Consider the following 72089-nt stretch of genomic DNA (forward strand, 5'->3'; position numbering starts at 1 on the left):
GATCTCTAGGCCAATCTTGGGGCTGGAAGCAACCTCTGGCTGATTTGATACCACCTATCTGCCATAACTAGGCCTGGCTGCTTACTACTGTTCAGCAACAGCCACTTTACAATAGCCAGTGTGGTATAATGGTTAGAGCTTCAGAGCAGGGTCTGGGTTTGGAGACTCAGGTTAGAATTGTCATCTTGCTGTGGATAATTTAGAATCCTAGAATCAGAGTTGGAAGGGGCAATATAAGCCATCTAGTCTCCCTGCTCAATGCAGAATCAGTCTAAAGCATCCATGATAATTATCTGTCCAAGCTCTGCTTAAAGACTGCCAGTGAGGCAGAGCTAACCACCTCCTTAGGCAGCCGATTCCACTGCTGAACTACTCTCAGTGAATTTTTCCCCTTGATATCTAGCTGGTAGTGTTCCACATGTAGTTTGAACCCATTACTGTGTGTCCTAGCCTTTCCTGCCCACAGGAACTGTTCCCTGCTCTCCTCTAAGTGACAACCTTTCACATACTTAAAGACAGCAATCAGGTCTCCTCTCAACTTCCTCTTCTCCAGGCTGAACATTCCCAAGACCCTTAGCCTTTCCTCATAGGGCTTGGTCCCTAGGTCCGCAGCCCCTGGATCATACTTGTCACTTTCCTCTGCACCCTCTCAGTTTTATCCACATCCTTTCTGAAGTGAGGCCTCTAGAACTGCACAGAGTACTCCAAACAGAATGGTCTGACCAATGTGGTATACAGTGGAATTATGACATCTTGTGATTTTTTTGTTATGCCTCTGTTGATACAGCCGAAGACTGTATTTGCCTTCTTTACCACTGCATCACACTGAATATTCATAATTAGCTTACAGTCCATAACTATCCCAAGATCTCATTCACACACAATGCTACCCAGAAGTACATCTCTCATCCAGTATGCATGCTTCTCATTTTTGTGACTCAGGTGTAGAACTTTGTACTTATCCTTATTGAATTGCATCTTGTTCTAATTTCCCCATTTCCCCAGCATATTCAGATCTTGTTGAACACTATTCTACCTCCTAGGGTGTTCACTTCTCCCTCCAATTTGGTCTCATATGCAAATTTAATGACTAGTCTTTCCACCACCTAATCTAGGTCACTGATAAAAGTACCAGACCCAGGGCCATTCCGCACAAAGTTTAAAGTGGCTATTTGGTTGCCGTTTGTGAAATCGCTACTTTAAGTAGCGAAAATTGCCCGTAACGCACAGCTGTGGTTTTTGCTGAATTTGGCACTTTCACTTCTCGTCAGTTTCATTACCCACAGGGTTCCGGTCTCCGTCTTATCGCCACAAAGGAGGTCCCTTTTTAGCGCTTCTGGCCTCCCGTGGCCGGCAATCAAACTGCAGGGACACCTTTGACCTCCACCCAGAAGCCGAAATCAGTGGGGTTCCCCTTTTTTAAAAAAAACCCCGAAAACCCCGTAGCAACGAATCATCATTAAATCATTGGCGCCATTGGAACTGGTTTTCCATTGTTTTCTATGAAATAGAGGTTGATGCATTGATATGTTTGATTGGTGAATCCCCGCCCACAGTACACGCCCACAGATTACCTGCTTATATGCACCTAGGCAGACACGTGGTCGGCCTCACTCTTGTGTTTGCCTAGCCTCCTGACCGCCGCACAGGTTAACGTTGCAATGGAGAGGATTATTTTTAAGTTGCTGGGTCAGATGCTTGTGATAGTCCAGCGTATCCATACCACCATGTTGAAGAGGAGGTCTGCTTACGAGGACTACGAACTACGTGTGGCCAGAAGGATGGCCATCAGTAAAAAAACGATCTCTATGGGCACGCGTGGCGGCTAAGAAACGCTGGCAAGCTCTGGCAGAGGTCCGGTTCCCCAGACAGTTCTGGGTGGATGAAAGATCCACTGACTGGTGGGAAAATTTTGTGTGGTCTCGCTGGGATGATGACCACTGGATTGCCAACTGCAGAATGTTGAGGGGAACATTTTTTGAAATCGTGGAAGCTCTCCGTGGGCACATGGAAAGGCAAGTAACTGGCATGCGGCGCCCTATTCCAGTGGAAAAAAGGGTGGCAGCCGCCTTGTGGTACTTGGCCACCCCGCAGTACTTCCGGACAGTTGCCCAGCAATTCGGATTAGGAGTCTCAATGGTTGGCAAGATCCTGCTGGAGTTCTGTTTCGCCATGGAGGCTGAATTGTACAGCAAAGTCGTGTGCCTCGGAGACCGGCTTGGAGCGTTGAGTGTCCTTCTATCCCCTTTGCCCTTTAAATTTTTTTTTCTTGTTTGACAGGTGAGCAACGAATACGCGATGCACCCCACGCTAACATGCCATGATTTCTATTCTTTTCTTTCCCTTATTTCAGAGTATGGACGGGTTTTCCAGGCTTGGATTTCCGCATTGTTTTGCAGCTGTCAATGGAAGCCACATCCCTATCCGTGGACCCAAGGGAAGCATAAAGGAGTACGGGAACAGGAATGACTTTTGTTCTGTTCTCCTGCAAGGAACTGTGGACTTCTCCGGACGGTTTATAGATGCCGAGGTGGGGTGGAGTGGGAGGAGGCATGATGCCCTTGTTTTCAGGGAATCGAACCTCAGGAAAACCATGGACGAAGGGGTCTTTGTTCCTGGCAACCACACCGCCACCATTGAGGGAGTGCGTGTACCGGCATTGGTGCTCGGGGATGGAGCCTACCCCTTACGCCGCTGGCTCATGACTCCCTATAAGCGGCCAAGGACAAACATGCAGAGCTACTACAACCTCAGGCACTCCCGGGCAAGGAATGTCGTGGAGCGTGCCTTTGGCCATTTGAAGTCTCGGTTCCATTACTTGATGTCCAGACTACATGTGCATATAGACAACGTGACTTTGTTGGTCATCGCATGTGTCATTTTGCACAACATCTGCGAGGACAAGGGACATAACATCCCCTTCCCTGTGGCTGAACCAGAACCTGTAGTCCTTGAGGATACATCCCTGAAGCCAGGAGAAAAAGGATCTATGCGGAGGGGTGCAAGGTTCGGGACGCTATAGCCAGTCACCTTTACAGAAATAGGAGACGTGTTTGATCATTTTTTCTACTCCTGTGTGCTGTGTTAAATAAAGTTTCATGTTCTTTGTTCAATCTTGTCTTGTGTGGTTTGTCTATTTAGCCGGCAAACATCCGGCAATTCTCTGGTCCAAAAGCACTTTGACAGACCTAAATGCTAACTCCCCGCTGAAATTGACAAACACAATACGGAAGCGCTGTACAGGGTAAGGTTGGGGAGGCGGGTAGCCAAGAAGTATTGGCGACCCCTGTCAAACTGGAGGATCAAGCCACTTATGTTCCAAAGAATAATTTCATTGGTGGGCAGCTTTGATGCATTTAAAATTTGGGGGGCTGATGGGAGCAACGCATATTCGTTGCCTAACCGTCATTCCAAAGATGCCGAAGCCATGGAAGGGCTCCTTCTGGCAGCGCGCCGAGGCTGAGGCACTTTTGGAGCTGGTGCTTAGTTCTAAAAGCATTGGCCGCCTTATGGCCAGCACCCACTGCCACACCAAGGGTGCTTACTAGGTGTTGGCATCTAGGATGGGGGAGAGGGGCTACGTCCAGACCTGGGAGCAGGTCAGCACATAATTCAAGAGAATCAAACTTGATTTTCTGAATAGTATAGAGCAGTGGGGGGGGGGGGTCCACAGCCCAGTGGAAGAATCGTCTTCCACGATCTAATGATGCAGATCTGGGAGAAGGCTGGGAAGCCCCCCCTGGAGATGAGGCGACATGTGGGTGAGTGCTGCCTTCGTTATGTTTAATCTTTTACCCTAAAGCATGCATTGAATGTTTAGATGCCTCTTTCCCCAACTGTTTCCATCTGATTTGAGAAAGCATTAAGATGCTGTCAACTCCAGCTGACATCTCCAGCCAGTACTGTCAAACCACTTTGTCAATGCACTCCTAGTACACTTTATTATAGGTCTGAGGCTGTGATACGTAATGCTCTGATTGTGGTGTGGCCATCAGCTGTGTATTATCTTTGGTTTGCATGCTTCAATTTATGAATTCTTGTTTACTTTGCACAGCCACACAATCTCCTGCCAAAATGAGGCCTTCCACCTCATCACAAGCTGCAGGTGAGAGCTATAATTCTTTAAGGGAGACCCATGTCTGTGTACCCCATGGAAGCCATAAGGGAGCCTGCTGTGATGCTTTTATTAGAAGTGTAATTGAATCCCTTTTATTTGATTTCTATAGCAGACACAATGAAGGCCAGGATGCGGAGCATGGAGGTCAGGCTGGCATCCTTGGAGGGGCTCTTAGAGCAACAGTGGAGGGACTGTGAGTACTGCACCTGTGCTTTGGTGTGGGTTGTGTTACTAATGCCTATATATATGGCTTACCATTTGTTTTAAACCCATTTGCAGGGCAGGCAGAAGTGGCTGACCTGAGAGGGGAGTTGGAGAGGCAGAGGCAGCAGAAGGAGGAGGAAGAACGTAGGTTCTGTTCCCCACCACCCAACCCTCCACATACTGTGACTAAGGTCACTAAAAACTGAATCCATGTAAACTCCAGATTAAAAAATATCTGTGGCACTAATGTGTACCTGTTTTTCCTCCCCACACAGTGAAGAAGGAGGAGGAGGAAGACCTCTTCAGAAGAAAAGTCAGGGGCACAATGACCCGATTTGGGAAAAAGCTGGGGGAGATGGCAGAGGGCGGAGGGAAAAGTCACTCAGTGGCTGCAGCCCGCAAAAATGAGGGCAAGAAATGCATCAAATGCAGCTGACAAATCTAAAAGCATGAGAATGGCGGAACAACCTCAATCCAGCTTGCGCCGGATACCATCCGCCAAGGCAACCAGCACAATCTCTACTCCATGGCCAGGACGAAAGCCCAACTGGTATTGGTCAATGGCAAAATTATCATTTAATTTATATACTGCCACTCCCATGACTGGCTCATGTGCAGACCTCCAGTTTACCCATCAAAACATAATGGGGAAACTTGTCAAAAACCCTTACTGAAATTCAAGTAAACAATATCAACTGAGTTTTCATGATCTACTAAGCTTGGTCAAAGATGGAAATCAGATTGGTCTGGCAGGACCTATTGGACATAAATCCATCCTGACTAGGGGTGAGCGCTTTGACATGATTTGGCCACCTCGTTGATCACTGAAGCCTGAGGCGGCCAGTGCGGTGGCGTGGAGGGGCAGCACTGGCGGTAGCATGCCAGATATGCCTGCACACAGGCACAGAGTGTGCCTGCGTACAGCTGCCAGCTGGCATGCTGACATTGATGCCTCCCCTCCACGCCATGGCACTGGCTACCTCAGGCTTCAGTGATCATCGAGGCGGCAGAACCGCACCAAAGTGCTCACCCCTAATCCTAACTTCCTTGAATCACCAAACTGTCATTTAGATGTTTGCTGATCACCCCCTTTAAAATCTGCTGTATTCTCTTCCCCGCTACTCACAGATCTTCTCGCCTCTGTTTTTTGAAGATTGGGATAAAATTCACTGTCCTCCAATCTTCTGCAATATTTCCTGTCTGCCAAGACATCCTAAAGATGGTGGACTGATATTCTGCAAGCTCTCCAGAAAGTTCTTTGAGTGCTCTTGGATGCACTCCTTCCAGCCCAGAGGATTCATCCAGTGCAGCCAGGCACCTCTTGTCAACCTCTCTGTCCATGTCAACCCACCACCCAGACACTATATCTTGCCTACTAACATCCCTAGATGTGTCCATATCCTACTGAGGAAAAACAGGTACTGAGCCTTTCTGCTTTCACTCTGTCCTATGTCTGAGTCTCTCCATCATCACCCAACAGCAAGCCTATTGCCTCTTTGACCTTATATTTGCTCCTCACAAATCTGAAGAAGCTTTTCTTGTCATAGTAGGCTTCCTTGGCCAGTCTTAGCTCATTGCTTTCCTGGCCAGCCTCAGTTCACTATTTTCAGTCTACTAAAGTAGTGAGGCTGTGAATCTTTTGCTGTCTAGAGCTTTTCCACACTGCTCAGATTCTACTCTGATATTCTGACTCCTATACCACATTGATTGTCTCTTCTTTTTCTACATCACATATGATTTTTCTACATCACATCTCAGTCATACCTCTTTTAGTTGTATTCTTTCTAGTTTAAGTTTGTCTCTTAGTGAAAGTGCCCTAATCCCTTGATCATTTGGATTGAATGGGATCTTCTGATATATACAGGGTACACACTCTACCACTGAGTAGTGACCTACCTCTCTCCAGTCATCTGTGCATATACTGTATCATCCTGAATCAAACCCACAGTTCATCATGGTAGAATCATACACTTTCCTTCCTGGGTCATTCTAGATGCAAGCCTTTGTGTCTGGTATTTAATATTCTCTTTATTTTCCACTCTACAAATGAGATTTTTAATTGCCTTCCAGACTCTTTTAATGAAATCTAACGTGGAGTTATCCCTTTACTTTAAAGAACAATTCCCAAAAGGGTAACTGAATCAGATAATGTAACTGTATGTTGTTTGTTTTTAATTTAAACATATTTCCATATGAAACCAATAGAAAAATGAAACTGAATGACTATAACCAATAACAGAAAAACCCAAACATTTTTAGATTAAAAATGATTCTTGACTGGGTTATTGATAACAAACTAGAACTGTTGGGAAATTTACTTTTACACCAAAAATGTATGCTTCCTCATACTGGAAGAAGTTTAGGCAATGAACACAGAAGCATTCTGGAGTAAAATTCATATCACAAGAATTTGGACTATTGATTTAATGGATGGTCAATTAATCAAACTTAACTAGCTTTTACAAAAGAAATCTATATAATTGAAACATAAACATCTTTTGCCCTGTACTATAATGACAAATTACAAGGTATTGCTTCTCATGTATTTTCCCCAGTGTTCTAATACTTCATGCTTTGTTTTAAAAATTATTTTGTTTCAAAAAAATGGCATGGCTTATGTAGTTTTCAATGATAATTGAAGTTTTCAATGATAATTCTTGATATTCTCACACTTCATACTATTACATTTTATGGCATTTGAGAAGCACAGGAAAAACTGAACAGATTAGTATGTATTTTTAAAAAAAGTATGAAAAGTCTGGGAAAGGAACAAAAAACCCTGTATATATTCTGGAATATAGCTTTTATACTGAAAAGAGAATAGAACTCTGAGAGACAGTAAAGAATGATATTTTTTCCATAAAGATAAGCAACTGCAAAGGGCAAAAAGCCCACAGCAAAGGTCAAGTGTCTTTAAAAATATGGGATGCATTTTAACTAGATCACTCAGAAAAGGGAATTGAATTCCTTTTTCTTTTAAAGCACTGTTGGAGAATACAAACAAAATGTTTCCAAAGTGGCTCTGTTTATTTGCTTTCTACCCCAGACAAATGATAATGACTGTTTTAAAGGCCTCCAAGACAATTTTGTTGTAAGACAAATGTTCTCAGCCCTTTAACCAGAGCAGCCTTGTGAACATATTTATAAGCAAGATCCCATGGATTTTGTAGTTGGGGAAATGTTTGTAAAATAGGACATTTGTCACAGAATGCTAAGGAAATGCCCTGTGGCTGTAGAAGGCTATCATTAGAACTCAACCACCACTGAAAATAAGGGTGATACAAACACCTGCAGGGCGTACCTCCCCTAGCGGCACTGCAAGCAACACCAACTCCCTGCCTCTGAACTGCTGTGGTAATTTTATTGATACTTAATCATAATAGTTGGGCCTTTTTATTCATATGGGCCCTCTGAACATTAGTCTGCTAAGAAAATATTAAGGTTTCCTTGAGGCCAGGTTTCGCCCTCCCTCATGCTCACTAACTAACCTGCCCCCAGAGGATTTGTTGGGCTTTATCAGCAATATGCTAGTTATATTTCAGCTAAATTCCCTGTAGATACTTTCTCTCTGTCTCCTAATTCCTCATGTTCAGGCAGGCAGTGGAGATGGGCACCCCTACAGTAAGCTGGGGAAGAGTGTCATTCGAGAGCAAGTGAAGATTCTTATCCAGAGGTCATTAAATACTGAAGAAGAGCTTCAACTCAAAAAAGCATTTGAATTGTTTTATGAGGACATTGGAGAGGAGAGAAAACATTGAAGAGAAGAGAGGGTAGTAAGGTTACCAAATTAAATCATTTTTGTATGAGCAGATTTGCCCTTAACCATTCATTTTTCCTGCTTCTGTCTGCATATCCCCTGTACCCAGGGATGATAAATTAAGCAGCATGGTATGGACTGAACTAGTGTTTTATTAATGTTTAATATGCAGCAGCTAACCCTGCACCCTCTGCTGGCTATATACATTGGGGCATTCCCAATAAGGGCAGGTTAGAAAGTCTAGAACTTCTTAGGATAGAGGGGGAAAGTCAACTAAAGTGGAGCATGAGGTCAATGGTAGAAAGTGCCATCAAGTTGCAGGCAATTTATGGCAGTCCTAATGGTTTTAATGCAAGAGACATTCAGAGGTGGTTTGCCATTACCTGCTTCTGCATAGCAGCTCTTCTTGGTGGTCTTCCACCCAAGTACAAACCAGGGCTGACCCTGCTTAACTTCTGAGATCAGACAAGACAGAGATAGTCTGTACACGATAAGGTAAAGGTAAAGGTGTCCCCTGTGCAAGCACCAAGTCATGTCTGACCCTTGGGGTGACGCCCTCTAGCGTTTTCATGGCAGACTCAATACAGGGTGGTTTGCCAGTGCCTTCCCCAGTCATTACCGTTTACCCCCCAGCAAGCTGGGTACTCATTTTACTGACCTCGGAAGGATGGAAGGCTGAGTCAACCTTGAGCCGGCTGCTGGGATTGAACTCCCAGCCTCATGGGCAAAGCTTTCAGACGGCTGCCTTACCACTCTGCGCCACAAGAGGCTCTCTGTACATGATAGAAGTTTGTAAATATATGTGTGGGATGGAGGAAGTATAGAGAACTTTTTCTCACTCTCTCACAATACTAAAACGTGTGGCCATCCAGTGAAGTGGATGTATAAAAGAGGATGGCAGACTGGGCATAAGGAAATATGTTCTTAATCATTAATAGAGAAGGGGATTAACTGCATTTTTATGGTTTGGTTTATGGCTGAATCATAAACCAAACCATGAAATTATATAACCCAGGAGATTAGTTCACAAACTGAGCCAGTTTGTATGGGTTCATGATACCTGCTTTCTGCTCACTACTGTTTTTCACATGGAGCAGAAAGAAGGGATTTAAATGTCTGGGAGCCATTTAAGCCACTGCTTTCTGATCACTGCAGAAAGCTGCAAAGAGCAGAAAGCAGTGGTTTAAATGGCTCAGAGCTGAACCTAAGAAAGCCCCATTAAACAGGTGAACTATGCAGAGCAAAACTGTTCCATGCGGCACAGCTTTTTGAAGAGGCTTTCTTGATCAGTGACTGGGACTGGCTATCCAGTTTCAGTTTATTTTTCTTATGATCTGGAAGAATCCAGAAGGAAGGATGAGAGGGAAGGGCAAACAAACTAAAGTTTTTACCCTCTGGCAAGAGATAGCAACAGGATAGCCCTGGGGAGAGAGTTTAAGAGATTTGGTTCCACAATCATGAAGGCCCTATTCTGGGTTCTCAGAAGGCAGGGGCATTTGAATCAGGGCTTTGGAAGATGAATTTAGTGGTTATGAGCACCTTAGCCACTTTGAGACTCCTTTGGGTAGAGAAAAGTAGCATATAAGAACCAACTCTTCTTATTCTTCTAATACTGGGCCTGGGAGCCCGGGGGGGGGGGACCCGATGACAATCCCTGGGTTCTCAGCATGGTTTGCTGGGCCTCTAGACCAATTGTTTGGTAACTATATGAAACGGGTTGTTGTATTAGATGGGCAATGAGTAGAATTCAGCTGTAATCTTTTTATGGTCAATCTGACTCAAAATTAATGAGCCTTGTTAACAAGGAAGACAAAAAAAGGAATAGAAAGCATTGAAAGTTGTGACAAAATGAGAGATATAGGACAAACTGAGGAAGAATTGAATTCAGGGCAGGTAATAAATCTGTAACAGTAAAAGCATTAAATACACTCATCCCGAAATAGGATATAAAAATATAAATTACTTAATATATTTTGATTTCTCTTCCATACCTCTGGTATTTAAATAATAATGTCAAGGTTATCATCCAGGATCCAATGTCTCACCTTCAGCACCCACCCAACCTTAAAGTGGGTATGTTGCCACTGTATCTTCCATCCTAACACAACTTCATGATAAGACAACAGAATTGGTCTTCACACATGGCTAATTCCTACATTAAAAACTCAGGTGAAAGGGGGACTAGATTTGTGGCTCTAACCTTGGCAATGTTGAATGTTGTGCCTTAAAGCATATGTAATATTCAAATATTAAATATTGATATGATTTAAAGAAAAAATAATATATTTCAGGTAAATTGTTCTGTGGCAAAATAACTGGGGTGTGGCTCTTGATTTATCTGAAAATGTTCTAGATGTAAAAGACAGGAATAGGATTCCCAATAGATATGACCAGGAGCAGGAATCACTTTGTATTTACAGTTTGTATTCCTAACATCTGTCTGAAAGCAGAGAAATTCATGAGGGACTTAATATTCTAGGAAATGTGCTCGGCCAGTACAGTGTGGATTTTTTATAGCCTGACACTAAAATGTGAAGGTTTAACTGTACAGGTTATGCTACGAATGCAAAACATGTGATACTGCACTGATGGCACTCTGAATCTTGAGTGTGACAGATGAGAAAGACGTTTTGAGAAGTCTTGTATTTTAATAGTGTTTGGGCTGAAGATGATAAATACAGTCTTCAGCTAACACTCCAGTGTTCACAATTTATTACAAGGCAGACAAAAGAAGTGTGTGAGAGAGACAAATGGCTGAGAATACCTTTCAGCATTAAAAGAATTCCAAAGAAAGAAAAATTATTCAATACATGCAAGTAACCTTACAGGATTTGCTCCTTCAAGATGACAAGAAAAATTATATATAATTTTTATACTTACAAGATATGGACTATATAAATATTCAAGATGTGGGTAGAAACCTGATATATAGATTCCCCTCCACCATCACATGCATATTCAAATCGTCATCAGAGTTATTCAGCTCAAACTGGGCTGATGGGTTAGCCATGGTATAGTACTGTATCAAGGTGCAACCAGCCCCAAATAACTGAACAGTGACACAAAACCCAACTTTTTCAAAAGAGGGGTTTTGTTTGTTTGCTTGTATGTTTTTGTTTTGTTTATTCAGCCTGTCAATGCAAGGAAAAGCAGAAATGTCTGCAGTAATGAGTGCTTTTCTGAATTGTTTGTCAAATCAGTTGCTAGCCTCCCGTAAGTGAACGTGTCCTCACAGGGAGCCAGATGGCTATATCTTAAAAATGTAAATGCCCCCCAATGTATTTTATATTATTCCTTTTGTGATGATCACAAGGATACTCTTTAGTGTCTGTGGGTGTGAAACTGTAAGTCAATCTGGAAGCCACATTGTCTGACCTAAGACCTGTTAGTTCTCCCACTTGTATCTGAAGGGCTGCTGTTGCCCAGTAGTGAGGAAAAGTCTCCATGCACGTGCTTAGACTCATTTGTCTTTGAAAATAAAAGTATAAGAATAGAAGCGAAGCCATGCTGGATCAGACCAATGGTTCATCTAATCCAATATCCTATTTCACACAGTAGCTAACCAGAAATTACCCATAAGGCTGACAAGCCAAGTACATAAAATAATACCTTCAATTGTTGTTTGAAAACTTAATGAACTTGCAGGGATCTTAACTTACCGTTGCCTTAAAGAACCCCAAGGAGTACATTTTAATTGGGGAAAACAAGCAGCTAGAAACAGTTCAATCTCCCTTAACCAGCGTCATGATTTTGATCCATATTAGACCTTCCACAGCTAAATTACATCTGAGAAGATCTGACTGTAGATCCTCAGTGTCAAATATGTGTGTGTGTATAGTGCCATCTTGAGCCTCTTGTGGCACAGAGTGGTAAGGCAGCCGTCTGAAAGCTTTGCTCATGAGGCTGGGAGTTCAATCCCAGCAGCCGGCTCAAGGTTGACTCAGCCTTCCATCCTTCCGAGGTCGGTAAAATGAGTACCCAGCTTGCTGGGGGGTAAACGGTAATGACTGGGGAAGGCACTGGCAAACCACCCTGTATTGAGTCTGCCATGAAAACGCTGGAGGGCGTCACCCCAAGGGTCAGACATGACTCGGTGCTTGCACAGGGGATACCTTTACCTTTACCTTATAGTGCCATCAAGTCACAGTAGACCCAAGCAAGAACCTTTTGATTCAGATGCAGAGATGGTTTCACATTGCCTTCCTCTGCAGAGTCTTCCTTATTTGCCTCCCTTCTGCATAGCTTCTGAGATCGGATGAGATCAGGCTATTCCATGCCACCTTCCCTCCCCAACATCATGTATAGTCAGATCCCCTATGAGGAGAAACATTCCTTCATGTTTTAGCGGGCATAGCATATAACTTGTTTTATGGAGGATGAAGAAATGCTGCTTGAATACAGAAGGATCTTCACAGAAGGATCTTCAGTATCATGAATATAGTATTGATAAAGAAGCCATAGGTTGTGCCCTTTAATATTTCATTCTTATAAAATGATCCAATATAGTATTAGGGACATGATATGTTTGGTGAAAGCTGATACTGGACATCAGATTAAGTAGCTTCAAGAATGCCAAGCCTTTCTTCTTGCTAATAATGTCAATATATTGTTTGAATGCAGCCATTGTGTATGATCTTGTATCAATACAATTTGCATAGATATTACAATGACTTACATTCCTTATAGAGGAAAATGTCATTATAATTAAAATAGAGGTATGAAAAAAACTTATCTTGCTTTTTAGAAGAACAGTGAAGAGGAAAGACCTCAATTCATCATTCATGTGCATGTTTTGTGGTTAGGCCTTGTATATACTAGGGGGAAAATTCTCATTAGTGTCAGAATGATTGTAGCTAATACAAAAGCAGCCTGTCTTCTTTATCAGTAAAACAATGAAAAACTTTAATAATAAAAAAGAAATCGGCAACTTTCTCTTCTTGCGATACAGATTTCCCCACTTTTTATTAGGTCTGAGATTGAAAGGGGGTATTGTTAAGAAATACCAGCTACCGCAGTGGGCTGTGAGATGAGATAAGGGTGAAATACTGAACATCCACGCCCACAAAATGGAAATGATAAGCTTTTTGAAGTAGGTTACTCTTAACGTGATTGAGGTAGAGCACTGTATCATGTTTGTTGGGAAAGCTGAAGGAAATAGTCTAGTAATCAATTAAAATTAGTTCCAAAATACCCAGATACAGCTCTCTCTCTCTCTCTCTCTCTGTGTGTGTGTGTGTGTGTGTGTATATAGTTAAGGTTATTTTACTTTGCAGTCAGACTGTGCAATGGCCAGAAAACATACAAATCACAGCTTGGATAAAATACAGTTCTATATATATTTCTGTAATAATAAAAAATAACTTAAAAGAATTTGTACATGGATGTTTTCTCTTACAAATTAGGGTAGGCTTGATTGTGGGATATTGGTAGAGTCATCTTCTAACAATTGCCTTTGCCAAGAATACTAGAGCTCTGCGACACTTAACCTGCTAATACAAGGTTTCTATATAGCTTGTGATTTTGTAGGAACCTGCCAGAAATGAGATTTTCAGAGATCATATGACAGTAGATCCTAGTGGATCAGGAGAAATTACTCATGCAGGAAGTTCCACAGAATCAACAAAACAATAGAAAAACCCGGAGAGACGACTGAAGATGGCGCCGTAACAGCTGGACTTCTGGCCGGCTCTTAAGCCATGCTGAGGGTCAGGAGCAACCGCACCTGGCAGACCTGAGCAGATACGCAAATCTGCTCGCCGGTCGCCCCAGGAACCGGGAACGGCATCCTGAGGGTCCTACAGATCCGTGGAGAGGGAGGGAGACTAAGCTCTCTGGATCAACCGCGGCATGTGCTTAAGGTCATGATGGCGCCCTTGTCGTAAATAACTTTCTAAGCCTGAAACGACCAACTGACCCTACATTCTTCCCAGATCATCTTTTACCAGACTGACAGGAGCTGAAGTCTACAACAGTAAGGATTGAAAGCTTTCTGGCTTTTCCTTCTCTTTCCCCACAAGCTCTTCCCCCCCCCCTCCTCAACCAATTTACAAGTGAATTCCTTCTTTCGTCGAGAGGCTCCCAGCTAATTATACCCACTAACCAAACAAAGAGAGAGCTCAAGAAAAGATAGACTTTAATGTTTTGCTGGAGAGAGTTCAGTGGGGGAAGCTGACTTGATACGGAGATCGACAAACTGATAATTTGGGATCGCTCGTGCTCCCGCGAGACCTCACGAGACTTTCTGTTTATAGTTTGTGACTGCCTAGAACTATGTAAAAATTAACTAAGGCACAGCTTTTCCATTTGTTATGCGAAGGGAACTCAAAGATACTGAAAGCAGTCAATAAGGTGGAAAAGGAAATCCGAGGGACTAAGGGGGAGCTTTTGGACGGAGCTGACGGTCTGGAGAGAGCAGCTGATGAGGACACAGCTCAGCCAACAATACTTCAAACGAGAATTCAATGTCTGGAAGTTAATCAACAGGAGGGGGAGAGAGCTAGGGACGTAAAAATCCAAAGCACCTTGGAAGAACTTGGGAAAACAGATTTAAGGAAGGAAAGCACCGAAAACCTGGAAGTCTATTTAGAGCAGGAAGTTATTTGGATCAGCAAAATAAAAAGAGTCTATTCAAAGGCGACAGCACGCAGGAAGCTATCAGGAGATATCTCTGTGCGACCAGAGGAAGAGATCCAGATTGATAAAGTATACAGAGCCTACTTAAAGGCGACTGCAAGCAAGAATCAAGCAAGAGACTTCTTTGGCCCTGACAGAAGGACAATCAGAAATACTCTACTATGGAAAAAAACACAATTTCATTTTCTGCGATCACCTGAAGGATGTGATGAACAGTGGAGCATTCTCCTGGTTTCCTGTAGGGAAGACAGCAGCAGTAACTTTTAGGACAGGACCAATATATGAAGGGAACTGACTTTATATCATCTAAGACAATAATAGAATATATTCTTATAATAGACTATACTCTCATATGTATCAACAATTACTCTGCTAAGAAAGATGGTAATAATTTCTAGATCAGGATCAATATGTGATGGGAACTGAATATGTATGTTAAAAGATGATGGCAAACTATATTTCAAATGTATTAACAAGACAGCAACAGTAACTCTTAGGTCAGGGCCAATTTATGAAGGCGACTGACCTTATATCACTTAAGATAATAATAGAATATATTCTTATAACAGATCATACTCTCATATGCATTAATAATCATTTTGCTAAGAAAGATGGTAAAAACTTCTAGATTAGGATTAATATGTAATGGGAACTGAATATGTATGTTAAAAGAGGATGGCAAACCATATCAGCTGGTCGCTTTTTTCTCTTTAGTTTCTGTAAATGCTTTATATAATAATAAATAATAAAATTATATATATATAAAAAACAATAGAAAAACCTTGGAATCTCCATCTGTCTCATTGATAACAGGGCAGAGGCACATATATTAGCCACTCAATGAACTTGCAGGTATCTAACACTGTTGCCTTAAAGAAACCCAAGGAGTATATTTTCAATGGAGAAAAACAAACTACTAGGAAGAATCAATCACAATAAAGCAACCAAGCATGTTTAGGCTGCAAAGGAAAAAGATAGAGACAGCAGAACATATAATATGGTTTCATATCAGGTCTATATTAGTGAGCTATATTTTGTTTTTTTTAATGTGCAACTTGTACTCCAGTCAACAGGTCACTGGTAGAACAGAGAATATGGAGAAACAGTAGTTTCCAACTGGCAAAGGCATGAGACAAGGATGTATTCTATTTCCCTCTTCCTTCAGTCTAAATGCAAAGCATATCATAAGAAATGTTGGATTAGAGTTAGATGAAAGTGGAGTGAAAACTGGTGGAACAAACATGAACAATTTGAATTATGCAAATGACACCATATTAGTGGAAGAAAATAGTGAAGACGTGGAACAACCGGAAAGGCTAAACCAGAAAGTGCCAAAGCAGGATTACAGCTGAACATCAATAAGACAAAAGTAATGAGGAAGTAAGACAAAAGTAATGAGGATAATGAAGAAATTGAACTTGTTCAAGCTTTTCTATTCTTTGATTGTATCATCAACCGAAAGGGGAACTGCAAACAATAAATGAGAAGGAAATTGAGACTGGGGGGGGGAGTCACAAAGGAACGAGAAAAGATTCTTAAATGTAATATGTGTTGCTGGCAACCAATATAAAGTTAATTCATTCCATAATATTCCCCATGTATGATTGTAAAAGTTGGACAGTGAAGTAAGTTGGCAGGAAGAAAGTTGATTCCTTTGAAATATACTGGTGGGAGGAAAGTTGTATGGATCCCCTGGACCACTGGTCCCCAACCTTTCTGAGGCTGGGGACCGGCAGGGCATCGGGCTGCGCCCGCGCGGACCACGGCCACGCATTGGGCTGCGCCCGCGGGCCGCGCCCGCACATCGCGCCGCCCCTGCGCACCGCACCCGCGCGTGCCGTGCCTGTGCATGCCATGCTCACGCATCGGGCCGTGCCTGCGGGCCGCGTCCTCACGGGCTGCGCATGTGCGATGCACAGCCTGGCCCTGATTCCCTCTCCCCGCCCTCCCGCAGTAAGAAGCTTCCCGGGCCGCAAGCTTGCGGCCTGGGAAGTTTTTTACTGCGGGGGGGGCGGGGAGAGGGAGCCGTGGCCCGGCGCCATGGCCTTCACGGCACAGCACCGGGCCGCGGCCCACAGGTTGGGGACCACTCCCCTGGACCACTAAAAAGACAAATAAGTGGGTTCTAGACCATATCGAGCCTGAATTCTCCCTAGAAGCTGAAACGAATGAACTGAAGCTATCACGCTTTCATCACAATAGAATCAGAGTCCAGTAGCACTATTAAGGCCAACAAAGATTTATTCAGGGTGTGAGCTTTCGAGTGCAAGCACTCTTTGTCAGACTAATAGCTCCTTACATGACCATGAGAATATCTACTTTCTACTTTCATCACAGTATGAGGAGAAGAGACACTGGAAAAGAATCATACTAGGAGGAATTTAAGGCGGCAGGAAAACAAAACAACCCAACATGAAATTGATTGAGATAGAAAAGGGCAACTAAAATGATTAAAGGGATGGAACACCTCTCCTGTGAAGAAAGGTTAAAGAGGTTAGGGCTCAGTTGGAGAAATGACAATTGAGGGGTGGCATGATAGAGGTTCACAAAACTATGCATGAAATAGAGAAGGTAGAAAAATAAGTACTTTTCTGTCACACAATACAAGAATTCACAGGCAAGAAAATTCATGAGCAGTAGGCTTGGGAAGTATTTCTTCAACCCCACGAATAATTAATATTTGACATTCACTGCTGTAGGAAATGGTGGTGGCTACAGGTAGAGACAACTTCAATAGGGGAATGGATAAATATATGGAACAGGGGTCTATTGATGGTTATTAATCACAAAGTACAGATGGAACCCTATCTCTGGGACAGTGATACTCTGTATTTTGTTGTTCTCGGGAGGTCACAGAGGGAGGGCTTCTAGAGTTCTGGCTCCACTGATGGGCCTCTTGATGTCACCTGGGTGTTGGCCACTATGTGGCACAGAGTGTTGGACTGGATGGGCTACTGGCTGATCCAACATGGCTTCTCTTATGTTCTTATGACTCAAACAAGGAAGCAGCGGCCTTCAGTCTGCAAGACACGAGCAAGTCTGTTAACAATAGAGCACATCACAAGTGACTAGATAGCACATAACACATACACACATATTCTTAGCATACAAAAGCTTCCTCCTGAGGTCTATGGGAACCACAATATTTGGGTAGCCATACTCTGAGGTTTAGTTTAGCTAATGTAAGACAAACAGTGGTGAGAATCATTACAGCCCAAGCTATGATAAGTATTTGGCAGATTAGAGATCCACAAGCAAACAAAAACTTTGTTGGTCTTAAAGGTGCCACTGGACTCTAAATTTGTTCTGCTGCTTCAGGCCAACACAGTTAGCCACTAGAATTCTTGTACTGTATGATTCACCTGTGTTCAAGGCATACAGATTATGCCTGGCTGAACTCTTTAAAAAAAAATAAAGTTCACCTATTCCAATTGATTGTCTCCTGATACATAAATTGTGCCAGCTGCCTCTGGTTTTAGGAAAGAAGCCATGTTACCACAGGATTATTTCCTAACATTTAAAAACTATTGAGTAAATATCCAGCATGGGATGATTTAATTTAAAATGGGAAGAGGAACGGGAAGGCGACTGTAAGCCGCTTTGAGCCTCCTTCGGGTAGGGAAAAGCGGCATATAAGAACCAACTCTTCTTCTTCTTCTTCTTCTTCTTCTTCTTCTTCTTCTTCTTCTTCTTCTTCTTCTAAAAGCCACGAAATTTAGAAATAATATAACTGGTGTCAATATCTAAATGCCTTTTGATTTTTAAAAGATTTTTTCAAGCACAGGCAAGAACCCCAAAGGACTTGCAGGGTGGGTTACTCCCTCCCCCATGGCTTCCTGTTCCCCTTCCCTGAATGCCCCATAGCCTCCTCTCCTTCCCATACACCAGCCAACCTAATCTTGCCCCCAATCTTCAGTTTTCCATTCTGCCCTACCCCTGGCAACCTCTACCCAGGAAACGATGGCCCAGTTACGCAGTGCTGACTGCAGGTTGCTGGGAACCACACAATTGAATTCATGTTTACTGTTCAATTTTCCATCACAGACAATCTGTTTTAGAAGAGGGGCTGACTAAACACATCAGTTACAGGTAGGCTTTCTGCCATATTTCAGTTTTATTCATACACCGGTTATGACTAAAGGCTTTATGTGGGATTGGAAAAGAATTCTAAGTTCGGGTGTGTGGTGTGTCGAGATCTTTGGGTTGCAGAAGAGTTGTGGTGCGATGTTTCAGTTTGTTTGGTGTGGTGTTTTGATTGAGTCATCTTTGGTAACATGCCCTATGGATAACTGTTCAGTTATATCAGTTTTCAGTTAGGCCCTCTATGGGAAATCAGGTGGCATTTTGTTTCTTTCTAACACCATGATTCTATGTCATTCTGTAGTGCTGTGTTTATAAAATTTCTTATTCTATAAATCTGTTCTCAACATTAAATTTCCACCATGGGATATATGAGATCTCATACATCAACATCTTTAAGGTTGGAAACTGCTTGTTTATACTATTAGAAATTATTAGTTCCAGCTTTCAAATAAGACACAGTTGTTACTTGGAAAGGTTCAAGATACAGGAGAGCTACTTTAGGCCCTTTTAAATATTGCATGACCTTTTACATTTTCTCCTCTGTTGGACAATCTGACAGCAAAGCCACAAGTTACCTGGGCAGAAAAAATTCCAGTGCTGTCCTTTGATCTCTGAACAATGTCTCATAGTTATTCTGAAGGGAGTTGTATGCAGAGTGGAGCTATATCCTGCAATCTGTAAACCATTTATTATTATTATTATTATTATTATTATTATTATTATTATTATTATTATTATTATTACATTTACATTTACATTTACATTTACATTTACATTTACATTTACATTTACATTTACATTTACATTTATATACCACCATCCCCTGAGGCTCAGGGTGGTTTACATGGAACTGGAATAAAAACAGTACAGACAACATGATAAATTGAACACTAGTGAAAGAGTCATAACAGGAGAACAGTAACATAATGAAACAATATAGTGAGAACATCAAATTTTACCTGTAACATACTGACAGCCCCGTAGGATGGACATGTCGGTGGTGGTTCTCATTGGGGGGGGGCAGAATGGGAAGGGATTGAATTCAGGTCTATCCAACCAAAAGCCTGGTGGAAGAGCTCCCTTTTGCAGACCCTGTGGAACTGTTTAAGCTCTGCTAGGGCTCTGATCTCCTCCGGGAGCTTGTTTTACCAGGTGGGGGCCAGGATGGAGAAAGCTGGTTGAGGTCAAGTGAGCTTCCCTGGGGCCAGGGATCACTAGGCAGTTGGTAGTAGCAAAGCAAAAGGCTCTCTGAGGGGTGTAGGCAGAGAGACGATCCCTTAGATACACTGGGTCCAGACTGCAGATGGCCTTAAAGGTGATTACCAGAACTTTAAGCCTGATCTGGAATTCAACTGGAAGCCAGTGTAGTTGTTGCAAGATGGGCCGAATGTGGGACTTTGATGGTGTTGCTGTGAGGACCCTGGCCACAGTGTTCTGGACCAGTTGCAGTTTCTGGATCAAGGTTAAGGGCAGGTCTATGTAGAGCGAGTTAGAGGTGACTGCCAGCAATGTATGCTGAATACCATTTAAACAAAGTCAAAGTGTAAATTTGCCAGCTTTACCAGTTTGTGTGTCACATTGTTAGTCCTCAGTACTAATTTTTCCACCAATAATTTATTTGAATTCACTGACATATATTCTTATATTAACAAAGTTTTGAGGAAGCACCCAAAATGTTGGACATTTACAGTAATTGTTACGCCAGCACCGAATTCAGCTGCAAAATGTATAGTACGTGCATAGCCTCCATGCAAACTTAAATGGACTTCGAGGAATGGTAGAAGACAGGAAGGCCTGGAGGATCATTGTCCTTGGGGTCACTCCTCCATATGAAGCCTGTTAGATGACCTTGAGCCAGTCACAGTTCTCACCTACCTCACAAGGGGCCTGTTGTAAGGAGAGGAAGGGAAAGTAATTGTAATCTGCTTTGACACTGCTTAAGGCAGAGGTAGTCAAACTGCGGCCCTCCAGATGCTGGCAGGGGCTCATGGGAATTGTAGTCCAAAGACATCTGGAGGGCTGCAGTTTGACTACCCCTGTCTTAAGGTAAAGGAAATTAGGGTATGAAAACCAATTCTTCTTATTCTTCTGCATACCATTTATTATTATTATTATTATTATTATTATTATTATTATTATTATTATTATTATTATTATTATTATTTGGATTTATATCCCGCCACTCCCCGTAGGCTCGTGGCGGGTCACAGGAGTCCTATCCCCATTAAAATACCCATTAAAAGACTTTAAAACAATCCCAACATGGCGGAACTTATTATTCCCACCCCTGCTATCAGAGCGGCAGGGAGGGTGGGGAGGAGATGCTAAGTCTGGGGGGGGGGGAATGTTGGCACTCATTCGCTGACCCCGGCCTCAACCAAAAACCTGGCGGAAGAGCTCCGTCTTGCAGGCCCTGCGGAAAGCTGGTAAATCCTGCAGGGCCCGCAGCTCACCCGGGAGCTCGTTCCACCAGGTAGGGGCCAGGACCGAAAAGGCCCTGGCCCTGGTCGAGGCCAGGCGCGCTTCTCTAGGGCCAGGAACGATCAGGAGATTCTCCCCCGCTGAGCGTAAAGCCCTGCGGGGGATGTAGGGCGGTAGGCGGTCCCTCAGGTATGTGGGTCCCAACCCGCGTATAGCCTTAAAGGTCAAAACCAGAACCTTGAACCTGATCCGGGCAGCAATTGGCAACCAATGCAGCTGCTTCAGCACAGGCTGGATATGGGCCCTCCAAGGTGTGCCAGTGAGGACCCGAGCAGCTGCGTTTTGCACTAGCTGGAGTTTCCGGATCAGAGACAAGGGTAGGCCGGCGTAGAGCGAGTTACAGAAATCTATTCTGGAGGTGACTGTCGCATGGATCACTGTAGCCAAGTGGTCAGGGGACAGGTAGGGCGCTAGTAGTCGGGCCTGGCGGAGATAGAAAAACACCTGACCCGCTACTCTCTTGACCTGAGCCTCCATAGTCAGGGAGGTATCAATGGTCACCCCCAAATTCCTGGCCTGGGGCGCGATAGTAAGTTGCGTTCCTGCCAGGGTGGGTAAGCGCGCTGCCTGGTCCTGCCGTCTGCCTCCCAGCCACAGGACCTCCGTCTTGGAGGGGTTGAGTTTCAGGCGACTCTGCTCGAACCATTCAGTCACTGCTTCCAAACATCTGGCGAATGGTTCCGGGGGGGAGTCTGGGCGGCCGTCCATGAGGAGATAGAGCTGGGTGTCATCAGCGTACTGGTGGCAACCCAGCCCAAAGCTCCGTACGAGCTGGGCCAGAGGGCGTAGAAAGATGTTGAATAACGTGGGGGAGAGGACTGCGCCCTGCGGTACCCCACAGGGGAGTCCGTAGGGACGCGAGAACTCTTCCCCCACCGCAACCCTCTGGGTCCGGTTCTGGAGAAAGGAGCGTATCCAGCGCAAGGCTGTGCTCCGTATCCCCGTGCCGGCGAGGCGGTGGATCAGAAGGTTGTGATCCACGATGTCAAAGGCCGCCGATAGATCCAAAAGGACCAACACGGCCGACCCGCCTCTGTCCAGCTGGCGACGGAGATCATCCAAAAGGGCGACCAACACCGTCTCCACCCCGTGGCCAGGATGGAAGCCCGACTGATATGGATCGAGTGCCGAAGTTTCCTCCAAGAATGCCGAGAGCTGGTCAGCCGCAGCCCTCTCCACCACCTTGCCCAGGAACGCCAGATGCGATACTGGGCGGTAGTTGGCAGGGTCCTGCGGGTCCAGCGTTGATTTTTTTTAGGAGAGGGCGAACCACTGCCCCCTTTAGCCGCTCAGGAAACTCCCCTGAACTTAGGGAGGAGTTGATGATGTCTCTGAGCTGGCCTCCTATCCCCTGGCCGCCTCCCTTGAGGAGCCAGGAAGGGCAGGGATCAAGGGGGCAAGTGGTCGCCCTGACCGAACTCAGCAACTTGTCCACTTCGGGAAGAGAGAGCCGCCTGAAGCCATCAAACCTCACTACCAAAGGCGGCCAACAGGTCTCCAGTTCATTTACTGTATTAATTGTGGCGGGAAGGTCGCGACGGAGTGACAAGACTTTATCCGCAAAATGGCTCGCAAATGCCTCGCAGCCAAGTGCCAGTTGTCTAGTATTTTGGCGCCCCTCAAGGGCGGTGAGTGATCTAACTACCCTGAATAATTGGGCCGGGTGAGAGCTTGCGGACGCGATTTCCGTGGCAAAAAACTCTCGTTTAGCCACTTTCACCGCCATCTCATACGCCCTCATAAGCGTGCGATAAGATGTTCTTGTAACCTCGTCACGAGTCTTCCGCCACACTCGCTCCAGTCGTCTCATGTTATATGATAGTCCCAGATTTGGAAGACCTATCTTGTCCTATAAGGCAGTGGTCCCCAACCTTTTTATCACCGGGGACCAGTCAATGTTTGACAATTTTCCTGAGGCCCAGAGGGGTCGTCTTTTGCCGAGGGACGTCGCCACTGCCGCCTGAGCCCCTGCTCCACTTGCTTTCCCCCCGGTGCCCCTGACTTCCTGCCGCCCACTGGGGTGTGCTGCCAGCAGCAGCTGCACAGTGCCACGCCAAGGGGGAGCCCCAGTCATGGCGGCTGCTGGAGAGCACCAAAGGTGAGCTGGAGGATGAGTGGCAGGGCAGCCCCCGAGGCAGCACCCAGGGAGGAGGATGAGGAGGAGCTGTGGCCCAGTACCAACTGATCCATGGACTGGTCCTGGTCCGTGGACTGGGAATTGGGGACAGCTGCTCTAACCCCTTAATCATCTTGCCATTTAAATGCTGGTCCACCCAGTTCTGCATGCCTTAGCCCAGTACTACCACCAAGTAGTAGAGCCTCTTGTGGCGCAGAGTGGTAAGGCAGCCGTCTGAAAGCTTTGCCCATGAGGCTGGGAGTTCAATCCCAGCAGCCGGCTCAAGGTTGACTCAGCCTTCCATCCTTCCGAGGTCGGTAAAATGAGTACCCAGCTTGCTGGGGGGTAAACGGTAATGACTGGGGAAGGCAATGGCAAACCACCCCGTATTGAGTCTGCCATGAAAACGCTGGAGGGCGTCACCCCAAGGGTCAGACATGACTCGGTGCTTGCACAGGGGATACCTTTACCTTTACCACCAAGAAGGGCAGGCTCCTGTGTCCACCTGGCAGTGGCCCACAGAAGCCCAGAAAACCTGGGACCTCTGGAAAGGGGATTCTATTTCCTGGGACTTGTTTGGGAGGGAGAGCTGCCAGTATGGTTGCTGAGAGAGGTCTCCTCATTCTCCATCATGGCTGTAGCAGCCCTGCTTTGGGGTACTCACCAAAGCTGCCAGCCTCTCTACCTAGTGCTCTTGGATTCAGCTGCCAGACCAACAGCTCTATTATGTGTCTCTCGTACCAGGGCTGAAGTGGGATATAGGTGATATGTGGGCTTTTCCAATCATTGCAGCAGATTCTGCCTCCTGGAGGGCATCAGTCAGGGGACCTGAAAAATGAATTGGGGGAGCCATCAGAAACTAAAATGGGCCGTGGCTGGAAGTCAATCCTCTGGGAATAAAACAGATGCCTGCCAAGATTTTTCTGCACTTGGAAACAGCAAAACGAGCAGTTCTCAATACAAAATGGAAAAATGACAAACTTTTTAAACATCAGTGTGCACAATCACTCCCCCACACACCAACAATCAGACTCTTTGAGCTGTTCAGGTGCAGGAAAATGGTTCATTACACATTTGGCTCTTGTGGTCACTATCCACAAATGGGATACAAAAGAAAATGGGAGATCATTCATTTTAGCATCTGTACATATAGTTGTTTGTGTTTAAAGTTTTCATTGTATTCATGAACAGAAATACCCATTCCATGAATGCAGGACTTCTCCCAGGATCACTCACTCTGTGAGCAAAGGGAGTCTTTGGTGAGTGGGAGGTTATTCTGGGAGATTCAATTCAATATTTTTAAAAAATTATAAGTTGTTCTAAACAAGCTTATTTTTTCTACAGATGGTGGACATCAAATACTGGTACATTAATTAAGAAAAAGATTTGTACTGAAATGTGTATATTTTTGTTCTAAAATGAATTATATACTTAATACATCCATTCCACTTGAATAAAAAAATTGTACAGCAATAATTTCCTCTGCCATCATTTCAATATTCTTTTCTCATTTATTTTTCTTAAGTAAATATGCAATGTGCTTTAGGTACTGCATCTGGTAATTATGTTGAACTCTTCACTGTATGATGGTTTTCTTACTAAACCTTTCATTATACCTGTCATGTGAACTTTAAACACTTGACACATAATAAAGCTACATTTATAAAAACACAGGTAAGATGACTTTAATAATCACACAGCCTGTTGCCAGAAGAACTGTTGGAAGGATGAGAAAACTGATCCTGGAACCATAAAAGGTTGGCAACAGAACACCTGGCAAACCAAGTAAAAATGAACTGTGAAACAAGTTTTGGATCAACAGATTCCCTTAGAGCAGTGGTCCCCAACCCCTGGTCCAGGGACCGTGACTGGTCCGTGGATCAGTCGATACCGGGCCACGGCTACTCCTCATCCTCCTCCCCGGCTGCTGCCTCAGGGGCTGCCCTGCCACTGTGTTGCCGGCTCACCTTTGGTGCTCTCCAGCAGCCGCCATGACTGGGGCTCCCCCTTGGCGTGGCACTGTGCAGCTGCTGCTGGCAGCACCCCCCAGTGGGCGGCAGGAAGTCAGGGGCACCGGGGGGAAAGCAAGTGGAGCAGGGGCTCAGGCGGCAGTGGCGACGTCCCTCGGCAAAAGACGACCCCTCTGGGCCTCAGTAAAATTGTCAAACATTGACTGGTCCCCGGTGATAAAAAGGTTGGGGACCACTGCCCAAGGGTCAAGATAGCTCTTCCAAATCTGGGACTATCATATAACATCTTAGATAATAAATGGTATGCAGAAGAATAAGAAGAATGGGTTTTCATACCCTTCTTTCCTTTACCTTAAGGCAGGGGTAGTCAAACTGCAGCCCTCCAGATGTCTATGGACTACAAATCCCATGAGCCCCTGCCAGCATCTGGAGGGCCGCAGTTTGACTACCCCTGCCTTAAGCAGTGTCAAAGAAGATTACAATTACTTTCCCTTCCTCTCCTTACAACAGGCCCCTTGTGAGGTAGGTGAGAACTGTGACTGGCTCAAGGTCACTGGCTCAAGGCTTCATATGGAGGAGTGGAGAATCAAAATTAGTTCTCCAGATCAGAGTCCACTGAATCACTGCACCACTACACACAATATAAGAATCTGGGTCTGGTTTGCCTGCAGCCCAGGGGAAATCAACTTGTACCATATGGACCATATCACACAGATAGATCTAAGAAGCAAACAAACTTCATGCTGCTGGATACTGCATGCAATTCAGTTTTTCAAGACCAACACTATGGCTTAAAACTTCTTATGTCTTCCTCCTCTCTTCCACTTCAGTTTTCATGGGAAATCATCAATATTTTAGGGAGAAAGTAGGCAGAATTTTTTTTAAGTCATTAAAGAAAAACTAACATTACAAACCTGACCACCAATAGTAGTTTAAATGGAAGTAACCTCTGATGCACCATGTAATAGAAATTATATACTACTTGATGGACACTGTTCAGTGATAGAAGAAGAAGAATTGGTTCTTATATGCCATTTTTCTCTACCCAAAGTGGCTTACATTTGTCTTCCCTTTCCTCTTCCCACAACAGACACCCTGTGAGGTAGGTGACACTAAGAGAGCCCTGATATTACTACTTGGTCAGAACAGCGTTATCAATGCCATGGCGAGCCCAAGGTCAAGCTGGCTGCATTGGGGAGAGCAGGGAATCAAACCAGGCTTGCCAGATTAGAAGTTCACACCTAATCACTGCACCAAACTGGTTCCAGGAGATAGGGACCAATTGCATGGATAGTGATATAAATTAAAATTTCAACATTGCAGCAGCATGGTCTTGTGGGCAAAATATTATATGTTTGTTAACTTTTTTCTTCCAAGTTCTCTTTTCATTCAAGGTGGCATGCATGAACATTCCACTGCGTATTTCACCCTCCTAATCTGGCATTGACCAGACACAGATATAGCTTCACACTCAGTTGTTCCATCATTTGATTTTAGACTATGCCTGAAGACTGGGACAAAATCAGTCAATAACCAGGATAATATTAATGTACTTTGAAGGATTACAATTCATATTATTTACATCATTCAGAAAAAGATATAGATGATCAAGAGATCTGAAAATTATTACCTTTTCTATTAATCCAATATACAGTGTTGTAATACCATTGAATTAGATAGCTAGAATTTCCCATTGCCTCAAGCTGAACATATTGCTTTATGTTTCATAGCTTTTGTTTTTCAAATATCTAACTAACATCCATTCTGATTTTTTTAAAGCTATTATCTTAAACTATCAGGATTGTTTAAAATGTTTTCAATAAAGCAGGTATGCTATGAAATTCCGTGATAGGATATATGAGATTTTAATATTATTTACTAGGTTTTTTTAATGAACACATACTAGTAATCGCTGTGCCTATATGGCTCCTGTGACTGTAATCTTATGATTAATTATAGTTCATACAATGTTTAATTCAACACTGAGATTATTTTTTCATCTTAGTAGAAAATTATAGATTATTCAAAGAATGAATTCATGACAGTAGTCTTAGATTCCAGAACCTTGCCTACATGCTCTGATTGCCAAATTGGCAACACAGCTTGTATGATCTAGTAGAGTAGGGTTGCAATTGTAAAAACACTGGCTTCGGCATATATCTCACTAAATACAATGAGGTATACTTTTGGGTAGACCTTTTCAGGATTTCTCCAGAATTTCTGGGGTTTCTCAAAGCCTGAATAATATTTCAGGGGTTTCTCAATGGTACAAAAGTTGAGAAAAGCTGACATAGTGGCAGTAATTGAGGAACCCTCTGTAAGTTCTTTGCTAACCAATGTTTTCATATTTGATTGTAACATACAAATGTTTTGGATTTACTCTGATATTGAACTGAACTGAAGAACATACTGACTGAAAGGTTTTCAGTTCTTCAAGCAAATTTTGCTATCAATTTAATATTTTCAGTAAAGGAAGAAACTGTGACAAGTTTATGAATTATTTGATATTTATTGTTATGAGCAATTAGTGCCACCCAGCATTTCTTTTGTTTCCAATCTGGGGCCTGGTATCCCTGCACCTCCATCTCTCCATTCTATCCAATGGAGATTCCATCTCATTGGATAGAATGGAGTGGATGGGAGCACCTTCTTTTGAAACCCCTGGACATGGAACCCATGGTCCAATCATTGTTAAATCTGTAGGGGTTAGGGAACAGCCTCCCAAAGCTATCCTGAAAGTTTGGAGGCTGCAAATAGAACCCCCACCCCTCCAGGCCCTGGAAAATGTGGGAATGCTGGAATTCCCTTTAAAGTCAATGGCACCATTGACTTTAATGGGTGCTGAAGTTGAATTGGTCCAGATCGGGCCCCTGATGCACAAGCCTAGTCAGGAATGTTCCTTGATATTTGGAGGTAGGGCCTCAAGAGTCCAGGGGTGGACAGGAGCTTTTTCCATGTACCCAGCCCCCAGGAAGGCCAGAGTGCAGGTGTACATCCTGACACATGTTGTATTCCTGGATGCAACCGACTTTGCCTCTAGTAATGAATAAAAATGATTTTAGCCAAGATATCCATCTTAATCCTGATATTCTTGCCCATCTATGAAAGATAGAGAGTATATAAAAATTTCAACTCATGTCAAGTTGTCCAAATAATTCAGTGATTGTATTGTACTAATGATTTTAAGATCCCATCTCCATTGGTTTAGTCACCACAAATGCCACATTATCTGCATATAGAAAATTTTGAGAGTGGATTTTTAAAACAGAATTCCATATATTCTTTCATTATTTCAGATTGTGAATGCTCTGCTGCAGGAATTAAAAGATAATGCAATACATCCTGGCAGATACATCTGTATCGATAAATTGCCATTAATTGGGAAGGTGTGATTTGTTTTAATGGAGTTATATGAAAGCCAATATCAGGGATATTTTAAATGCTATTGAGCATGCAAAAAAAAAAAGGTGAAAAGACTGTTTTTATATTTTTGGATGTTAAAAAAGCATTTGACAATGTTTCTTGGAAATGTCTGATAGAAGTTTTAAATATATACAATATGGGGAAAGCTTTTTAAAGCGAATGCAAAAAACATACCAAAACAGAATGAAATAATTTAATAAATGCATCTTTAAGGGGGGGGAATGAAAACTGAACTCAAGAATGTCCACTCTCACTTCTATTGTTTAAATTGGTTTGGAAAATTTTATCTATTAGAATAAGAAAAAATAAAAATATTACTGGAATCAAACATAATGAACAAAAAATAAATTGAAAAGTTCTGCTGATGTTATTTCAGTAACCAAATCTGACCCTTCAGTGAAATGTGAAGTGGGCCAAATTTGCAGATTTGGATTATTTTCCAGGTACAAAATGAATAATTTTGTTAATAACAGCAAAGGAAGAGAAGGAAGAGAATGTGTAATAATTAAAAAAATTAAATATATGTGAATAAATGTAACAGACAAAGCAACAAATTTTACAAAGAAAATTACCAGAAAATTTGGACAAAGAATGATGGGGAATATTTTAAATGTTTTAGGATTAATATTAAGAGTTAAAGTGACTATACTGCCAAAATTGTATTTCTTGTTACAGTGATCTATATTAAAGAAATGACTATTAAATCCTGGCAAAGAGTAATAAATAAACTTATATGGAATTGGAAAAGATCAAAGATAATATTCAAGGTGTTACAAGATGATAAAAAATGTGGAGACTTTAAAGTTCCAAATATAAATTTATACAAACAAGCAGCAGCAATAGTTTGGATAACAGATTGGATTTCTGACCCTCAAGAAAGTAATGCTAGGAGACGACTGAAGATGGTGCTGTGCTAGCCCGATCTGTATCGGGCTTCCCAGCCAGGCAGAGGGCCAGGAGCAGAAGCACCTGGCTAATCAAAAGCAAGATACGTGAATCTTGCTTGCAGATCGCCCCCAGGAACCGGGAACGGCATCCTGAGGGTCCTACAGATCCGTGGAGACTAAGTTCTCCGGATCACCGCTTCCTGTGCTGGGAGTCATAATGGCAACCCTGTCGTAAATAATCTTTTAAGCCTGGAACGACCAGCTGATAAAAGCCTGCATTTTCCCCAGAGCATCTCTCTTTTTTTTTCTCCAGCTTGAAGAGAGCAGAAGTCTGAGGAACACAAAACCTGTGAGTTCTTTGTTTGGTTTTCGCTCCTTCAAAGCTAGGCATTCCAACCCCCCTCCTTTCACCCGAACTAATTTATAAGAGAATTCTTTCTTCAGATGGGAGGCAAGCCAGCTAAATACACTCGCTAAAACAGACAACGAAGGAGCTTGAGAATTTGTTAATGAGAGCTCAGGGGAAGTTTCTGACAGAATACGGAGATTTTGCTAACTGATAACGTCTGAGCACCCGAACTCTCGCCAGACGAGACGTTATTGCATACTGTGCACAGAAATAGAAAATCTAACAAATGCACAGATGTTTTATTTGTTAAACAAAAGCAACTTAGAGATACTGAAAGCAGTTTAAAAGATTGAAAATGAAATTCAAGATACCAAGAAAGAGCTCTCAGATAGAATTGACGGTTTGAAGTAAACAGTTGATGAAAACATAAATCAGCTGGCAACATACCAAAGTCCGGAAGTCAGACAACAGGAGTGGGAGACAACATTGGAAGCAGAACCACAAGCTAGGAGCATTAAAATTAAAGACATCCCAGAAGAACTTGGGAAAACAGATCTAAGGAAGGAAATTACAAAAAGCCTGGAATACTACATACAGGAGGAAGAGATCCGGATTGATAAAGTATACAGAGCCTACTCAAAGGCGACTGCAAGCAAGAATCAACCAAGAGACTTTTTTGGCCCTGACAGAAAGGCGGCTAGAAATACTCTATACAGGAACCATCAGGTGACACCGCTGAGTTGGGTGGATCAAGAAACACAAATACTTCGAGACCCACAAGCAGATACATCATGGAAAAGAACACAATTTCATTTTCTGTGACCACTTGAAGAATGTGATGAACAGTGGAGCATTCACTTGGCTTCCTGTGGGAAAGACAGCAGCAGTAATTCTTGGGTCAGGGCCAATATATGAAGGGAACTGACTTTATATTACCTAAGACAATAATAGAATATACTCTCATAACAGATTATACTCTCATATGTATCAACAATTACTTTGCTAAGAAAGATGGTAATAACTTCTAGATTAGGACTAATATGTGATGGGAACTGAATATGTATGTTAAAAGAGGATGGCAAACTATATTTTCATATGTATCAATAATTATTTGGTTAGTTGATTGTCTCTTTTTCTTTATAACTTAAGCGATAGGAATTGAGTACATACTTTTCAAGATAAGAATGGATTGTGTTTTTAAATAGATTAATGATTACTCTGCCAACCGGCTGTTTCCTTTTTTTCTCTCTCTCTCTCTATTTTTCTGTAAACTTAAGAAAGACAGCAGTAACTGTTAGGTTAGGATTAATATGCAATGGGAACAAACTACATACTTCTTGAGATAATATCAGATTATACTATGTATGGTATACATACATAGACGATGTATAGACTATGTATTAATAATTATTTATTAGCTGGTCGTTTTTTTCTCTTTTACTTTTCTGTAAATGCTTTATATAACAATAAACAATAAAATTTAAAAAAAGGAAAAAAAGAAAGTAATGCTAAATTAGAGACAATAGACACTAAAGAAGAAATTCATTATTATTTATGGGTTAAAAATCACTAAGAATTATTCAGAAACAAGTTGGCAAACATAATATAAAAATGGATGCATGGGAGGCATTGTGAGTTACTGGACTGAAATTTACTGATTGTCAAATGGCAGTTTACTAAGATTTAAGCGCAGAGATAGACTAAGTCCATCAATAAATGTTCATTATGATTTAAACTCAATTTGTGAGAAGGTGATAGACAAACAAAGAAAAATAAAAGAATAGCAAATTGTCAAGAAAGAAAGAAAGCATATTCCTTGACTAATTTAATATCAGACAGTCTCAAAATTGAGATAATAACTTTCAAAAGAAGATGGTCAGTTGAGAGAAAGGCTTATGAAAAATGAATCCCAGGTGATATAAAACATTACTTAGGTAAAATCTATAAATTGCCTTGCAGGGGGAGGGGAATAGACGCACCTCAACAAGGACACTGAAACTTTCTTTGGCATGAATATGGCCACAGCCGTTTATTAACCTAGAGAGGTGGCCCCAGCATGGAAGCGGATCTTGCCTTATTGTGATCAGCCAATCACAAGGCTGCCCCAAACTCTAGCAGATCCCTCAATGGGTGACTTGTCGGAAGCCTGCACCCGGAACTTCTGCTAATATGTGGGAGGTGGCATGCCATGCAAAACCCTCTGGGCGTTTTTTTGCCTCTGTTGAGTTTTGCCTGCCACCCAGAAATGCGAGCCTTTTAACTGGCTCCGCATCCACACGGCCACTTATAGCAGCCCCCATCCAACAGGTAGGCCAGCGCGCAAGCTTGGCCCCTTCTACAAAATTCCACTTCCAGTGTACCATCCGCCGACTGTGACAAATTATTTTTTTAACCATAAATTCCATAAACTACAACCAGAACATTCTGTTTTTTTAATACAATAGCCAACAAAAAAGGGGGAGGGGGATGGGTGCCGCTTCAGGCACCGAGGGGAAAAGAGGCCAGGGCTCTTCCCACGGCTCCTTTTCACGGAGCCGCTCCTGGCCCCTCCCCTCGCCGCCGTTGCTGTCACACTGTCCTGGGGAAGCTGGGAAACGTAGTCCCAGCTCCCGGCAGTGTCTTCTTCGCCGCGTCTTCCCCCGCCATGGCAAAGGCCCCCTCGCCCAGACTCAGGTGCTCTTGCCTTGCAGGGGGAAATAGACGCACCTCAATAAGGACACTGAAACTTTCTTTGGCATAAATATGGCCACAGCCATTTATTAACCTAGAGAGGTGGCCCCAGCATGGAAGCGGATCTTGCCTTCTTGTGATCAGCTGATCTCAAGGCAGCCCCAAACTCTAGCAGATCCCTCATCGGGTGACGTGTCAGAAGCCTGCACCAGGAACTTCTGCTAATATGCGGGATGTGGAATGCCATGCAAAACCCTCTGGGCATTTTTTGCCTCTGGTGAGTTTTGCCTGCCACCCGGAAATGCAAGCCTTTTAACTGGCTCCGCATCCTCACGGCCCCTTATAGGAGCCCCCATCCAACAGGTAGGCCAGTGCGCAAGCCTGGCCCCTTCTACAAATTCCGCTTCCAGCGAACCATCCGCCACAGAGCTCAGGGGATACCCTGTGCTCCCGCCACCTCTCCCCCTGCAGCCATTCCACTATTCTCCCCCAACTGGAGGACCAGCAAGTCAGGATGCCCGTTGTGTCACAGAAGGCTCGTCATCATTCCCAATAAAGATGACGATCACATTGCTCGAAATCCTCTCCACGATATCTGGACACGTCCTGACAGGCCAATGCAGTCTTCCCAACCAGACTCTGTAGCATATCGGGCAGCCCAGAAAACGATGCTGTGTCCCAGAATCCAAATGTTTGGAACAGCCAGCACCAGCTCTGAAAAAAACAAGAATTAGAGAAGGAGGTCTGGTCTAATATATTGCCGGTACGCTTCAGAGCACCAACGACCCACTGCTTTTATATGGTCAGGAGCAGCCCCTTTTGTTGCCTCCTGAGTGGCTGCCCCAATACGAAAGGAATGTGTCCCCTATTGTTCTGCTGGCAAACCTAGTTTTTCGAGACAAGCTCACAAGACAGCCATAAATTGGTATCTCAACAGATATTGCCCATCTAAATGAATTAGCAGTGGGCCTTCAACCTTTGGTCGAAGCTTAAGTTATTCCTCCATGCTGCGTACTGGGCATGGCAGGCCCCCTTTAGTTCTGGTAAGTATTATCTGATTCCCTTTCCCCAATTGATCTGTCTTACTGCAGCGCAAACAGATGTGTAATTCCTTATCAATCATGCACACATCCTTGCTATTAAATGCCCGTGCTCCAGAGCCTGTTTTTGATGCTGCAACCAGCTCACTGCATCTGAATGCTCCAAAACGGTAAGTGTAAAAGCAGCCGCAAATAGCGTATTCTCAAATCCTGATCTACATACAACTGTCAGTACTTGTAACAGGCCCTGTAGCACCCGCATTCAGATTGGTCTCCGAACATCCTGTTTTGGGGGAGCTGCCCTCTTCCAGCCCAACACAGCCTTGCGTGCCAAAAACGATGACACCGGATCCCACCAACTTTTTGACTTGCAAAAGAAGGACAATCCTGCAAGATGCACCGATAAAGTCCATGGCGCCGCACCATGTGCATGCAAAGACGCCAAATATTTCAAAACCATTTATTCCGTCATCGGGAAAGGGTAAGTACAACCCCAAGATCTTGAAAACTGCAGATATCCCGTAACCGCGTTCATATACGCACGTATAGTGGCTGGTGCTAAAGAAACCCATCATGGCTTGCTGGATGGCCCACTTCCAAAGTTCCACATCTCCTCTGGAAAGGGATCCGGCGTCAAATTCGCATTTGGGGCAAAACAACGGAACCGATGCTCCTGGAATCGAGACAGGGCATCCGCCACTTCATTATTAACCCCAGGAATGTGTTTTGCGCTAATGTTATTCACTAAGCAATTGCGCACCAAGTATCTCACCAATCTCATAACTCTTTCCGAACGGCTGGACTGTCGGTTAATGATGTGGACCACCACCAAATTATCACACCAAAAAAGAACTTTGGAGTTCTTAAACAATTCTTTCCACATCACTACAGCCACCACCACGGGAAATAGCTCAAGAAAGTTGAGGTCCCTTAAAATGCCCAACTGCTCCCATGCCTCTGGCCAATGTTTTGCACACCATCGGTCCCCATAGATTACTCCAAACCCTAAACTACCTGCAGCATCTGAATGCACTTGCAGTGCATTTTCAGACATAATATGCTTTTGCCATATTGCCACCCCATAAAAACGTACCAGGAAATCCTGCCAAACCTTTAAATCTTCCTTCAGTGCAGTAGTTAACCGAATATGATGATGCAAGGCTCTTATACCCGCTGTGGATCTCACCAGCCTTGTACAAAAGGCTCTGCCTGGAGACACCACTTTACAGGCAAAGTTGAGGTGCCCCAATAGCACCTGCATCTCCTTCAGCGAACATTTTTTCTTATCCAACATCCGTACAATAAAGTCTTTTAGCGCTGACAGTTTGTCCTCTGGAAGTTTTGACAAACCCTCAATCGAATCTAATAAGATGCCGAAATAGGTTAACTGCAGAAGAGGCCCTTCAGTTTTTTCTTCCACTAATGGGACCCCCAACTCATCCGCCAATCTCTGAAATTCCCTTAATCGGTCCCCACAATCCGTGGAATTTGGAAGACCTACCAGGAGAAAATCATCCAGTTAGTGAGTGATTTGAGGGCATCCAGTCCTGTCCTTAATTGCCCATTCTAAGAATGTGCTGAATGTCTCAAAGGCTGCACATGAAATTGAATATCCCATGGGCAATGCCTTATCCACATACCAGCAGCCCCTAAAATGACAACCCAAAAGACAGAAATCATCTGATCATCATCAGCAGCAACCTAAATGCGGATTGTACATCACATTTTGCCATAAGAGATCCCCGTCCACATGCCTGAATGATTGTTATTGCATGATCCAGTGAAGCATATCTCACCGAACACAGTTCTGGTTCTATTGCATCATTCACCGATGACCCTTTTGGGTATGATAAATGATGAATCATTCTGTATTGACCGGGGGTCTTTTTTGGCAGCACTCCCTAAGGTGATACCCTCAAATTGGGAATCAGCAGTTCCGTGTAAGGACCCGCCATACGTCCCGCTGCACATTCCTTACTGATTTTTGCTGCCAAGATTTCCGGTAACTGGGCTGCCGATTTCAGGTTATCGCTCATTGTTGCCTCTCGCACTCCAATATACGGAATTCTAAAACCCTGCATAAATCCATCCACCAGTTATTTCACCTCCCATTTTCTTGGGTACCGACTCAACAATGATAACAAGACCGGTAAACAAATCGGAGAGAAGGCTAAATACCACAGCTCGTAGAGGGGCTCAATTGGCTTTTTGTCCATTAGAATTTCCTGACCCACTTCTGTTCTTAGAAGAGGGCCGGACCCCACGAAAGGGCGTCTGACTGCCAGCTGGACTATCACAGTCTGGCTTTGCATGGCTGCCCCCACAAACCTCGCAACAATGTTCAAAATGGCATCTACGCCTCTAACAAGTTCCTCTATTCTATTCCCAGCAGGCCCCTCATCCATCCCTTCTCCCCCCTTGTTTTCTCTTTTCCTGATCAAACCTCCTGATGAAAGGGCCCACTTTTACAATCCACGCATCATGGTTTTTTATATCCCATCTGATGTCACTATTGTTGGAAGCCTGTTCCCTCATCAGTTTATCATAGGCCATAGCCGCTACATCCCCGGCCAAGGCCCTTGCTTCCAACACGTTATTCAAGTGACCCACCAAATGCCATCCCCTGTATGGGTATGCCTCAATCACGAGGCTCATGTACACCCCATAACCAACCAATTTGTGAAGGAATGATCCCTTCTTTCACCCTCTTTTCTTTCTTCTTTCTTTTATAGCCTGTATAAGGGGTCTCCTCATCAGGCCGCACCAAGCTAAACATGTCGACAAAACATCCATCTAAAACCCTCTCCCTGACCTTTTCTGTCAGGTGAGTCCCCGGAGGATGCTCTCCCAAAACCAGCCCAACCGGTGGAGCCTTGGATGCTCCTTCCCCTTTTTGCTTATAAAATTCCATAGTGGACTCTCTCCTAGAGGCCCACCATGATGGTATACGCGGTACCAAAGCACCATGCAACCAATAGTTGCTATCTCTCTTGGAGTCCACTATCTCCTCCTCCGACGAGGAAGAATCACCAGACGTGGTGGATTCCTTCCTTGACTGTTTACGCTTCGCTCCACCTCTCCTTGTCCTCTTTTTCTTACTTGTCTCCATTTGTGCACTCCCTGCCCCTTCTGGAACAGCCAGTACCAATGATACACCTGCATCCCCTGGTGCTACAACAGGTCATTGTGCATCTCTAGCTTCACCCTGAACCTGTATTCCTTCTGCACCTGTTTGCTGTGCCGCTGGCATAGGACCAGCTATCCCAGAATCACCTACACCCTGAACCGGCACTGGAGAGGGCAAGGTAGTCTGTAGATTTTGACTTGGTATTGGCTGACAATCCCTTTCCATAACAGCCCCTTGCCCTACAGCCATTGTACTTCCAGAAACTGTGGGTGCAGGAGTACTAGTCTGCCAATTTTGAGTGACAATCGGCCATCGGGTCCCATCCCCTTGATATCCCTATACTGGCCCACCTGCTGGCTGCCAGTAAGCTGGACTAATTGGTTGCTGTTGCCCAGGTATAATGCCCCTATCCGATTGCCCCATACCTCACCCCATATGCTGTTGCGATACCACTATTGGGGCTGCTTGCAAACCAACCTGAGGGGCTTGACCCTGAGCAAAATTGCACCCTGGATGCCAATTTGCACCCCCTTGCCAACTTGGGTTAACAGTAGGCCCTTGCCAAGTCCCTGAGGTTCCAAATCCCCCCCCCACTGGTGTTGTTCGACCCATTGCGTTCTGGGCAGTGGCATCTGATTCTCATTCCACATATTCCCAGGTGCCTGCCCATTAGAATGAGGCCATTGTGTCTGGGGCCCCCTCCACTGCCTGTTGCCCCCTTGAACTGATTCACCATACTGCCCTGCTTGCCCATATTCACCAGCATTAACTTGCCCCAATGACAATCCCATATTAGGATTCACAGGCACCCAAGACTGGGCCCTAGCCTCATTTGCCCCTCGCTGTCCACTCAGATCCAATGGCCCTATGAGAGGGAAGTTTGACCGACCTCGGCCTGAATGCCCCCACCCTATGCTTCATTAGTATCTAGCACTCCCTCATAGGATTGCCCAGCCCCTGCTTCAACAGATAGCCTAGCTGCAGAGGCCACTGCCCACCTCCTTGCAGACCTTGTGACATAAGGGGTTGCCGAGGCCCGGCCTTCATATGGGCCCAACTCTAGCCCCCCGGGCCCCGTTATCCTACTCCCTTCAAAATCTTCCTGAGGCAATCTCCTCTTATTCCCTCCAGGCCCTTTTTGCCATTTCTTCCCCCCCCCCCCAGCCATCTGCCGTTTATGTGCCATTTTTCCTCACCCGGCACTTTCACTTTTTAAAAAAAATATAATAATAGTCTCCTAAAAGATACCCCCCCACACTGCTTAGCCAACCCGGCCTAGCCACTCGTTCTCCCAGAGGCCTTTCCCGCCACCCAATTTGAGCTGCGCCACAAGGCCTCGGATCCCGGCTCTGATGCTGCCGCTTCAGGAGCTGAGGGGAAAAGAGGCCAGGGCTCTTCCCATGGCTCCTTTTCACGGAGCCACTCCTGGCCCCTCCCCTCGCTGCCATTGCTGTTGCACTGCCCCAGGGAAGCTGGGAAACATAGTCCCAGCTCCCGGCAGCGTCTTCTTCGCCATGTCTTCCCCCGCCGCGGCAAAGGCCCCCTCGCCCAGACTCAAGTGCTCTTGTTATTGCATTATGACACTGAAACAGAATAAGACTGTATGATAAAATAGATTCAAAACCTTGGAGAGAATATAAGTATGAATCAGTGGGAGGCTAATGCATTGCCTAATATTGTAGGCTAATGCATTGAAATGTACTGATTGTCAAATACAAGGGCCATTCCGCAAAACGGGCAATGTTGCTAAATCTGTGTGCTATTGAAAACTTCTGCAATCAAAAGCAGCAGGTCTTGGTAACACACACAGCCGTTTCTATATTAAAAAAGGCTCTCCCACTAGCCCCAAGCTATGAACCTGGTCCTTCAGGAGAAGTGCAGTCCCCTAAAAGACAGATTAACTACAGCCCTTGAATAGCTGCACAGTAACCTCAATCTGGTCTGGACTGATTTTCAGGTTACTGGCCTTCATGCTCTGGTTTGGTCTCACTTGGAGTACTGTGTTCAGTTTTGGTCACCACAGTTGAAGAGGGATGTAGACAAAATGGGGCATGTCCAGAGGAAGGCAACACAGATGGTGAGGGGTTTGGAAACTATGATGTATGAGGAAAGGTTGGGGGAGCTTGGTCTGTTTAGCCTGGAGAGGAGACAACTGAGAGGGGATCTGATAACCATCTTCAAGTATTCAAAAGGCTGCCATGTAGAGGATAGAGAAGAGATGTTCTCTCCTGCCCCACAGGGACAGACCAGAATCAATGGGATGAAATTAATACAAAAGAAATTCTGTCTAAATATCCAGAAGAAGTTCCTTACAGTTAGTGGTTTCTCAGTGGAACAGGCTTCCTTGGGAGGTGGTGGGTTCTCCATCTTTGGAAATTTTTAAAGAGCCAGGATAGCCATCTGACAGAGAAGGCTGATTCTGTGAAGGTTCAAGGGGGTGACAGATTATAGTGGATGAGTGATAGGGTTGTTAGTGTCCTGCATAGTTCAGGAGGTTGGACTAGATGACCTAGGAGGTGCCTTCCAAATCTATGATTCTATGATCCATCCCATTACCTTTTCCAGTACTTCCACAGGCCCAACTCACTTGCCTGCTATGGGTAGCTAGAGCTGGATTTCATCTGGGTATTGCTTTTACCACCTCCCAAATCCCCACCTAAATTCTCCCAGCATGTAGATGTTAAACAGCATGAAGGACAAGGCTGAACTGAAAGTACATCCATAACAAAAATTTGGTGAATCTGAGCAACAATTGCCCAGTACTACTTCTACAATTAACTGTTAAGTATAACAGGAACCACAATGCTGTCATCAGCTCCCAGCCCAGCCAGTTAATTGCCTCTCCAGAAAAAAAACATGGTTAATGGCATTGAAACATGTTGGTAAAGACCTCCTATTATTATTATTATTATTATTATTATTATTATTATTATTATTATTATTATTATTATTATTATTATTATTATTATTATTATTATTATTATTTCCCGCCACTCCCTTATGGCTCATGGCGGGTTACAGTGTCTTAAAACTCCCATTAAAAAACATAGAACATTACCAACATGGCAGAAAATCAATAAAACCTGACCCCCCCCCCACTACTACTCACTTCAGATCCCAGGGGAGGGCGTAGATCTATCTTACCAGCCCTGGCCTCAACCATATACTTAGAGGAAGAGCTCCGTTTTGCAGGCCCTGTGGAATGTTGAAAGATCCCATAGGGCCCGCAGATATCCCGGGAGCTCATTCCATGAGGCTGGGGCCAGGACCGAAAAGGCCCTGGCCCTGGTCAAGGTCAGGCGTGCTTCCCTATTGCCAGACTTATCAATAAACACTGTGTTTTTAGCAAGTCTAAGAATTTGGAATTTCTCTAAATTTCTTATCATCAATTTTATTTTGTGCATCCACATTTTCATACAGTTTATGAGATTCACTCATTACCTGACCAATATATCCCTTTACTCTTGGGGAGAATAAATTTCAATTAGTATGCAGATGCAAAAGCAGCAGCAAAGTAAAAGAAAATGAAACTAACATCACAGCTATTTCACAACTGCAAAATAGTTTACCAATCACTAAAGTCAAATGGAAGAAAGGTGAAGAGATCCAAGCCTCAGCTCATGAATGATTGTGGCTGTCAAAAATGATATGTTCACCACATGAACAAGTTCTCTACTTAGTCTGCTGCTCCTCTAATTACCACCATTCAAAAAGGCAACAGTTAAAGAGAACTGGTTGTGGCATGAGCTTCTTGTATTTTCCAGTGTCAATAACTGAAAATTATCTAACCATTGTCATCAAGGAGGAGAATCTCAAGGCCTTTTGTTCAAAATCACAGCAAAGTCTTTCTCAGAGTGGATATGAGTGAGATCTTCTGCAAAGATCTTAGAAAAAGTACACTTCATGTAACTATTGTTCAAGTGTTCATCTTCATAGAAAATAATGGCCTGAATTCAACCACACATTATGAAGTCTTGGGGTTCTTTAGGCTATCAAGAGCAGGGTGACAATGTCTGATGATTACCACTCCTTCTGAAGACCACAAATTTGTCCCCTGAGCTATTATTGGGTGTATGACTGGATACAAACCACCATTTTAAAAATCCAGTTGTATCATTAATTAATTCTTTACAGAGTGATTCAAGAACTTGAAAGCCGTCAATTCTGCTGGGCTGCCTAGCAATACCCATAATGCCACCGACAGCATTTTCTTAAAGCTATATTATCTGCTTCTGTTATTTGGGAAACGCAATATCATTTTTAATAGTTTCATATTTCTTTCCTGCAAGTCTGGGAATTGGGAAGCTTATTCTATTCATGATTCTAGCCTCTATATTTAAGTATCTGAAGATCTGGCCATGTTGAGAATTAGATATATTGCTGAACCAAATGCAACTTTTGCAAACATTCTTATAGCTGTCCATATATAGCTATAAAACATTTGATTATCATCCTTCTGATAAGGATAATTACTTACTCATTTAGCACCTGAGTCTACAAATGTAAGTATGTACTTGACTTCATTGGAAACACTTTTGGTTTGTACAGACATACACTGACAACAAGATCTGAACCTTACTTTAAAAAATCCATGTGGCTTCTAGACAGGAAAGAAAATAAGCTACTGAATAACTTTAATCGGAATGTCCCCCAAAGGGAGTATTTGAGTTCAGTGATTAATGGCAAGGATTCTGCTTAATTGCAACAGTAATTCTATTTAATTGGAACTTCTTCAGGCTCTGAAGTGATCCTCAGCTGCTTTTCTTGTATCTCACTCCCCTACTTTTGATTTGATTCTATACACACACATAGAGACACACAAGATTTAGTGTTTTGTATTTAAAACTTCTTCAAACAGTACAAGCTTTCTAATTTGTCAGCTCAGTCAATTATACCAAAGAAACAACCCAGGCAGTGCATTTGTTGTTTAGGAAATTTAGGGCCTTACCTTGAATATTTAAAAATAAAATATGGCAATTGTGGAGTGGAGACATACATTTCTTAGGTTTCTTTAGTTCTTTTCAAACATTCAGAGTGGGCAAAGTCAACATGCATAGCTGGGGGTGGGGGTATCATGATGTGAATCTTAACTTCTAACATTATCCTGTTTATTAACCTCCTGGTGGATGACTGCCTGAACCCCCTTGGAAACATTTGCCATATGTTTTGAAGCACTGGTGGTCTGGCTTAAACAGAGTCATCTAAAACACAACCTTTCCAAGACAAATGCTCTGTGGCTGAGTAGGAAATGGTCAGATCACAAAGTGCACCTCCTCTGCCTGGACAGGGTGCAACTGGAGATCTCACTCATGATCAGGAATTTGTGGGTGCTCTTTAGTGCCGCCTCATCTATGGGGGCACAGGTCATGAGGGTAGCCCAACTGGCACTCTTCCACCTATACCAGGTGAAGCTACTAGTACCCTACCTGGCCCAGAACACCTAGCCACAGTGATCCATGCGATGGTCACCTTTAGATTAGACTTCTGTAACTTGCTCTTCACTGGACTGCCCTTGTCCTTGACCCAGAGAATGCAACTAATGCAAAATGCACCTGCAAGGGTTCTCATGAGAACACCCCGGAGAGCCCATAGTGAGCCTGTGCTGAGGCAGCTGCCAGTAGAATTCCAGATCAGGTTCAAGATTTTGGTTTTGACTTTCAAGGCCGTTCGCAAAGTGGGCCCAACATATGTGAGGGATGGTTTAACTCCTTATATCACTCGCAGAGCTCTGCACTCTGCAAACTCTAACATATTAGTGATCCTGGGCCCATGTGAGGCATGCCTGGCCTCAATCAGGGCCAGAGTCTTTTCAGTGAAATGAGCTCCCAGAAGAGCTGAAAACCCTGTTGGAGCTATCACAGTTCCATGGGGCATGCAAGATGGAGCTCATCTGCCAGGCGTTTGGTTGAGGCCAAGACAAAGAACATCTATATGACTCCTGCTCCAAACTTCCAAATATCTTGTTATTTTATCACCTAACCTCAGGATGAAACTAGGCTAATCCCGTCAGGCCAGATGGGTTTATAGCTGGTGGTGGTATTATTGTTACTATTGTCATTTTATTGTGGTTTTATTATTCTGTTGTGAACTGCCACAAGCCAGCTGATCCAAGAGTGGTGGTCAACAAGTCTAATAATTAATAAGTAGCTAAGTAAGTAAATAAGTAAATCAATAAATAAAATTGGTACCTGTGTAAAGACCCAAGAAATATGTCAGCAGGCCATGCCCCTAGAAGTCACATATTACTTCTTGGTGTAATGAGTTTGCAGAAGACATCTAAGCCCTGATGGAACTGGCCCAGTTCTACAGGACCTGCAAGATGGAGCTATTCCACCGAGCATTTCTTGGGGCCAGTGAATCCTATGACATCAAATCCCCCCCCCCATAAAAGACACTCCCATTAAAACATCTTGACCTGGAAAAGGCCCTAGAGTACTTCTCTAGACGGTCTTTCTCACCTTTTGCTTTGATTTCTAGAGCAAAAGAGGGGAGGGGAGAGACATCCTAACAGAACAATGGTAGAAGCCCCATATATCTGAGCTAGAGCCAATCATTGCAATGTATTTTGCAAATGCAGTTGTAATGAGATGGAATTTTAATATCACACATCAGAAGACAGGATACAGAATGATCTTGACAAGCTGGAAAACTGGGCTAAAATAAATTCCAATGGTGATAAATGTAAAGTTCTGCATTTAGGTAGGAACAAGTACCTTTCATGTTTTAGTCTTTTAATGTTTTAGTCTTGTTATGAGTCCTGAGTGCAGTGCCCTGTTTCTGTCTTGGAAATGGGTACTACTGTGTGCTTAATATTACTGTATCTTGCTAGTTTTAGACATGTTGCCATGTATCTCTGTTTCTCCACTCATAGTGGAATGACAGCCAGGCTTTGTTCCTCATTGTTTACCTTTTCTGGAATAATTGCTCCTCATACACCTGGAACTCCTACCAGGAACTTGGAGTAGTGCCTAGAATCTGTTGGATAGGTACAATAAGCCTTCCTGTGACCCTCTTGCTCTACTTCTGTTTGGCCTCTTGCCTCCACTGCTTGAGAGAAATATACTGCTCAGTGTGTCTGGGGACTTGGATTTTTTGTCTTCAAATGAATGGTGGCATTTTAGTGTTGATCATTATTATACTATTTTTATTATAATGACTGATTGAGTATATGAATTATTCCCTTCAAGTATCTATCTCTGATTTTAATCTATGCAAAATATTAGTACTTTGTGTAAATATGTATCCGGAGCTTCATCCATTGTTATAATATCCCTTATAATTACTTGTCGTTACCCAGTTTGGGTATATTCCTCTTAATCCATTCACTCACAAGAGTGAGATGTGGCAGACAAAAAGGTTTTCCTAATATGTCCTATTACTTTGTCTGTAACAGAAACACAAAACAGCTTGCATCACTTTCCTTGCATCTGTTTTTCCCTCATAAGCATCCAATGAATTATATTTATGTATTAGTTCAAAGGTTGATAATGTGTGGCTGCTCTAGCTTCCATGGCAGAGTCAGGATTCTCCCACATCCTAGCCTAACCACTACACCAGACTGGCATTCCACTTTAGATACTCTCTTGTATTTTAAAACAGTTTGAAGTACTGGACTAAGAGATCTTTTTCAGTGTCATTAGTTATGGTTCCTTGGAATCAGTCATGTTGGCAAGCTAGCTTAGTGTAATATCCAGAGACGAAGCATGCTGTGTGCCAACTTGCTAAATGTGCAGATATTTTTTTCTGCTGTGTCTTGACCACTGATCCCTTTGTACCTTGCAGTGCTGCTGTTTCATTCTTAGACCCCAACTACTTGAAGGGCTGTCACACAGAGGATGGAGCAGAGCTGTTTTCTGTTGCCACAGAGGGTCAGACCAGAACCAATGGGATTAAATTAATTCATAAGAATTTTCATCTTAACATCCAGAAGAAGTTCCTGACAGAGCGGTTCCTCAGTGGAACAGGCTTCCTTGGAAGGTGGTAGGCTCTCCTTCTATGGAAATTTTAAAGCAGAGGCTAGATAGCCATCTGTCAGAAATGCTGATTCTGTGAATTTAGGCAGATTGTAAGTGGGTGGGCAGAAGGGATTGTGTCTGAGCTTGGCTTTTGTGGCCCTTTCTTGCATGCCCAGGGAAATGCTGTGACGTTTTCTTGTGACTTTTTGGTCATTTTAATGTTTTAGTACTAACTTTTCCAGATTGCTTTTAATAACATACACTTAACTAATTTTCAGCATGGAAGGCCTAATTAATTATCTTAAAGCTAGGTAAAGATAAAGGTTTGCTTCAATGTGAGCTTATAGTTTTTTTCCTAGTGAGCATGATTACATTAGTTGAAATTATGGCCGATTCCCCTTTCTCTCAACCTTTATATTATAGATGACCTGAAATTCATATCCTGGGTTCCATGTGACTGGCAGAGAAGACTTGGTCTTGCTGCCAAGATTTAGATAGGAAGAGAAAAGCCAACAAAATGACAGGGTGATGACTTCATTTCAAACAATTTAGACTCAATAATTTTGTATTGGTTTACATAGCTAATTAGTATAACATACAATTTTAAAGAGGAAAGAGACATAATTTTGCTAAGCAATCAGTATATTCCATATACACAAGCATCATATAGAAAACTACTAATCCTGTCCTCAATTGCAAATGTAAAAATCCACACCATTTGGTTACCAAAAGGGTTTATGTGTTGGGGCCATGATATGCAAAGCATAATTTTCATGTGTATGTGGGGGACCACAAAGCAAATATTTGAGGTCTAACAGGCAGATGCGTGTGTCACAATTTAGACAGCAGCTTAATTAGGAAAAAGATATAAAACACTGAATATCAAAAACAAATATTCTTTATTCCTCTAACAAGATACAAGGCTAGAAAAATGAAATGCAAGGGAAATTTTAAAAAATGAAAAAGTGCAATACAATAACACAATCCTTAGAGTGCTAACATTGTTTATTGTGATATGGGGTAGACTAGAAGGAAAACTTGTCTAGGAATAAGAAATATTCCAAAACCAAATGAGAAGTTGGGAATCCAAAGTGTGGGGTTTCACAGATTCACTGAAAAACCAAAAGTATGGGAAGTATACACAGCAGGGAGCTGGACTACGTGGCCTGCATTGCCTCTTCCAACTCTATGATTCTATGATGATTCTAGGTAGGCTGATTGAGTATACTCACCAGGGGAAAGTGTTGGTTATCTTACAAATGTTAAGGTTGATTATACTTCTTTAAAATCAAGAATCATTTTTTTGGGTTCAGCTGGATGAGGAGAAGTCCGTAACCTTCAGTTGCTAACCAACAGACTTGTGTCAATTGCTGTCAGTTATTTAATTCATCCATTGCTTTTTCCCTTGCTATGGGTGGGGGGAGTGAGGCCAATGTTTATAATGGCTTTCAGCCATTTAAACCTAACAGCTGTTGAGTGTACCTGCACAGATATTCGTTTAAAATGATGGAGAGCCAGTTAACTTCTGTTACACTTCCCATGGAAATGGAAAAACTTATTGAAGAAATGGCTCAAAGCTATTTGAACCTAAGAGCAAGGTGGGGCATCCATCAGCTGTTAGGATGAAAAAGCTCACTATTTTACCCTAAAAGCAGGACAGATGCACCCATCAGCTGTCAGGTTGAAATGGCTGATAGCCATTTCACCAGTCTGTTTTGCTTTTCTCCACTTGGAAGCAGTGGGGTGAGTGCAACCATCAGCTGTTAGTCTCTGAGCCATTTCATTGGTCCATTTTTCTCCAAAGTGAGGGAAGCAAAACCAACGGATGAAATGGCTCCCAGCCATTTAAACCTAACCAGTCAGCTGCAGACCCACACTGCTCTGCTGTTAGGTTTAAACAGCCAAACCAAATGGGACAAATTGGACAAAAGTCCAAATACTCTTTGAAGGTGCCCTCCCTGAACATCAGTTTGGGGAATCTGACCTCGGTCAAGTTCATGTTGAAGTCTGGCTTATGAACCTATTTGTGTCCATCCCTGTTAGCCTTGTGTGCCTCAATCTGCAGTCTACAACACTGCTGCCCAGATGGAGATATACCACCTTAATAAAAAGTGGGCCATAACCACAAAAGTCATGTAAAACGATGAAAAGCCAAGGGAAAGGAAAGAAAAGTAGCTATATTATCTCAAACAATACTTATCTACAAATATTATTTCCTCTGCCTCATGAGGTATAACAACATAGGAAGTATTCTCCAAACACTCATAGCTGAGCATCTTGATAATAAATATTTTTTGGTTCAGTATGATTCCAGGACCTTTTTGTTGTTGTTTTTGTTTGCAATTAACATCTCTTTTTTTGCACATACCAAAATGCTGGTATATTTTCAAATGCAAAGAACGCTTATGACAATTGCCCTAAATCGGAATCCAAAGGAAAAAGTTTCCAAGAAATTTCATGGAAGAAAGGGCATTGTTCAAACAAAAGCAATTGCAGTTGAAACATTCAAAATCAATTAGAAACTGTCTGGGGTTTTTTATAGTCCCCATTCAGTAGGAATTTGACCAATGGTGATGGATGTACAGAAGTGAAGGTCAGGTAGTTCCAGCTTGCCTAGTGGCCTTTTACTTCCCACTGCTTTAAGCAGATCTGTAGAAACTGCTTTCTGAGTGAGCCAAACATAATTTATAAGGTTCTCTGTAAAATCTTTGAAGAACAAGTTTGGCAGAAATTACATACAGTTTAATGCAGCGGGATATTCATTTAAGTCAAGTAATCTGGCAACCCAATAAGAAGACATGGTTATTATTGTCAAAAATCCATTTATTGTGCTGGGGAACAAGATTCAGTACAATACTGAAAAGTGAAATAGAACACTATATCTCACTGCTTGCCATAGGAAGGCAAATGAACTTTCCATCTATACTCTCATCCTGGCACCACAGATGATACCTCAGATTCTCACTCACTATGGAACAGATCAGATCTGAGTTAACAGATAGAATGAATTTGAATCCCATTAACCAGAATCTAGTGATCCCCACTGGGCTGTTAATGATCAGAGGTATGTAGCAAGAACTGGACATAGTCAGGGCCCCTAAGGTGTCATAAAAAGCCCTGGCAGTGTCGTTGAAATACCACTTAGAGAGGCACTAACTACCCAATGATGAATTGCATTAGTGAATGTGCTGTTTATCATCTCTGACTAAAACCCCCATAAAACTAGGCATAAAAATCCCTTAAAGACAAGACAAAAACCTGAAAAAAGGGAAAAAAATCAGAAAAGATGCTGCAGCAGAAAAATACATACCCAATCAAACAATCCCCTAAAACACACACTAGTAGGGAGAGGGTAACCAAGGGTGCTGATGTGCATTGCTACTGCCACTCATGTAGGGAGGGCCCAGATCTTCCTAGCCACCTGGCCTCAACCACAGACCTGGGGGAAGAGCTCCATTTTGCGGGCCCTGTGGAACTCTGAAAGATCCAATAGGGTTCGCAGCTCCTCTGGGAGCTCATTCCACCAGGTTGGGGCCAGGACCGAAAAGGCCCTGGTCCTGGTCGCAGCCAGGTGTCAGGATCAGTGCCTGCTCTCTGCCATGAATCTCTATATTAGCCTGAGTCCTTCCATGTTTTCTTAGCCTTAGTTTTACCTTTTGCTTTTGGGGTCTCTGTGTAACCTCGACCCATTATATTTTACTGTCTGCCTGAAATCGAAACCTGTCTGCTGTACTCTGCTATCATGATTTGCTGTGAACTATTTGTCTTTTGAACCGGCCAGCAAGGTCTGCTTTCTGTAACCAAAACAATTATCTTGTCAGCGGGTGCCGGGCAGCCCAAGGACATGTGAGAAGTAACACTCCCTGGTTTATTGCACCTGGTGCTCTTCCCCCCCTCCCTTGGGAACCTTTCAAGTTTTGGGCGGGAGAATTCTCTTGAAAAGGGTCTGCAAGTGTATCTTTGGGCAGATTTGACTTCGCTAGTTATGGTGTCTGAAGTAACTTCTCAATAAAGCTTTCTTATTACAGAAGTACGTTGTGAGTTCTTCCAGCACTTGACACCAGGAAAGCTTCCCTGGGGTTAGGAATGACCAATAGATTAGTGCACGCAAAGTGAAAAGCCCTGCAGGGGGGGGGCATAGTGCCACAGGCAGTCCATCAGTTATGCTGGGCCCAGACCACATATGGCTTTGAAGGTCAAAACCAGAATTTTGAACTGGATCCAGACAGCAACTGGCAACCAATGCAGCTGCCTCAGCACAGGCTGGATATAAGCCCTCCAAGATGTTCCTGTGAGGGCTCTAGCAGCTTCATTTTGCACCAGTTGCAATTTCCGGATCAAGCCCATAGGCAGGCCAGCAGAGAGCAGGTTACAGAAATCTGTCCTGGAGGTGACTGCCGTCTTGGAGAGGTTGAGTTTCAGGCAACTCTGCTTGAGCCATTTAGCTACAGCTTCCAAACATCTGGCAAAATGATCCGGGGGGGGGGAGTCCGGGTGGCCATCCATGAGGAGATAGAGCTGAGTGTCATCAGTGTACTGATGACAACCCAACCCAAAAATCATTAGCAGCTGGAACAGAGGGTGCATAAAGACGCAAAATAATGTGGGGGAGAGCACCAAACCCTGAGGGACCCCACATGGGAGCCAATAACTCATCTCTCACCACTACCCTCTGCTGTGCCCCATATCCCTGTCCCGGCAAGGTGGTGTGCCAGTAGATCATGATCAACCACATCAAATGCAGCCGACAGAACTAACAGAACTAACATGGCAGATCCCCCCCATCCAGCTGGTGTCAGAGATTATCCATCAAGGCAACCAGCACTATCTCCACCCCATGGCCAGGACAAAAGCCAGACTGATATGGATCGAGTGCTGAATTTTCTTCCATGAACACCAGGAGCTGGTCCGCCATGGCCCTTTCCACTACATTTCCCAGAAACGCTAAGTATGCAACCGGTCGGCAGTTAGCAGGGTCCCACAGGACAAGCAATTGTTTTTTAAGGAGGGGACAAACCACCGCCTACCTGAGCAGCTCAGGGAACTCCCTAGATTGCAGGGAGCAGGTTTACAGACTAACTTCATCTTTGGCAGCTAACGTGTAAAAGGTTACTGTGAAAAGTAGGATGTGGTAAAGTGCCTAAGGGGACAAAACTTTTAGCCAGATGTCTGAGAACTGAATGAATAAGTTAAATCTTTGGTGTGGGAAAATAAGGGAACTAGTTTTGTGAAGTTTATCTTTGATAAGTCTACAGAAAACCATAAATATGTCACATAAAAGCAAGATATATTTATATTTGTGTGTTCATAAAAGAACTTTGTTGTTGGGGATGGGAGGGAGATTGCTTAGCATGCTTACTCAGTCAGGGGCCAGGGGGCTTTACCTGGGTTCCTCTGTGTTGTGATTTGTTGTGTTGTTCATTTGCTGCAAAGGATGGGAAAATCTGGGTTGAATTTCTCTTTCATATAGAAAACATTTTGTTTTGTGGGATTTCCCAGCTGTCTGCTTCCTTGGTGTTTCCTGTTTCTTTTTCCCCCTTTTTCTTTCTTTGTTCCATTTGGATCTCAATTCTCAGCCATCTCTAGTTGTGTCATGACTCACAACTATCTTTCATGAGCCACTTCTACCTTACATGGGCAGGACAATCACTGGGACAAGACTTTTATCCCCAAGCACTGGCCATAGCCAAAGAGCTTTGTTTAGGGGTATATTTCTTCTTTTCTTATCCTTTTCCCTCCTTCTGAGCTCCAGAGGTCTTCTGAATTGTTAGATAGCTCCACTCCTTAGCCATTGCCTTTGACTCTCACCCAAAGGATGGATGTTGTTCTTGGATTTGATCACTGGGACTCCTTGAGGATTGGGATGTATCCCCTTATTCTGGCCAGTCGTGGGCCATCCCCTGTCACTTGCTCCGGTAACTGTTGACTAGTGAGAAAGGGCAATCCTTACATGATGCTGGATTTACACTTGCAAGCCTGGCTGAGGGGAACAACACATGACATACTAGGGAATCTAAGGAAGTTTCTTTATTTCCAGCCAGGGATCCATATCCAAATCCAGCTGGTCATGCATTCTAGGTTGTTTGCTGTGGATCAAAGTGGCTGTATCCTGCTGGATGCAAGCTGGAGCTTAAGATATATTGCATCCAGGAAAACTCTGTGGGGTTCTATCTTCTTGCCTCACATCCCCTTTCACTCCTACTGCTGGCAAGGTGATATTACATGGCCATTCCTTCAAGGGAGCTCATTGTTGGTTATAGATCTAAATCTTCAGCACTGGTACCATCTAATATCACCTACACGGCAAAGTAAAACCCTGGTTGAGAAAGCATGTCCTACATCTATGTGAAACCAGTGGATCCATTTCTCCTAGAAAAAGGATCTTTGAAGTACAGCATGTATACGCATTTGGATGCATGAAGTTGTAGGATACAATTTGGTTCACATATATGCACCTGCAGCATACTCTTGCTGAAGGCTGGCTCCTGATTACAAGATACTTACTGGACATTGGAAGCGCTTGCCTTGACCAGGTCCTGTTTTTGGCCTTCTGGACTATAGGATTGACTATATGTCCATAGTGAACAGAGAGAAACAGACCTATCCACTGGCAATATGATAAATAAAGAAAAATGTCCTATTTTTGTGATTTTCCTTGTTTCTTTATTCTTTAGGACTTCTATCAAAACGGAATCCAGGTAATCTCTGTTTTCAGTTCTTTCATTAGTGACAAGTCCTTATATATATTAATAGTATAATACTGGCCACAGGCTCACATAGGTATGGGGATACCAGTCTGTATTGACACGTTCCCCCATGTCCATAGTGTTCTGATTATAACTTTTTTAATGTAAAGAAGCCAACTGGCTATAACAATTATTGCATTTATTTATATTTTACATATGCTGGTTTTATTTGATGCCTGACCATTGATAAAGGCAGTAATGCTGAAATGTGTCTGGTCAGTGGATGCATTCGTATGTATGTCTGTATTGATTTTATTAAGGCTATGCTAATCCTTGGGTTTCTTAATTGATTAATAAACACTGTTATTGTGTTTTTAAAATTGTGTTCTTACCTGTATAGGTTTAAGTTAATTTCCCTTGTGTTGATCTTCTTAGGTTCTTGACTTTTGTTTGGGTCAAGATATTTTCTCCTTTTTGTTTGGAACATAGGTATGTATGCACACAATGAGGGAAAGGTGTCCAGGATTTAAATAAAATACTGTAGAATAATTGACACTTAAATGCTTGTATAACTAATACCTATTCGTCCAGGCATGTAGATTTGTCATTCTTGCAAAAATGGGCTATACATTTCATTGAACAAAAGCATTTAACAAAGATAAAAAATGTAATAAGAAAATCTCTCTGTGTTTTTTTCAGATAGAGAAGACACTTAGAAGCATGGAAATGGGTCACAGTGACTTAGGTACTATGGCAACAGGCCATCTAAGAAAATAGTAACTTAGATGTTTTAAGAATATGAAATGCCTTGCAGTGTGTAAAATACTTCAGGATACAATTATCTACTTGCTTACACATTTTCAGGCATATTTCCAGTCAAGTTTCCCTGAGTCTGTGTAAAATTAAAAGCCAATTAATGCAGTGCAACATTGTTACAAGAGGAAAATATATGTAGTCTGGTAAATGTTAGAATTTCTAGTTTTACATAGGGATTTTAGGTCATAGATAAATTGTTCTAGACAAAAGGAAGTTAATACATGTCAAGTGATGCCACATGCATCTACCAGTATACTCCCTAATGAATTATCAAGTCTCTGGAATTGCATAATTAGAAACAGAGATGTTAGATCATATCCTACAGAAGATTTACACCTATATTAATGTGTATGAGAAGATATCAGTAATTAATAGATTTTCTAAGGTCACCGCAATGCCCGCTTTTCATTTCGCTCTCTCAAAGCCAAGATTTCCCCTCCATTTTTCTTTCCCTTTTCAGACTGAGCCACCCTAATGATGTATTCTTTGCTGAAGAACTCTGGCTGTCCTACCATGTATGATATTTTAGTTATTGGCTCAGCCCTGGAACCCAGTGGAAGGGTTAACCTTGCTCTTTAACTTAAACCACTGAAAATGGCACATGAGATGTTTTGAAATTCAAAAGTAACAAATATATTTTATTGAACGTAGAGTGTAAAGGGCAGGTGAAATCAGGAGTTGAAAGTTTTGAGGCAACTCAATGTAGATAACTCAGGTAAAACCAATAAATGCACAGACTTCAGTTCTTCTGTTTCAAGTTACTGAGAGTTTCTTAAGCTACTTAAATCTTTATGCTGAGAAGCTTTTGTGCCAGTGCTTTCCAAACACTCCAGTATACTTTGAGTATTCACTTAGTTTCCAGAAGGCTGGTTCACTCCTCCCAGTACCCAAACCCTTTCCCTGGAAATACCAGTATTCATCTTCAGTTTTTAAACTCAAGGATTCTAATCTTACTCAAGGATTCTAATCACACCACACCAGGGATCTCACTGTGCTTCAGAGCTAACTCCTTGTTTGACTGGGTAGGAACATTCACTAGCACCGATTCCACATGGGTGGAAAAGCCCAAGAGGGCAGTCATATGGAAGTGGGGCAAATCCCCACTTCCACATGATGCAGCCACTAGGAAGGCCCCCTCCCAGGCCTGCTGTAGATCATGCCCTCAGTTGGCATGGGCTAAGGGAACACAGAAGAATCTGTGATCCCTTAGCCCACTGCAGGGGTCAAAAGGCAGGCCCTACGGTGGCCCAGAGTGGGCAAGAAATGGTCCAGTTGGCTTTGCAGTGCTTCACCACACATGGGACAGACCAGGGTATTTTTCCCCCCAGGAAGGTGGCATTGTATTCTATGCATTCCCACCTTCCTGCCAAATAACCCCCACATGGTGCAACCATTATGCCACTACTGTGTTTTCTAGGGGGACACATTTCAGTGGGATACCAGGTATCCCACTGAACTGGGTCCCTCACAGGGAAACATTCCAGCACTGGAGCAGATCCGGTGCTGAAACGCGTCCCCTGTGGGGACAGAGAAAGCTGCAGAGCATCACAATGTCAGCAGCCTGAAGCAGGTGCCACCGGGCAGAATGGGCCTAGAAAATCTTTTCCCTTTCTTTGGTATGAATGGGAGTCTTCCACTAATTTCTAAACTTCTGTGCCAACTTTTCCCCAGTTCTCCATATATGTTAAGCTGCTCTCAGCTGAAGCTGAAATTAGACTGTCAGTACTCAACGCAGTCAAGGCTGACTGTCTCCTCAGCATACAGCTCTCAAGTCTCTGCTCAGCTGATGTTAACCAATCAGATTGCTTCGAGTAGCTTGTCACTCAAAGCTATCTGTTTATGTAAAGACTAGTAATCAAGCCCACTGCAGCTAAATGCAGCGGGCGCTAGGCAGTTACTGTGGGTGGGTCATGGGATTTGTATTCGATGGACATCTGTAGGGCCAGAGCTTGAGTCTACCTGAGTAACCCTCCACCTCCCCCCAGTCGAGGCCGCCATGGCAACCCCTTGCCATTGTCTGCCTGGAAACCAGGGCCCGCCCCTCACCTGGAGTCTCTCCTTCAGGAATCGCTGGACGGGGTCGAAGCCCTGCGGCTGCGCAGCCACCTGGAGGCCGGATGGGGCCTTTAGTTGAGCGGCGGCGACCGCCGCGGAGGCGTGGGCGGTTTGCTGCTGGCCGGGAGGCACCCCGGGGGCAGCGGGAGGCGCGGCCTGGGCCAGCTGGTGCTGCTGCTGGTGCTGAGGCGCCGCCACCGCCATGCTGCTTTGGAAGAGGAGTATGCCGGTCGGGACGCTCCAGTCGTGCGGAGCGGAAGTGGCCTGGCAGCGAACTCCATTTCCCAGGAGGGCTAGCGCCGCGGCCGGAAGTGGCCCGTAGCGCCGGCGACGGTCCCAGGATTGCGATGGCGCCCACCATCCAGATGCAGGCGCAGCGGGAGGATCCGGGCCACAGGTGAGACGCCAGGCGGCCAGGCAGGGAGCCCCCGGCAGCCGCGCTTTGCGCGACTGCCGGGGGCTCCCTCTGGAGCGGCCTGACGCGGCGAGAGGCGCTTCGCGCCTCTTGCCGCGCCAGGCCGCCAGGCAGGGAGCCCCCGGCAGCCGCGCTTTGCGCGACTGCCGGGGGCTCCCTCTGGAGCGGCCTGACGCGGCGAGAGGCGCTTCGCGCCTCTTGCCGTGCCAGGCCGCCAGGCAGGGAGCCCCCGGCAGCCGCGCTTCGCGCGACTGCCAGGGGCTCCCTCGGGGGGCGGCCTGACGCGGCGAGAGGCGCTTCGCGCCTCTCGCCACGTCAGGCCAGGAGCAACTGCGAGCCGCGCTGCGTGCGGCTCACAGTTGCTGGGGCTGGGAATCGGAGGGACCAATCGGCAGGCGCTTCGCGCCTGCCGATTGGTCCCTCCGATTGTCTGTCGTGAGGAAGGGTCCAATCCGGACCCTTCCTCATCACGGACAGAGCCCACCTCAAGGCCCCTTAACCATTTATTTAGTCCGTGGCGCCCGCGGCGCCACGGGCGGTTTAAAGAAGATTTAACCTTTCACAGTTCTTCAGCTGATTGCACAGCACTTCTAAGCTTTTAAAAAGTGCAGTCCATCATAGTCACCTATCCCCTTTACTTTGAAAAAGGATGAGTTACATACAGTGGCTAACCATTTGAAATGAATTCATGAAGTCATAAAATGGAAATTGTGACTAAAAGACCTTTGTGTGAAGCAAAGGTCTATCAAATTTAGAAACACAATAGAAAAAGTGCTGGTGATTAGACAGTGTGATAGTAAGCAAAGTTACTCCTCTTAGTCCATTGAAGTCAGTCGGCATAGAAAAGTGTAGCTCTGCATAGGAAAAGTGTAATCTTAGGCAGAGATAACCAGTCTAAGAAGATATATTTCTGCTTTTGATGCAGTTGTTTGTCTAATCAGATAAATTACATGCAACTTTCTGTCTTCACAGCTACTTTCTGCAATGGTCTGTTTTCCCCTGCATGCCTCCTTGGCCTGTCATGCGTCATATAAATATGACTGTGCAAAATGTGGCTGTGAATTTGTTGCCAACAAGAGCACAAGGGGAAACTCATTTTTGGCTGGTTTTCCTTAAGAAATTTTAATTTAATATCTTTAAAAAATAGTTTGTGGTATTTGGATTTGGGATATATGATTGTATGTAATGTTTTGTTTGGATTGCATTTGGTCTTGGAAGGAAGGAGAGAAATATAGGGTTTAGTTCACTCTTTCACTCAATTCTCCTTGACTGGTTGGGTGGCATTGGGGCAATCAAGATGCCAACCAGTTCTTTGGCTGTAAGAAAGCCACAGCCTTATTAAACACCAACCAGTGACAGAGTTGGCCTGGCATGAGGGAAGAGCAAAATCCTTGCAGCCGTCTGGCTGCTGTATGAGCTTCAGGAGCAACCTGGGTCCACCACCCTGCCAGACAGGAAGGTAGGTCCCTTGCCCCCAGAGACACTCCCTGATGAGGAGGCCTGCACAATGGTCATCAGACACCTTACCATGCCATCCTCCTGACTCCAGACCCCTGGGCTTCCCAGCCATATAAGGCCATGCCTGGTGATAGCCAGTCTCTTAATGAGACCCCCACACCTCAGGGTCCCAGTATGCAAACCAATCCCTGCACCAAAAGCTCCTCCTCATGTCCCTTTATACTGCAGCTGTGACAAAAGAGAAGCAATTTAAACAGAGAACTTAATACAGGGTGGGAAGCTGTCTCACTGGTGAACTGCAGTGGAGAGGCTGGATTACAGCATGAGGCACCTTAAACAGACCCTCATGAGCCTGCCCTTCATGCCACATTGTGTGTGCCGGCTGGCACACATGCTTTCCTGGGCCAGATGCTGCCGCATCACTCTTGGTCTGCTCCTCCCACCCCATCAATTGTGGCCTTCATTTATTCTCAGTCGCACTTTATTACAATTCCTTCCCATGTCATGTGGCTTTTGATCATGAAGGTGTCATCATCACCTTCACTAGCACACTTTTGGGGGGTAATTAAAGGTATCCCACTCTCCTTTTTCACAACAGCAGAAAAGCTGGCTGGAACCATTGCATAATCTGCCCAGGCAACATCAACAGTTCCTTAATATTTTCTCCTCAGCTTTCATATTGACATAGAATCAATGAAATTTTGATAGACATTTTTTTAAAGATGAAATGTCCAACAATCTGCCTTTTTATCAGGGAAAGTGAGCATCACTGTACCAAAGAAGATGCTACTATTTGAACTTAACCATAGGCTAGAACCAAATGTTAGTTTTAGTAAAATACATAGTAACAGGTTCTTATGTCCTAAGAAAAAATTACCTCAAGAAAAAATTAAATAAATTAGAAAGTTTGTAAGAAACATCTGATGAATTTCAAGCAGAAGCAAAAGGGCTTGATATGAGAGGTTTTGTGCATTCTTTCCTCAGTTTCTACATCATGTACATAAACACCTGGTACTGTGTCATAATAAGATACATAAATATGCAGCTCTTCTTATTTTCTATGAAAATAAACTTGAAAGAACCGATGGGGAACTTTGCTAAGATTGTTATTTATGACTTCATCACAGATTTTTAAAAATGCAGTTTTGCTCCCCCTTATGGTGGGTGCTATGTAGATTTCTGAATAATCAATTTAGTTGCAGGTTTACATTTCCTAGATCAAATACTTGACCTCTCTGGGTTGACCTTTCCATAAGGAGATTAGTTATGCTGCCAACTGCTGTAGCATTACTTTTCTCATACATTTGGGGATGTGTGAAAATGTTTTGGAAGCAGCATGCTTGTTTGTTCGGTATTGATAAGGCATGTAGTAATGATTAAGAATCCCTGCAGACATATCGCACAAGTAGAATCTGGCACACATATACTATGGTACAAATTTATCATTTCAAATGTTCTGCCTAAAATGCACACTACTAAAGGCATCCTAAGATTTATCAGCTTTCTAGAAAGCAAAAACAAAAGCAAATGAAACCCACCCACATCTTGTCTTGAAATAATTATAATGTTTTGTCACTATTTGCATAACTTGTGGGGCGGGGGGAGTGACAATGACTAGCCTATTGTATGGATCTAAATGTGTTAACGTTTGGCCAAAGAACGATGAATGGTTGATATTAAATGAGATTAATTTAGCCAATTGATCAAAAATAGTAACTATATTTCCATAAAAAGCAAAGTTATCATGAAAAGACAAAACTAGAAGATTATCAGGTTGCTATGGTACTTAATTTGTAACATATTATATTCATATACACAGGCAGACACAAACAAACAAAAATATGTACACATGCACAAAGGGACTTAGCATAACTGAACTGTAAAAGTGATTAAACTCAGTGGCACGAGAGTAGAATTAGAGATCTCTGACAGATATCAGATTTGACAAAAATCATCTAATATTATTGTTGTTGTTAGGTGCGAAGTCATGTCCGACCCATCGCGACCCCATGGACAATGATCCTCCAGGCCTTCCTGTCCTCTACCATTCCCCGGAGTCCATTTAAGCTCTCACAGACTGCTTCAGTGACTCCATCCAGCCACCTCATTCTCTGTCATCCCCTTCTTCTTTTGCCCTCAATTGCTCCCAGCATTAGGCTCTTCTCCAGGGAGTCCTTCCTTCTCATGAGGTGGCCAAAGTATTTGAGATTCATCTTCAGGATCTGGCCTTCTTAGGAGCAGGCAGGGCTGATCTCCTCTAGGACTGACCGGTTTGTTCACCTTGCAGTCCAAATATTATATTACCAGCAATTTACCCCTTACTGTGGTCTTTTGCCATTTCTTCAGCCAGAAATAACTTTAGATTGAAGGAATGAAATGAACAGGAAGTTCAATATTGTTCATTTTTAGCCTATTTGGAGGCCACACCAACTAGTGAGAATTAAAGGAATTTTAAAGGCTTTGTAGAAACAAAAAATTCTAGCTGATTTGTAGACAGTATGTTTAAGCTTACTTACCAAGCCAAGTACCCCGCAAATGTATTTGCATCATTCTGCTCAGCCATAAAGTTCTTTGGGTGGGCTTGAACAGTATGTGTGTGTGTGTGTGTGTAAAATGTCATCAAGTTGCAGCCAATTTATGATAACCCCATAGGGTTTCCAATACAAGAAATGTACAGAGGTGGTTTGATACTGCCTGCCTTTACATAGCAACCTTGGTGATCTCCCAACCAGAGCTGACCCTGCTTAGCTTCTGAGATCTGATGAGATTAGGCTAGCCCTGGGTTAGCCAAATCAGAGCCATTATTTCATAATATAACTTAAATTCAAAGTTTGTTTAGATTAGAGTGGGATACTTCCAATTTCTTTGGATTTGGCTGTGATATATGTGAAATAAATGTGTCTCCAATAGTCTTCTTAGTTAAGCCAAATGATGGAACATATGTATATATATATAATTCCAGAATACTTGTTAACTATGTATATATATATAATTCCAGAATACTTGTTAACAATTCCATAGATTGCATTTGATAATTTTACAAACTTGTGATATTTAATTTACAAAATATTCTCAGGATATCTAAAGAAAATAAAGTGACATGTATTTGCATGTTTGTGTGTGTGTGTGTATGTTATGCTTGTGTGCACAAACAAAAATGCCTGATTACCTTGGGAAGATAATTGCTGCATCTGTGGAGGTACTGACACTTCTTGAGGTCATCCACTCTCCTGTTTTGGCCTTTTCAAATTGAAGTTGCTTCTAGATATTCAGTCTATATAAAAAGTGAGAACAGTGCAGCCACATCCAAGAATTTACAGCACCACTTTATAAAGCAAAACAGTTGTTAATCACTTTTATGGCACTTTGGAGCAGTTAGCACATTACAGTAATTATTTCATGTATCCTCACAACAACATTATGAGATTATTACTACACTACATAGATGGGAAACTGCTGCTGAAATGCACTAATTTGACCAAGACCATCCAGTGGGATCATAACTGAACAGGGATAGTAAATACCAGCCTACAAGGTCCAAAGTTAACAATTTCTCTACCAAGATTAACATTGTTTTCCCCTCTTGTAAAGAAGTATAATAAAAGAGCGTTTGAAGTACTATAGTGCACTGAATAAATGCATTTTTAATTGTAAAGCTAATTTGCTATGTAAAAATGAACCCAGTAACCTCTTTCTATTGTTAACTACATGATATGTTAATACATTCATTTAATGCCTATGAAGTCTTTTCAGTGAGTACACTACAGTAAAGACACTTAACTATAAGCATATTTATAACATTAATCACAATTTTAAAAATGCTTTTGGGAGAAAATATTGATCTGAATGAAACTTATTTCCACATGAATGGCTCAGATATACATTTTTAATACTGGGTTTGCAGAGTGACTGGGTCATTTTTAAGATAGATGCTAATGTGTTTTTTTTTAACCACATAAATAAGGGTCCATATATGTATGGATGGTGTCATTTACCCACTGAAGGGGTGCTAGAACATTCCAATGCAAGCAAGGAATTAAATTCAATGATGTTCTTCCAATTGTACAACAGCATGAAAATAAATTGTACTATATCTGACAGAATACACAATTGCACAAACTAGAACTTAAGGTGTCAGGCAGATCATAAATAAAATATTTAACATATATCTTAGTGAGATAAGCAGCTTGCAACCATTCATTTCACAGAAGCTCATAAAACCTATACTGAAACAAGAACAACATTTATTGGATTTTTTCCCACCATTCATAGCAAGCCATCTTGTGGCAGGTTGCATAATAAAACCCCACATAAAACAGACAATCCCAATTAAAATTAAATCAAAAAACCCAAACAAACAAACCTGGTGGTAAAAACTATCGTGCCTTCCCACAGGTGTGCGCCAAGGGGACTGCACCTGCTGACAACCACCATTATTGTATGTTGCTCTTCCTTATCCAGCTCAGGGCAGCTCAAAACAAATTTATAACAATTCACAATACATTTATAATAAACTAAAAAACAAGAATGTTGGAAGAGTCACAGAGAGTAAAAAACAATTTTAAAACTGCCTCTTCTATTTCCCTTTATATCCATACTGCTGGGGGGGGGGGTACCCAATGTTGCAGGATTTTGTGGGTTGGATGGATTTTAGGTAGGGAGGCCAGTATTTTGATTGTTATTTTCCTGACCTCAGCCGTAGCGCTGGCAGAACAGTTCAGTCTTATAGACCCTACTGAACTGATCTCATTAGGTTCAGTGTTATAGCAAGCTGGGCCCAGAACTGAAAAAGCCCTGGCCCTGGTCAAGATCAGGCTTACCTTTTTAGGGATGGAGACCCTAAACAAGTTCTGGTTACTCAACTGTAGTGCTCTCTGGGAGATGTAACAGGAGAGGCAGCACTGTAAATACAAGGGGCCCAGCCTGTTTAAGGCTTTGAAGGTGAGAGTCAGAACCTTGAATTTGATCCAGTTTCCAATCTGGAGCCTGTACAGGTGGGAGAGTACCATGTAATATGTGCTCTCCATTGGAGTTTCTGGAGCAGTTTCAAGGGTAGCCCTGCATAGAGCAATATCAACAACTATATCAAACCCATTTTGTTTACCAAACTTTAAGATATCTGGCATACCTAAGATTAATATTATATTCATTTGTCAATGAAGTTGAGGAGATAGAGGAATTAGGAGCTTCACCAGTGGAATGCCCATATAAGCAGTTAGATTTAGAGCAAAAGAAACCTCAGGGGATGATGTCTGCTCTGACAAGGGACAAAGGATCAGAATCAAATCAGTTTGATTCTCATCTCCAGGGTCTCCTGAGCTGGCAGAGCATTTAAGATGAAAGGATAGATTGATAGCTCAAGAGAGGAGAAGAAGTGTTCAGTTGTTAGCATGGCATCATACATCCTTGACTTTTGATACATAGTTGATGCAGAACCAAAGACTCGGTGAGTCAGAACAACTAGGTTTCGGCCATGAGTCAGCTAATTGGGCTGATAAATGGGAGATGTGAAGGAGAGCCAATTTCTGAAAGAAATATTTTGCTATTACTGCTCTGTCTTCCAAGTCTTTCAGAAAACAAAGTCTTGCCTGTGCTTTGTTGCTAACCTTATCTTTTTTACGGAGAGAGATCCCTGTATCCTGATACATTGCCTTGCCTATAGACCTCGAACTCCTGTCTTCCTTGCTTCTTTGGATAGACCACCAGGCTCCAGAACTCTTTGGGACTGCTTTGCTAAGTCTGTTTTATTTATTGCCTTAATACATTGAAATTGCTTCTGTGTCTCCCAGAAACTCCCAAGAATAGTAAAAGTGTCGGGCTCTGACCTGTACACAACCTTTGTTTTATTGCTATTGCTTGTGTGCATTCCAGAGATTGTGGTCAAATACCAGTTGTATCCTTCAGTGAAACACCCTTGTATCTCTTTGTGGGCCACAGATCCAGACCTGCTTTTATCCACTTGTCACCTGCAGATTGGTGCATCCTATCATCCAGCCCTTGGGAAGCCACTGCACTCATTCATTCCTCATCAAGTTAAAGGGGTGCAGTAAGCTACCCTTCTCCTAGCTACCTTCATGTAACAGCTGCTGGAGTTGTGCAGTACAGCTGGAGAGTGAATGTTTCCAGCTGGGAGACCTTGGAGTTTGGTGACCCAAGGCAGGCTAGATGTAAGACAAGAAAATGCCTTGAACACTGCATGTGAGAGATGGGCTCATTTGCTCACATGAATGCCTTGGCTCAACTGTGTACCGTTTGTCTTCCTCTGCAACCAGCCAGCCAGCGCCTCTCTATTGTTTTGCCAGTACCATTGCCTTCACTGGTGCTGGGCATTCCTGGATCCCAATGCCTCTAATTATTTGCACCTGAGACAGATCTGCCCTTGGTACAACAGATGAGGGAACCTCTTTCAAGGCTATTTGGTGAGACAGTATATGTTTGGGGTGGGACATCACCCTTGTCACCTTGGCTACAGACCTGGTGTGAGAGAGGGAAGAGAGTGGAATAATAAATCTCTCCCCCAAATGCCTGCAATCTATACCATTACAACCAATATGGTTTTGCAGTGCAGTCTGAAGATGGTGTTTTCCTCACTGCATCGGAGGGCAGGTTTCTTAGAATGGGAACTACAACAGAAAAGTAATGGGCTCTGGTTCATGACAGATGGGCTGCATTGCACAGGTAAACAATCAGCAGGTGACAGCCTGTGGACCATAGTTGATGCACAGGAACATAGGGAAGAAATTATGTCGACTGAGGGTACTTCTTGGAGCTTGATTGGGGTGGAGTGGATACAGGTATATCTTTAGATACATGTGCCCTTGGCTACAAAGGGATTTAAAGGTCATAAAAAGTTCCTTTAACTGAACTCAGAAAATGTTCAGTGTCCACCGGGAAGTTTTTAAACAGAAAATATGCTAGATGCATTTTCCGCTTGAAGCTTTCCCCTGCCCACCACCTCCAGCCAGTAATAAAGGAGCTTGGACTAGAATATGTACTCCGTGAACTTCTTGTTCCAAACTTCCATCCCTATCCAACCATCTCAGAAGGAGGAACTGAGCTTGGCCCACAAAGATATGCAAGTGTGTTAAACATATTACTTTCCTAGAACCCCTCCCCACCCCCTCTCACCACGAGTCATTTGCAATGGGTGTTAAGAGACGAGTCACAGAACAGAACGTATACCAGAAGGATATTTCACTCACAATATGTGACTGATGGTTGAAGAACAGAAAGTGCTTCCTCCATGCTTTCTGCTACAATCCTTTCCCTTTACTAGCTGGATGGGGACTGAAGAGTTACTAAAAGGATGATTCTAAACTACCTCAGGTCAAGTTGCCACTGAAGCTTCTCAGTGTAGTGGCATGAGTCAGCATTGTTTGTTTTTTTTAGAGTTTTCTGTATTTTTCTGGGCATTTTTCATGCTTGTAGAAATGTTTCTTATTGTACTTGATCCCTTTGTTAATCCACAATCTGAGGCAAAGTTTATAATTAGATTTTTGATTTGTTGTATTCTGATGATCTATGAATGCCTGTAACATGTGCTTATGATACATTTTTGCCAATATTGTGATGTTGTTAAGATATATGCTCAAGATAAAATCTTCACATGTTGTGATATTATCTTCCATTATGACAACAACAGAGTTCTGTGTGTGGTGCTTGGCAGACCACAATATATGACTTATGTGTAGTGCTGGTTGGTAGTTCAAAAGTTGTGCTGTCTTGATCAAGGCAATCAATATTTGATTGGATAATGATTTACTGTTTGCTCCAGGCACAACAAATATTCAGAGACAAGAATGCTTTATTGTCATGAGAAGCCATGAATTTGGCTGCATGTTTTAATCCACAGCACTTGCTTTTTCATCTGCAAATTGTATCCTCATTTGTGCCAAATATCACCTTTTAATTTATCTCTTTGAGCAGATGCCAAAAAAGAGAATATCTGAGATGCCTGACACAGTGCCTGTCTGTTGAATTATTAACGTTTAGTAGATCTGAACACACTCTTCATTTCTCCCCCCCTCCCCCCAAAAAAGGTTCATCTACTTCATCTCAAAGTATAGACTCAAGGCAAGAGATAACACTCAGGTGATACTACAATTAATTGACTTTCTGTATGACTGGCAGTCTGATTCCAAAGAGTCAACACACAGCACTTGGATCATACTGATGACATGTTCTGTAGATAACTTACATTAAAAGGACATTCTAATCTGGCATTTGTTTGGTACCAGTTATCCTAATAACATCAAATGGGCTTCTCCCCCCCGCCCATACCTGCCATGGAGAATTTCTTCTGACAGATGTATTGGAAAACTGCTGTTGGTATGGAGATGTCAAGGCTTTAAAACTCTGATTATGTATTGTTTTAAAGCTTTAAATGATTGTTTTAAAGCTTTAAATTTTGATTTTCACTTTTGTGCAATTGTGTGTACTGAAACGTTTTTTGCAATAGGGAATGCAGGTTAAAACAACTTACAACCCATCTTATCACCCATAAAAGAAGAGTTGGTTCTTATATGCTGCTTTTCTCTACCAGAAGGAGTCTCAAAGCGCTACACCATATGGCATATACTGCTCATGTGTGTGACTATGGAAAAACAGAAATGACATCACATCTATTTAGGCATTACTGGAAACTTATGTTATAGCAGAGTCTGCCTACGAGAGGTCATTTCTGGGTTTTCTTTATAAGTGATATCACATCACATCCAACACCAGGGTTTTTTTCTTTTTCTTTCTACTGCTACCACTTGAAGTGGTGGCAAGCAACTAAGGTTCCCAGCAGGAGAACACCCATCATAGTGGAAGATCTGGCAATCCTATTTGAAGGACAACTCATTGGATCAGTCCTGGTAGCTTTCAGTGGTCAACTTGCTGGCACCTGACTTGCATGACTCGCTCAAGCTTGCTATTGTTTAAAAGCAGCCACCCCATAAAAGCCATTTCCCTTTATCCCATTTTTGTCTTCCTTTTAGAGCATTTCTGTTCCAACCATTTACTATTACTAAATAAAGCCATTTTTCTGCCCACACTTTCTTCACTGTTACATTATCTCCCAAAGTTAAACTGCCATCTGAAAACAAGGCTGGTCAAACCAAGTGAGGCCAAAAAACACCTCTCAGGTCTTCCACTCGCCACTCTGCCCCTGTGCCACAGATCAAATCCAGGGTGTGGCCAGCATGATGGGTGGGACCAGCAAAAAATTGCAAGAACCCTAAGGCCATGTCCTGGGGATAGTGAACCTTGAAATCTGCCAGAATCAGAGTAACCAGTCCAAGTGACTACGGCCTGCAACAAGCCTGACAGGGTATCTGGGGGTTCAGTGGGTGAACGGTACACCACTCAGATGGCCACATTCCTGACTGATTGGCTGACACACTCAACCCCCAGGATCTGGGACACTGGGCACTGGGACAGCCCTTAAGGGAAAGGTCTCCCAGACCAGGATTGTCCCCCCCCCCCATATCCTACCATAGAGCCAAGGCTGATGCAAGATTGAAAACCTGGGCAGCACCAGATCTTTCAAGGTGACAGTCTCACCTTTCCATGCCCAGGTTTCAGTGATGCATTCTAGGTCAGCCTCGTGCCTCACAAAATAATCTTGTAAGTTCAAGGCCTTGTTCTTAATCAACCTGGCATTGCCTAACATCAGCAGTGGTTCTACCCTAGCCCTCTCTCCTCCGAGTCTGGTGATGGGATGAAGATTTGACAGAAAGCATGTATATTGACCAGGCTGCTGGCCATGGGAAACCCATGACCTAGGCCCTATAGGACCTACCAATACCGCTGCCCTCTTATTATAGAATCTCCCCCACCAGTATATTTCCCAAAGCCCAGAATTGTTGGTATATAAAACCATTGGGTAGGGTCCTACCCCCCACTTCCCCATTACTCATTGTCTGTCACCATCCAAGCAGCAGTTCATGCTACCCAGGGTGACCACAATGAGGGAACAACTGCCAGTCCACAAATGAAGGATATCCTCCATTAACCTACATTCATACTGCTGCACTAATAATACTAACCCTATCCCCCAGCTTCAGTCACCCACTTTAATGTCCACTACCCTAACAGCTAATATAAAAATCCCTTACAGGCGTCTGGCCAGGATCTCACTAGACATACTCTCCTTGGCTTTCTGCCTCCAACTAAGGCTAGCTCTTCCTGACTAACCCCCCCCCCTTGTGCTCTTCAAGCCCAACCACCCACAATTCCTTCGCCAGCCACCAGATGGTGGCAGCCAGTCATCTATCCATAAATCTTCCAGTCGCCACCAGATGGAACATGCTATCTGCTACAGGTTCCAGCTCTGTCAGATCATCATTTCTTTCCCTCAAACCAGCGATCTGCAGTCTCTCCACCCACTCCTCTTGCAGCTTTGCTGGTGATGGTCTTTCTTCCAATCTTGGGACCATGCCAAGCCATGTTAATGGCCACCACCCTCTAAGATGCCAAAACTTGCTGTGTTCTTACTGGGTCAGGCAGACGGTCAGCTGTTTCTTTATTCCTCTGGTATGGTTTAAAAAAAGCCCTGTAGTCCTCTCCCCAGGCCCAGTTTCCTTGATGTTCTTCTGCCCTGGGATCATATCTCCCTCCAGGGCAAGGAATGACTGGGTCTTTCTCCTGCTCCAAATAGCTGAGCTGGGAGAATATTAATAATAAGATAGAGGGCATCCGCATCCCCTCCCCCCCCCCACTGCCATCCTTCCCTCCTCGCGGGTTGGTAGCTGCTGGAATTGCTGGGGGAGCCTCCACCATAGCGTGCCACTGCATCTTCCCAGGCTAAAGGTAAAGGTATCCCCTGTGCAAGCACCGGGTCATGTCTGACCCTTGGGGTGACACCCTCCAGCGTTTTCATGGCAGACTCAATACGGGGTGGTTTGCCAGTGCCTTTCCCAGTCATTACCGTTTACCCCTCAGCAAGCTGGGTACTCATTTTATTGACCTCGGAAGGATGGAAGGCTAAGTCAACCTTGAGCCAGCTGCTGGGACTGAACTCCCAACCTCATGGGCAGACAGCTTCAGACAGCATGTCACTGCCTTACCACTCTGCGCCACAAGAGGCTCTCTTCCCAGGCTAGTTGACTGCAAATTTACCATAGCACCAGAGCCAGTTTAAGGTTTCATGGGGCTGTAATATCAAGGGGTCCCTCAGTAGCAGTGTGGGATATGACAATGGAATGGAATGATATATCATCTCTCTTTATGAGTTATTATACATTATCTTAGTATCTAATCCTAAAACAGGCAGTATAGAGAAGATAATTGTTTGTTGTCCTGTTAACCTGCATAAATATTTCTGTAGCTTTTGGAGGCACCCTGATTAATTATTAAACAGGTGCACTTTGTGGGGGGAACTTGAAAATGTTTGTATAGCTTTCTTTCTTAGTTAAATACTGTCTTTCAGCTTTTGCCCTTCTTTTGCTGGTTCATTTGTGAGCTCAGTTCCGATTTAATTTTGTTATGCTTCTTTGTTAAGTCTAAAGCTATACTATATTTGATAATTAATGTACATTATTCATAACCAGTTTCTAGATTTTGCAAAAGGACATCTGGAATGCTAAAACCATGTGTGATAAGGTCGATCACCTCTGAGACAGAGCCAGTTATGGCTACCAGAACTCCAAGGCTGTATAAAGGAAGGCTTAGCTGGTGTAAAAGAGACATATTCCAAAACTCAGCTGCCAAAACAAACTAGGAAGCCATAACAGAGATCATGCTAATTTATAGAGAGCATTGTAAAGGCAACAATTGTTAATGTTCTAATGAAAACTCTTTCACCAGCAGTAAGGGGAGTGGGTCAGATGTTTTATTGGGATCTTATTCCTGCCTATTTCCACCACTGTCTTTTATAGGAGATTAAAAGAAGCAGAGAATAAAATGAAACTAATGCCTTATTTAGCTATTCATTCATTCTATTTGTATACTGCTGGAATAAATAACAAAAAATGCTCACTGAGAGCACTGGATAAGAGACAGAAGATAAACCAGAAGGATGAGACAAGTATGTCTTCAGTCTATGCAGATGGATTTATCCTATGTACTGCCTAGTATAACAATAGTGACAGTGTATTCTTCTGAAAATAGAACCAACCAGACAATTGAGTGGATGGGATAAGATAGCATTATTCAGCCAATGGGGGAGGGGGCACAAGGCTGGTTATTTTACTAGAAGAGCTACACTGAAGGACCTAGGCCTTCTGAATGCCTGATGATCTGAAATCACTGATGGTTATATATAAAGGTAAAGGTATCCCCTGTGCAAGCACCGGGTCACGTCTGACCCTTGGGGTGACGCCCCCTAGCGTTTTCATGGCAGACTTAATATGGGGTGGTTTGCCAGTGCCTTCCCCAGTCATTACCATTTACCCCCAGCAAGCTGGGTATTCATTTTACTGACCTTGGAAGGATGGAAGGCTGAGTCAACCTTGAGCCGGCTGCTGGGATCGAACTCCCAGCCTCACGGGCAGAGCTTTCAGACTGCATGTCTGCTGCCTTATCACTCTGCACCACAAGAGCCCTCTGATGGTTATATATAGTGAAGACCAATGTTTGTGGTTCTGCTGAGAACCGAGCTTGAGATCTGAGGCAGGATTGGAGCAGGCAAGGCAATTGACCAATGCACAGATATATCCTGCCTGCTGGATCCAATCAGTTTAAACCAAAACTGACCAATAGCACAAACTGATAGGAAGATCCATTGTTTGCTACTGTATATAAGTTGGGAAGGGGGGTTCCAGGGGTTTCTCAGTTCAGTTTTTCCGCTTGTAACATGATGCTGAGATCACAGTAAAGAGCTGACTGAACTTTCTGTGGTCCTGGCTGCCTTGAACTCACAGATTTAACAACCAATATTTGGTGACCTTAAATTAGGATGGGAGGGTTTGCATTGGAGGAAAGGACTACCATTATCAAACCATAGGATTCAAAGCTGCCATTTTAACTGCAAGGGCATCTGGGGGAGGATCATAAGTATCTACTTATCAACTTCAGAAGTACGAATTAAGAATTTAAGAAATTTAATTAGCCTTTGAAACAAATAGGTAATATCTCTGAATATTATATTAGTCAAGTCAAGTCGTCAGATTTTATTGCATGTAGACATAGGCCATTACAATACAAAAGGAAAATATAAAAGGATTTAAAACATTTCAATATTATATTAGCCTTCAAAACACATAACTGAAATAATTTATGCAGAAGGAGTCTCAAAGCAGCTTACAATCACCTTCTCCCCACTACAGTCCCCTTGTGAGGTAGGTGGGGCTGACAGAGTTCTGAGAGGACTGTGACAGGCTTCACATAGATAAGGGAATGAAAGCTGGTTCTCCATATTCGAGTCCACAGCTCTTAACTACACCACACTGGCTCTTTAATGGACACCCAGAGGGCCAGGCTACTTAAAACTGTTCTGGTTTATCTTGATTGTACTAACAGACCAAAACACAGCATGAACTCTCTAATATAATTATTAATTATCTTCTATCCTCTCCCCCATTGCCTTCCCTTATGATCTTACAAAATGAGCCTCTGAATATCAAACTTAAGAGTTATAAGTTTTGCTCATGTACACAGGGGCAGTCTCTCTCGCTCACGCACACACCTGCCTGGAATATAAATATAAGGCATTTGGAATACTGTGTATTGTTCTATTCATGTCATCTCAGAAAGGATGACATAGATGTGGAAGAAGCCCAGAAAAAGGGAAGATGCAGTATAGCTATGGGATGCAGCATACACATTACTATGATTTTCTATATTTAAGAAACAAATTTAGCATACCCATGTCGTTTTTGTTTTTTTGTTTTTTTTTAGGTTTGGGCCAATGTCATAATCCTTTCCTCCCTTCCTCTTCCTTTAGTTCTGTGTGAGGAAATGTGTAAGCACAAACACCTGAACTTCTCCTTACAACGCAAAGAAGTCAACTGCTGGAAATGATGTAGGAAGAAGATTGTAATACAGTGTCAAAACTGTATTGGCACTCTTTGGATGTAACCCTAAAAGGTAAAGGTAAAGGTATCCCCTGTGCAAGCACCGGGTCATGCCTGACCATTGGGGTGATGCCCTCCAGCGTTTTCATGGCAGACTCAATACGGGGTGGTTTTCCAGTGCCTTCCCCAGTCATTACCATTTACCCCCCAGCAAGCTGGGTACACATTTTACCAACCTCGAAAGGATGGGAGGCTGAGTCAACCTTGAGCCGGCTGCTGGGATTGAACTCCCAACCTCATGGACAGACAGCTTCAGACAACATGTCTGCTGCCTTACCACTCTGCGCCACAAGAGACTCATGGATGTAACCCTAAACACAGTTAAAACCTTATAAATCAATGGAAGTAAATGGCTTATAAATCCACCTTCTTTTGTGGATTTCACAGTTAGCATTACAATATTCTAATTAGAGATCACACACATTGATCATCAGTTAATTCAGCACTGGCAAAATAGTATTTCTTATAAACAGCAATAATAATAAAAATCAACACATCAGAGCTGTCATACTCTTGTGACTTTATGTCAGAAGTAGCACAAAGGTTTAGCTGGTTGCTGGGTGTATATATGAATTAGAAAAAAATACACATTATTCCTAGTTTGTTTGGGGATTCTTGAAAGAAGAAAACTGCTTTTGAAACTCAAACTAGGCAATGCTCAGGAGGATGTAGATGGAGTGCTGTTGAATGTTTGTAGCTCTGGAAGTGATACATTTTACCACCTTTGAAGCTTCCATTAGCTCTTTGACTCTTCAGTAATTTATTCTTTTATTTGTAGCTGTTTGTAACTTCATACAACCTGGCATATAACCAGATTCCATTCTGATCTGAAACATCTTTGAAGCACTGAAGTTAGGAAACAGCAGCTACCAGCAACCTTTTTAAAAATTAGAGATTTCTCTTTCCTTTCCCCTTAAACGAATTATCCCCCCCCATTATTTGCCAAATGCTTTCCTTCAGATTGTTTCTTACATCAGCAGAAGTTGGCAATGATGACCCAATAAGATTTGCCTCATAGATACACGCGGTGTACCTTGATTGACTCTGAATTTCTAAGTGTGCCAATGGGAAGCACCAACTTGCAAAAGTCAGATTTTATTGTTTATGTTCACTGGGCTTTCAAAATCCATCCTTCATCTGTGCAAACATTTTCCCAATTCAAACATTAATTGAAAACCTCTTTAGCCATTTAAAAATAATGTCTTGGATCCAAGGTAGCTTTACATTCAAAGAAGAAGCCCTACTCATAAAAGGGTCTTCCATGGATAGAAATCTCCCCTATGAATGAAAGTGTGCCTCGAGATGTCTGGTTGCTCCATATCTGAGGGATTGCCTCTCTGAGTATGTCCCGCAAAGAGCGTCACTTTCTGTAAATTCCAAACTATTGGTAGTCCCTGGCCCCAAAGAAGTGTGATTGGCCTTGACCAGAGCCAGGGCGTTTTTGGCCCTGGCCCCAGCCTGGTGGAATGTGCTTGTCGGTGTGCTCGTCGGTGGCCAGAACAGTGGGGGCCAGAGTTGCTACGGGATTTAACATTCTTAGAATTCTTCCCAATTTTGGTGGCTGTTACCTTGTGGCGAGAACTCTTCGCTAACAAGCGGATTCTGTTTTGGTGTGATAACCAAGCAGTTGTATGCATTGTTAACAAACAGACTTCTTGCTCAGAGAGAGTTATGAGATTGGTGAGGTGCATGGTGCTCACCTGTTTGGAATTTAACATTCACTTTACAGTTAAGCACATACCTGGGACTTGTAACAATATTGCAGATGCATTATCTCGATTGCAGATGGAAAAATTTCGTTCTCTGGTCCCCTAGGCTGACACGGAGCCAGAAGCCTTTCCAGAACACCT

The sequence above is a fragment of the Paroedura picta genome, chromosome 4, assembly GCF_049243985.1.
Source record: "Paroedura picta isolate Pp20150507F chromosome 4, Ppicta_v3.0, whole genome shotgun sequence".
NCBI lineage: Eukaryota > Metazoa > Chordata > Lepidosauria > Squamata > Gekkonidae > Paroedura > Paroedura picta.